General features: G+C 30.7%; 1 protein-coding gene across 1 annotated transcript; it reads left to right on the plus strand.

Moving 5' to 3' along the window:
• Window positions 1-39,722: 39,722 nt before the first annotated feature.
• Window positions 39,723-60,568, plus strand: LOC145265459 (meiosis expressed gene 1 protein homolog). Its single transcript, XM_080121321.1, has 3 exons — window positions 39,723-39,864; window positions 56,155-56,306; window positions 60,324-60,568. The coding sequence occupies exons 2-3, from the start codon at window positions 56,169-56,171 to the stop codon at window positions 60,450-60,452; spliced, it is 267 nt and encodes an 88-aa protein (XP_079977447.1). The 5' UTR covers window positions 39,723-39,864; window positions 56,155-56,168; the 3' UTR covers window positions 60,453-60,568.
• Window positions 60,569-63,983: the final 3,415 nt, after the last annotated feature.

The following is a 63,983-nucleotide window of genomic DNA, read 5'->3' on the forward strand; positions in this document are numbered from 1 at the left end:
CATCATGTGTTTTTGTAAAACGTCGTCTTGTGTTGTGATTCTACAAAAAGGTAAATTGAATTGTTATTATATGTCTATATGTCTGTGTTATAAAATGTCGTGACATACACATCTCATATCCACAATGTGAACTCTACATCTCATATCTACACTAAGACTGTCTGAACACTATCTCCTCCGTCTAAGAGCTTTCTTCTTCTACACGTCTAAGTATGAACATATTTTTAATATATATGAATCTCTTCATAACAGAAACAACGACATTCTCATAAAACGAACAATCTTTATAACAACAACATCTCCCTCTCACAACATCCCTCTGAATAAGACTCTCTAATAAAACTCTCTCTAAGACTCTTTTAATGAAACCCCTAAATGTAACATATAAATATTTGGTGCCCGTGGGCCAGTTTGCATCAGCGATGCAAAACCGAACCCGGGGTATATATAATAAATACAATTTGGAGCCGTAGCGACCTGACCACCTAGCAAGGGTGAGTTTAAAAAAATAGAAAAAAAAAGAAAAAACTTCGGTTACCACGGAAAAATAAAAAAAGAAAAAGAAACACAAGGTTTTAAAAGGGTCCAAGATAATTAAAAAAAAAATAAATAAATAATACCACGGAAAAAAAAAATTACACGATCACAGAAATGCGAACAAAAAAAAGAACAAAAAAAATTGAACACACACGCACACAGAAAACTAAAGTTAACAAGAAAAAAGAAAAAGCCGATATGCCGTAATGAATGAAAAGAGATACGGTCAGTTCAAAAAAAAACTACCCACGAAATTTCGTTCATAAATAAAATAAAAACGCAGCCGCACACAAATAAAAATAGGACAGTGTCATTCATAAAATGTGTGTTAATGTCTGAATTGTTTAGAGAAAACTGTCAATCATTGTAACAATTTAGTGTCAAAAGTCGAAAGTACATTTGAAATTCTCGAGTATTAAAAGAAAGAATGAATAAATAAAATACACTATAGAAAAAAGAAAGATGCAGAATGAAATCAAATTTATGCACTGTTTATAATGTTCGGCTTTTTAGTGTGATTTAATTGTTCTGGTCTTTGAAAAAGGGACAAATTTTTGTTTTGTGTCAACGGACTTTTGGAATGTATAATGTAACGAATTTTTATTATTATTTTTTTGTGTGTTTTGTTGCAAAATGTTTAAATGTATTAAGGCATTTTCTTTTGAAAATGTGTTTTAAACAATATTGTAAATTTATACTTAATGTAAATGTTATTGATTTTCACAGCAAGAATTCAAAGTTATCAGTAAATATACATTAGAATTAAAATGATCTAGTAGAAAATAAGATTAAGACGAATGGTTGGCTTAGAAATCAGTTAGAATTTTAAGAGTGGGACAAAATAAATTACGTAAACGGGTATTTAGAGAGTTTTTAGATGTGATAAGCCGTAAGAAAGATGTTTTTTTAGCATTTGGTTTTTGTTTTGTTTTTGTTTTTTAGAGATCCTATAATTTTTCTCCAAGAAAAGTGACTTGGTAGGGATTGATAAGCACAAGATGTGCCCCTATTCGAAAAATTTGGGAACCTGGTTAATTAAGTGCTTAAAATAAGCTGGTTGCACGTAACGACTCCAAGCAAGTCGTAAGACTTGGCTTAATTAATAAACAGGCGTTGGAAAGAATACGAAAATTCTTAAGGGGACCAGTAAACCGATGATAGGTAGTCCCGAGGCAATCACATATAGCTTAATGAAGTAAGAGTCAGGCAAAAATATGCCGTAGATTACGTAAGAAAGATATAAACTTTGTATTTTTTTTTAGAGACGCATGAATGTGGGATATATCTGCTGGATCTTGGAAGCTCTGGTGAGAGAAAAGAAAAATCACAAAAAAATCGGGCAATTAGATAGAATGTAGTGCGCAATTAAGGCGTTGGGCGCAAAAAGGTATTAGTTAGTTAGGGGTGATATTTCTAAATCCTCGTCGAAGTTTCAAGAATCCAAGCAAGGAAATCCGAGTGAATCCGTATGAGAGAAAAAAGGTATATCTTAAACTTCTGAAGCCAACCACAAAGATTTAAGTATGTGAGCTTTGGTATGTCCCGTATAAGATAGTTATAGAATAAAAAACAAAGCCATACTTGATAAGACTAACCATGCGGAAAGAGTTGATCAGGACACTTTTGGGACGAACGGAGTCGTCCATTTCGAGGGAGGTGGAAACCTCTAGTCAGCGGCATATGGGTAGCTGGAAAGTAGCTGATGTGAATCATAGGTAAAGACCCTACACCCAAAAAGTAAATGCCAAGAAGATCAGAAAGGTTCTGATCTTATAAAAATGAATAATTGTGAAGTCGGCCGTGGAGAGCTGACTGAAAGAGATTTTTTTTTGTTTTTTTAGCCTGATCTTTTCTAGCCGTGTGGTTGTGTAGATGTAGAAACAAAAATGTACTAAATTTAAAAATGCATACATTTTTTTGTGTGAAATATGGAAGGGAGGGATGTTACATGATAAGGGCTGTCCCCTTTTCATGTAAGTATAAAAATAGAGACATTACTTAAAATGAAAATAAAATGAGAGAAAGCAGAAATCGAACCTTGGATATAAGTTTTAAAGAACAATAGGTTTAAATGGAATGTCCAGTAAATTGTTAATTCTGATGAAATAAATAATAAATAAACTATTCAATTGTTAGGAAGAATGTGGATAATAAAATATGGGTTAAATAAATTAGATATATAGGTTAAAATTCCTTTTGTAAAAAAAGGAAAAGTTTTGGACACGCATGCCCAGAACACGTGAAAGAAGGCACATGTTTTAACATGTGTATGACGTCATAGAAAATAGAAAGTGCTAGAAATAGAGAAAAACTTTAGAGTTGAAAAGACAGAAGCGGAGAAACTCAGAGAGAGTCTGGAGTTGAAATTCGAACGTCTAGAAGCGAGACGATCACTTTTAAACTTAAAATGTGAAGCTTTGAATTCTTGATGAGAAAACCACGGCCGGTCGTGAAGAAATAAAACCATCATGTGTTTTTGTAAAACGTCGTCTTGTGTTGTGATTCTACAAAAAGGTAAATTGAATTGTTATTATATATCTATATTCCAGTGTTATAAAATGTCTTTTCATACACGTCTCGACATCTCATATGGACAATGTGAACTCTACATCTCATATCTACACTAAGAGTGTCTGAACACTATCTCATCACTCCAAGAGCTTTTTCTCCTTCGCATATCAACAATTCTAAGAATGAACATTTTAATATATATGAATCGTCATAAAACGAACAATCTACAACGACATCTCTCTCTCTCTCTCTCTCTCTCTCTCTCTCTCTCTCTCTCTCTCTCTCTCTCTCTCTCTCTCTCTCTCTCTCTCTCTCTAAGATACAACATTACTTGTAATAAGACAAACTCCCACTAAGACTCTCTAAAACTCTCTTAATAAAACTCTTTTAATGAAACCCCTAAATGTAACAGAATTTTGGTAGGATTTAATTATATAAGAGGGCGGATCAACAAAAACTTATTTACATTAGACTTAAAAACGATCATGTCATAGCCAGCAGGGAAGCAACCCCACGGTATTTTTTACACAGATGGATAGTTCTGGAAAAGAAACTCTTCATAGAATTTTCGTTTAGTTTTAGACACAGTGAGATAAGTTGTTGACAGTTGTTTTAGCTTAACGAGTATGTGTTGCGAATATTTTAAGGGGGGGTATAGATTGACGCTAACTTGAGCACCTATCATGAAAATAACGATAGAGGAGAAATAGACTGTTAACATCTCTGATATGGAAAAAGGAAGCAGGGAAGCAAAAAGGTATTCACCCACTAAATATCGAAGACGTTCTTAGATAGATTCTGGCTCACGCTAGAGGACGCATTGTCTTAACGTGAGAGTCTTTAATCTCATTCTATCCATGTGCGGAAATTAGAACGATATCTTAGCCTCTTCATATATATATATATATATATATATATATATATATATATATATATATATATATATATATATATATATATATATATATATATAGTTAAACCATCGGACGTGTTTCATCCTTGCATGACCTTATAAATCTTGTTGGGTGTCCGCCTTTCCTGATAACAGTTACATAGACTTCTAGAATACAACTATCGTAAAGTGACATATACTTTCGTACTTACGAATAAGGATGTAATGTATTCCTTTTTAGCGTTTATGTCTGTTGTTCTTTTCCTTGTGTATTATATTACGTACAGCATTATAAGTTAACTTTTTTCACGTTTTGTCATTGACAGACAGTTTATCTGGGAATAAATGTGTATCAATGTAAAGCATCTCTCTTCCAAAGTCATGTGCCATCCGTGATGAAATAACACACAAAATGGCGACCACCTACGTGAGAAAGGCATACGCAAACATGCGCATCGATGGAAATATAATTGCTATATCATAAAATATCCGTAGTTTTACAAATTCCTAAACATTTTCATTTTTTTTTAAACCGTACGAACATCAAATATTTCACTTATATGATTATGGGAACAAAGAGAGGAAGAGAGCTATAGGCAGAAAGTTGATAATAAATGGATAACTTTTAGAGTTAATTGAAAATTGTGGATAAGTAAACGAATTATCATTCCCGAATGTTTAATTTCTTCCACGTTGCACAAATAAGAACACCGCTTAGTTTATCCCATAAAAACTGTGGTTCAATTAACAATTAGAGAGAAAGATGATGATAGAGAAAGTTTGTTAGCCATGTGTATTTTTATAATTGTCTTTCCACAAAAGTAACGCTATGCAAAAGATTGGTTTTTCATGTGGGAGATATCCAGCTCACCAAAATTGAGCACTCTAGAGTGAGATAAAAAATCGAAATTGCTCCAGTCTAGAAGTATTTCTCCTTGACTTATAGACGACTGTAAAAATAAAGTGTTGTATCGAAACAGATATTACACTTTGATCTTATGGTATTTCCGAATTGGTCTACAAAATTGTTCCTATAAAAATTATCAGTACGTTATTTTATTAGTTTTATTATTTACCCATTATTTATTTTTCTTTTCTTTTATTTATTTATTTATTTATTTATTTATTTTTTTACATAAATTATTTTCAATGATTTCTTACTGGCAACAAGTTGTTTCCCTTGAAATGTAGAAAAATATTCTAACATTTCTACCACTCCGTATCTCTTTCGATAAACCTATCAAATCGTTTTGCATTAGCGTAAGAGCCATTTACCTCTAATTTCTTGTTAGCAACGACCGTTGGACTTCTCTGAAATTTTAGTGGCAACAAAGTTTCAGTATTCTCTGCGCTCTCCTAGCTGAGATCTGGGTGATGTTTCCATCCTCCTTAACACTTAACAAATATTTTGTGTGATAGCAGCCGAGATTAGTGCAACTAACAATTTTAGTTGTAGTATTATATTAGCATGCCAGAGCAATGCCGAATGTGTGCTAATCGACGGTTATTATGATTATTCAAGCCAAAAGTTTTGTCAGCTAAAATATTTTTAGAATAATCAAAATATTTAGAATAAATTATATTAATTTAGGAATGTAACTTAAAAATGTTATCATAACAATTTAGTTGACAACTTAGAATAATGACATGTAAAAACATCAGGTGATTATCTTATAAAAGTATACTAATGGCATAACGAGGGGGCTTGAATGACCCGTATCAGTTAGTCAAGAGTTGGGAGTCAGAAAGAGAAAGCACAGTCAGAAAGAGAGAGAGAAAAACAGTCATGGACAGTAATGGCTCCGAGTAGATGAAAAAGGTGGATAGTAAGAATCTAGGACCAGCGTCGCAGCTTTACAATGGGGGAAACATCCGGAATAAAGCTGCTGTAAATACCGCCAAGACTTCGAGTTGTGCGAATCATCATTTGCAGCTTTTCCAAGGATCCGTGAAATCAATACCAAAGGTGGACATATGTTTTCCCATTGGCCAATGTAAAACCTCAGAGACTTTTATTTGTCTTTTAATGTTATAATTGTTATATGTCCTGTTAAACAATCATATCCAGACGATTATATATATATATATAAACGTCAATAAACACATCATATATACAACCCCCTCATACAATCTTACAACACATGTATATATGTTATACACACACCGGATAGACAACACAGTTCCTTTAGTAATTTGGTGATTATTATTGTACTAATCCTTCCTTCTCCGTTAAGCTTTTTAAAATGTTATTTAAACGCTTCATATTTATTTAATCCCCTTTCCTTGTCCTCTCCCATGTATTTTTCCTGCCACTCATCCCAATTTCAGTGATTCATTGCTGCACATCCCCATTTCCTTCCCGTTGAGAGAATCCCAACATCATTTGCATTCTCAGCTGTGAGTCTTCTTACATCGACTCAGTTTCCAACCATTTAACTATTCTTCTCTCTCGGAGAACTATTATAATAGCCCATTCCTTTAACGACACCAATTTCATTTCTCTTCTTAACATTGCAAAATGCAATCAATTTTACTTTGTGTCATGTTCCTGCACCAATTCTATTTTCCTTTGCATAAAGCCACTATCTTATTAAATTAATTCTGAAATCATCTGTGCAGGCCTTTTCTCTTATTTTTTAACGGGAAGACAATACTGAAAATACGAGTATTTATTATTATTATTATGTTATATTGTTGTTGTTTTTGTTATTATTATTATTGTGTTGTATGTTGTTGCTGTTTTTATTATCATTATTTATATTACTATTATTATTATTATCATTATTATTATTGTGTTGTATTTTTGTTGTTGATTTTATTTTTATTATTATTTTGTTGTATTGTTGTTGTTGTTTTCATTATTATTATTATTTAATATTGTGTTTTGTTGGTTTTTATTATTATTATTGTGTTGTATTGTTGTTGTTTTTTATTATTATTATTATTATTATTATTATTGTTGTTGTTGTTGTTGTGTTGTATTGTTGCTATTATTATTGTGTTGTATTGTTGTTGTTGTTGTTGTTTTAGTATTATTATTATTGTGTTGTTGTTGTTTTTATTATTATTATTGTGTTGTTGTTATTATTATTATTATTATTATTATTATTATTATTATTATTATTATTATATAAAGAGCAGTTGTCTGTGTGTAAGTGTGTATGTGTGAATGGATACTCAGATAAAAGTAAAAACTACAAAGAAATGTCCACAAGTTGATGGTGTATATGTCCAGAGAAAGGAATGGGATGGGCAGAGAAAGAAGAAGGGGTGAGGAGTGGAAGGATTAAAAGAGGAAATGTTAGAGCGACGGGTAGAGAGATATGTTTTAATAGAAGCATATTACATTTTTCTCTAGGCAACGCCAGCTAGTTTATTATATAAATGACAAGTGTGCGTGTTTTTATATTTGTATATCGAGTATAAAATATAAAACTACTGACCAAAGACATACAACGCTATATATTCTTGATATTCGTTGCCTCGGGTGTATAATATCTGAAAATTGGGAAAAAAATTCTTTGATGATCAACTCGCTCGGATTTGTTTTTTGATGACCTTATATTGCAATTAAGTGATTAAGTGATAGCTTTGAAAAAAAATGTAATTATGTACTCATTTGGCAACGGAAGTCCGAGTCATATAAATCGAAAATAAAATATAAAGATCCAATTTGCGTCTCTAGTAAAATGGTTGGATCACTCTATCGCTCTAGACAGTATCTGACTTGTGGTGCAATCCTTTGACTGCATAAGAGTCAAATACAGCTCAAGATAAAGTACTGCTGTCACATCTAGGGAGGCGTCACTCAAGAGTGGAAGCATAAAAGAATATAAAATAAAAATAAAAACAACAAACCCGCTCACCTTACAATAAACAATGAATTTTATTTTGTTTCGGACATTTTTAAGATGGAGATTGATTATTATTTCAATTTTTTGGGACTTCTATTCTCTTGTTCTGTTAGCAATTATTGGGTACGGATCTGAAGTAATTTACAAGTGTACTTTTAGTGTCACCCGCACTGAGCATTGAATTTTCAACCTCCATAAGAGTGTAACTTAAAACTTTCCTTTCGCGCCCCTGGCATAATGGATAAGGTACTTGTTAAAATTCAGTTGTAAGTTGCACTCTTTTGGGGTTCAATCCTTAGTGCGGGCGACACTAAAAAATCAATTACGAATTATTTAGGACATCTAGCCAGTCGTGCCTGATGGAACAAGAGCATGCTACCCTCGTGATTAAATAAAGGATCGCGTTTATAATTTCGTACAGATTCCCGAGTTTGATACAAAGATTCCCGAGTTTGACAAGATACACTTGAAGAAGGTCGGAGATTATATTGACCGAATTCTCAAAATAAGAACATTAGTCTAAATAATCCAAATAATACGAATGGCTTATTTTCTCGTGATGTGTCTGTTGAGCACGTATTTTACTAAAATATATTTATATTTCAAATTTAAGCATCACAGACAGACGAGAACTTTTACATAGATATATTTTCAATCGACATAGATATATTTTCTGTCGACATAGATATATTTTCTTTCGACATAGATATATTTTCTGTCGACATAGATATATTTTCTTTCGACATAGATATATTTTCTGTCGACATAGATATATTTTCTGTCGACATAGATATATTTTCTATCGACATAGATATCGATCTCCCTCGAAGAACTAGTATCCCGTTCCTTCTCAGACAATCTCTACCCATCAACAGCAATTGCATTTTTCTCATGTTATAAAGTGCAACTATTTTAGTTCGTCTCATTTTCTCGCCCATAATTACATTTCCTTCGCATAATGCCACCATCTTATTAAATTCATTCTGATATCATCGGTTGTGACCATTTTTCTATTTTTTTTTTTTTTTAACGAGAAGATAACATTGAAAAACAAATCAAATAAATCTAAACTCAAATATAAAGATCAAATATAAAGATCAAATATCTATATTTTTATAAAGTAATAGGGTTCGTGTGTTTCTGTCTGTGTGTACAGCTCTCCATCATCAACGAAATATAACGGAGGTAAGAGGGTAGATCTCTCCTGGTAGAGAAACATTAGAACCCATTTTAGGATGTTTCTGTTATAGGAGACATACGAATTTTTGCCTAATTTCTTTATATACTATTCTACAAACCACCCCCATATCGAATGACTTATGCTCATTTGCATATCACATTATATTAAATCTCTTTAACTAATTACCTCGACCTTATTACATATTGGAAATATTCTAATCATTTCAACTGTACTATTTACAAAATCTATTTAACATTTAATCTATCTATTTATATATCACATTATATTAAATCTCTTTAACTAATTACCTCGACCTATATATATATATCTATAAAAACAGAGATGTGTGTGCCACAGACGATTTCTGATTGGTTAATCCAATAATCACATCTCCTAAAAATCAATCATTTCTACGCTCTTACCTTTACCATAAAATATTATGGCTTTATTTATTGTCTATCTTGGAAGGGTTTAATTTTTAAATAACTTGTTATTTACAAATTAAAAAAATACGAAACTATTATACGAAACTAAACTACACGAAACGCGCACACACGCACACACACACGTTCACTACCGTCACGTTGTTATGGCAACCAAACCCGCTGACTTACATAAACAGTAAACACACACAGTAAATGTGATTTTCTTCATTTTCTCATTTCACTCGTGGTCTTAAATTCATTTCGGGTTTGTATTACTGTACACATAGATTCGAATAAGTTGCCAAAAAACAAATATATAACAAATAAATGTTATCAAAGGCAAGATAAATTACTTTTCTACCAAACTGGATATATTTTTCGTGTTTTTATTCAATTTAACATGTTTATTCATCTCGAAAAGCATACAGTGTTTACCGATGTATTGGAAAATTCAAGATGGCGGCCGATTCTCTCTTTAACACGGTAAGTTTGGAAAAAGGTGTAATAAATAAAAAACCGGTTAAGATATTGTTAAAAACTCGCTCAATATATGTTACCGTGACATAGGTTGACATATATTCGGCGGGTTTTTAATAGTATTTTGTATAGTTTTTTATTTATAACACCTTTTCCCAAGCTTACGGTGTTAAAGAATGTGTGAGACGCCATCTTGAATTTTCCAACACATCGGTAAACACTGTATTCTTTTCGAGCTGAATAAACATGTTAAATTGAATAAAAACACGAAAAATATATCCAGTTTTTATCGGTTTTTTACCTTCTCTGCAGAAGTACAAAATAAAAAAAATAAAAAAAAACGGAAGGTACTTTTACAGAATGTTAAACTAACCCTAACCGATGTTTTATGTTTAGTTTAGGAAAAGTCAGAAGAAACAAAAGTCATTATTGCATGAAATATACGTATTTAGTTGAAGTATTGTTTATGTCAATTCTTTCGAAGAAATTTAGCAAGAATACCTGTAAACCAGGAAATCGGTAAAATGTCATCATGGATGAATACTTGTCTATTATAATTTCTACCCTTGACAAAAACTTAGCCATAACAAAAGAAATTTATTGTTCAGATTGTTTTTGAGATTGATTTCTAAAAAGATATTTTATAAATAAAATCGACTTTAAAATAAAAGACTTAAATTACAATAATTGAATTTAAACATTCTTATTTCAATATTTGGCACATAACACCTGCAAAAATGATCACAATGTCAGGATTTCATTTTATTTCAGAATCGATGGCAAATTGTGTAGATTGATATCTCATTATATTAAATACTAATATTTAACATTAGTTTATCATTTAAGCCGATAAAAAGCCCTTTTTTTTCTCGAGTCATAAAAGGATTTGGAGTTTCCTAATCAACCTTTCGGGTGCAGTTGCACGCTCTCAAAATAACTAAAGTGTTGGCTTTAAAAAAATTGGTTCATTAAAACTAAACAGGTTTAGTTTTAATAAAAAAAAAAAAATTTAAAAAAATCGCTTTGGTAATTAGATATGTCGTATGGTTATCCCTAATCGCTGAATAAAACCGCTAACGAGTTGAATGATTACGACATAAAATTAAACTCGGGTTCCTGAAACGGAAACTTCGTTTGTTTTTGTTTTTTTCTTATCATTATATTTACATTGTTATTTTGTTTTCATTTTCAATCATTCGAACAGTTTTCTTTTTCAAGTAATCCAAGTTACAAAATTCCCACTGTTTACTATGCTAAAATCACAATGACTAATGTATACCTATTAACCCTTATCCTTGAGTGGCCTCTGGGCCTTGATAAGTGGTGACACCCATGTAAAAAAAAAATCACTCGAACAGTTTTCTTTTTATAATGTACAGTTTTAAAAGTTTAAAAACTATATAGTTTTTACTTCAGGAAAATTAATGGGTCAGTTTTTACGATGTGCCCTGTTAAAATACTGTTAAAAACTCGCTCAATATATGTTACCGTGACATAGGTTGACATATATTCGGCGGGTTTTTAATAGTATTTTGTATAGTTTTTTTATTTATAACACCTTTTCCCAAACTTACGGTGTTAAAGAGGGTGTGAGACGCCATCTTGAATTTTCCAACACATCGGTAAACACTGTATGTTTTTCGAGCTGAATAAATATATTACATTGAATAAAAACACAAAAAATATATCCAGTTAGGTAGAAAAGTAACTTATCTTGCCTTTGATAACATTTATTTATATATTTGTTTTTGACTATTTTTTCGAATCTATGTGTACAGTAATACAAACCCACGATATGAATACTCACGTTGTTATATATATATATATATATATATATATATATATATATATATATATATATATATATATATATATATAAATGAGATTATAACAGTTAAACATTTTTAAAACACACACACATATTTTTCAAAGTGATCAGAAATCGTATAAAAGTAAAAAGGGTAAATGTTTACTTACTTTCCAACTTAATCACCTTTAACGTGACTTTTACAGTTTTTTTTTAAATGGAATTCATTTACCGATACAAAAGAAATGATAAGTAAATAAATCCATAAATAAATATTATAAATGGTTTATTTTAATACTTGCCAGGATGCGGAGGAAAATGAATGAAGGGGGAGGGGAATAAAATAAAAACATTTTGGAAACAGAGTAAGTTTGAAAGAATTGCTTTGCACAGAAAGAAATTAATGAAAAAATGAAATTAAATTTCTTTTCTTTCTTGATTTTTTTTTAGTTTTTTATGAAAAAGGAAGTCAAAATTAAGACTATAAAAAACAATTTTTATTAAGAGCGAACCTCAGTCGTCAGGTCTGTAAAAAAGACGTGGAATAATAAATGTTTTCTAATACAAATTGTTTTTACTTATGTGTTCATTTGTCTCTTTGAAGTTCGTTTGTTTAATATATCGGTTTGCAATATAATTTGTCATTCTATCAGACTCAAATTTTAAATCTATATATCTATAAAAGTGAAAGTGTGTGTGTGTGTGTGTGTGTGTGTGTGTGTGTGTGTGTGTGTGTGTACATTTCCCCACGAAATAACTCTGTCAATTTTTAGTCTACAGACTCGAAATTTGATATACAGGGTACTGAGATTTGGAAAAATCTATGTGATCGGTTGTTAGCCAGAAATTTGGCGATTAAGGGGTCAAAGTTCAACGATTTGAGCTTTGAGAACTCTACCAAACTTCTCCGACAATTTTGGGTCTACACACTTGAAATTTTAGATATAGCTTCCGTGGACATGGATCTAACTTAATAACTTGATTTGAGCCCAAAACAATAAATTTTCAGGGGTCATAATAGGCGTCAAAGTTTAAAAAATTACCCCCTTTTCTTTGCTCAGCATACACCTCCAAACACCCGGGCAACGCCGGGCACCCATGCTAGTATTCAATATTGCTAAAGTTGATGGAAAAATGGTTGGATCATTCTACCGCTCCAGAAAGTAGCAGACTTTTCAGGTGGGTTTTATATAAGAATCAGATACGTCGGGATGGAGGTACTTATTTCCTTTTTTTGTCTTGACATCAAAATCGACTTTGCAATCTAGTGGTGGATAATCGCTTCTGTTTTCCACAGCCCTCCCACCCCTTTCCAACCTTAACCTTTTTACCACAGAAGACATAGTTGAATGGATCTCATCTTGAAGAACCCATAAGAGGAATAACTAGAGCAAGATCTAAAATAGAATACTTATATTCAATCTGATATTATAGTTGATGGGAAAACGGTTGGATCACTCCATCGCTCCAGAAGTAATTGGCGACACGTCTTCGAACCTGATGCGTGAAGCAAAATAAAGCTCAACTATATCCAAAATAAAAGGTCAGTAAACTGAACAATGAAATGATCTACTTATGATTAATAATCCACTTCCTATTTTATACACTTGACATTTTTTTTACATAGGAATAACCATTTATCAAGGCCTAGAGGTCGTTCGAGGATAAAGGTTAATGAGTGTACAGTAGTCAATGGGACAATATTGTAATAATCGTTAGTAGTGGAAATTTGGTGGAAATTGGATTACTTAATGGGACGGCTCATCAAGAACGTTGGACTTGAAGTCAGCTGGAAAGCCGGGAAACGGAAGAGAGTTCCACAGGTGTGCGGTTCTAAGAAAGAAGCTTTGTTCATGGAATCTATGTTTAGATTTAAGCACAGATAAAGAGTGGGGAAAATTACTGATAGTGGTTTCAGGTAGACAAGTGTTTTTCGTGAAAGTTTGGCGAGAGGGGGCCATATATTAGAGCTCAGACGAGCGAGCATTTTTCGTCTTACTAACTTTTTATTCACCTCAATGATTGCCTTAATGATTCACCTCAATGATTGCCTTAAAGATTCACCTCAATGATTGCTTTAATGATTCACCTCAATGATTGCCTTAATGATTCACCTCAATGATTGCCTTAAAGATTCACCTCAATGATTGCCTTAATGATTCACCTCAATGATTGCCTTAATGATTCACCTCAATGATTGCCTTAATGATTCACCTCAATGATTGCCTTAATGATTCACCTCAATGATTGCCTTAAAGATTCACCTCAATGATTGCCTTAAAGATTCACCTCAATGATTGCCTTAATGATTCACCTCAATGATTGCCTTAATGATTCACCTCAATGATTGCCTTAATGATTCACCTCAATGATTGCCTTTATGATTCACCTCAATGATTGCCTTAATGATTCACCTCAATGATTGCCTTAACGATTCACCTCAATGATTGGCTTAATGATTCACCTCAATGATTGCCTTAATGATTCACCTCAATGATTGCCTTAACGATTCACCTCAATGATTGGCTTGTTAACGATTCACTAGTTACTTAAACCACCCATACTTTGACTGCTTTCAAAGTATTCCCATTGCCTTTTTGAGTTCTTTCAACAATATCCCATGAGAGTCATCGAAAAGACGTTAGTGTAAATTATTAGAATTTATAATTTATATAACCATCTTATGTAACTTCTAAATTATGCCATTAATATAAAGCGATACGTTTGAATTTAGTTTTTATTTATAATTATATTTATAGTTATATTTATAATTATATTTATAATTATATTCATAACTAGCTGTATCAGGCCACACATTGCTGTGACTCGGTTTATTTAAATGGAAAACATAAAAAAACAAACAAGACAAACTCAATATTTGTGGATACACAATATTTTGAGGTGTCCCTTTTACCGTGCATATGTAGAGATTGTCTGTAGAACACACAATATATACTTGTCGACGTGAGAAGCAATCAGGGTGTAGATGTAAGTCACACAAATGAAAAAATTGTCTCTAAGCCTTGTTAAGGGTTATTGAAAATGCCAATCGAATTGTGAAGTGCAATATTGTAAATTAAAATGGTATATCCATTGAAATCATTCAATACACGTTCGCTGCCCGTTCTTCCTTGGGTTTAATTTTACTATGGACATGTATTAGCACGCACTGGAAAATCTCGTAAATTAAAAAATTTTGCCGATTTTTTTGTATGAAAGTATATAATAAATTGATGGAAATTTTGAAAAGAAATCTGTTTAAAAGATAAACCAACAAAGTGGGAGACCGATGATAATTCAGAAGGAAGAAAAGAATGTAAAAATGTTGTAGGATAAGTTTTTAAAAAAATAGTTTGCCAAATAGTTGTTTCTTTTATTCAAATAAATATTTTTATTTTCGCACAGTTTTTGGAGAAAATATTGCTTTTAAATATAATTAATGAGAATATTCATAAACATTTTGGTGCTTCTTCGTTATTGTAGCGAAATTCGAAAATCGAAATATTGATTTTTCAAGTGAAACCAATAGTATCTACTGAATTGTAATGTTGCAGTGATGAAAATATCCAAAACTTACGAAAAACGATAAGATAGAAATTAATTATTAAAAAAAATAGTTTTCGAAGAAATTAGAAATTTTAGTTATTCCCCTTGTGTTTACGTCATATGTCATGTGACAAAACAAACATAGCCGAAATCATTTTTTCGTTGAATCGTGGAATGCTTAAATAATTGTGACATGACAATTAGGTAGATAACATTGTTTATTGCTGAAATAGACAAAAATTGTAAGTAGTTATCATGTTTTTAATTAAAAATCAACTTTTCGGCTGTCAGATTTCGCTATAATAACGAAGAAGTACCCTTTTTATCAACACAATAAACACCCCAGATATGTTATTGGCACTCTTGCAGAATTTAGCCCGGATCCTCGGGATTTTCCGTCAATTATGGTTCGGGCTCGACCACCAATAATCGGATTAATCCGAGCAAAGTAACAGATGCAGACAAATTTCAAAACAAACAAACCAAAAAAAAAATAGAAATACAATAAATAAAAAATAACAAAAACCTACTGTAAATTTACTTCATATATATATATATATATATATATATATATATATATATATATATATATATATATATATATATGAACAAATGATTAATAAAACATGTTAAAAGACATCTTGAAAAAGAGTTAAAAACATATTTAATTTTAAAAAAGGAAGCACAAGATAAGTGGATAGTCCTTAATCCGCCGAGTTTCGAAGAAATACTCTCCTTCTCATCAGAGGGCAGGAATTAGCAAAATGCAGGATCGGATTTTGCATATAAAAGTATTTAATGAAACTACAAGTAAGTCACAGATCTTACTTGGTTAAAAAAAAGGGGTGAGGTAAGGGGAACAGGAGGCAAAAGGAAAATGATAAAAAGATTTCACATGAATGGATAGTCCGGTGAAGGGTAAAAATCCAAAACGGTCGAATTAAAAATTTCAATCCAATGGGTAAATTCCAAATGGTCCAAAATAATCCACAAGGCAGAGTTCCTTGGAAAAAAGCGCAAATGGAATTAATTCCAAATCATTAAAAGAAAAGCACTGGAGATAAAATTTAAAACACGTCTGTCAAGGCTGGATGAATCAAAAAAATTAAGGTTTAAAAAAAAAAAAAAAACGAAAAGCGGTGAAAGTTTAAATTTGAAAAGCAAGGTCAAACTGACCCAGACAAAAAGCGCGAAAGTTAGCGTTAATAATTAGGTCAGCTTAGATATGCACGTGAAAGTCCCAGAATTAAATTAAGAAAACTGATCAGAAGAACAAATAAATGGCCAAGTTTAAGAAATGGGGCGTCTGTTATATATATATATATATATATATATATATATATATATATATATATATATATATATATATATATATAAAATGAAAGTAAATAAATAAAAAAAATAAATAAAAAATAGAAAATTATATATATACACACACATACATATATATATACATACACATACATATACATACATACAGACACAACAAATGTACATACATGTATATACATACACACACGCATATAAATATATATACATATATGTATACATATACAATAACACACACACACACACATATATATACATATATATATACAAACACACACGCATGCATAAATATATACACATATCCAAAAACATATACAAGTTAAACAAAAACATACATACTTACATACAAAATAAGGGGAGGGAAAGGCCGGTATCAACAAACTCCGGAATAAGGCAAATAAATGTGTATGTAAATGCATATAGTGAAATATAAGTAAACATATATATATATATATATATATATATATATATATATATATATATATATATATATATATATATTTCTCTTCCCTGATCTTTCTTATTTATATTTTTGTCTCGGAAGTAGAGTGAAAAGCATATCTTATTTTTCTTTTATTAATATTATTGGAATCTTTTTATTCCTTGTACACATTTTTGTGAATTATTCCATGGATTTCTGCCTTTGGATTATTATGGACCATCTTCTTCCAAATATGGGATTTCCTGGGATTTTACTTGTACAAATGGAAATTCTTTTAACTTTCTTGAAGATTTACATTTGGATTTTACCATCACTGGATTTTTTATTTTCCACCAGACTATCCATTCATGTGTAATCACCTTTTTCTTCACTATATTCCCTCTGCTTCACTTTTTTTGTTTTCAAGTAAGATCTTTGACTTACTTGTTGTTTCATCAAATACTTCTGCATGCAAAATCCGATTCCGCATTTTGCTAATTCCTACCCTCTGATGAGAAGGAAAGTATTTCTTCGAAACTCCGCGGATTAAGGACTATCCATTTATCTAGTTTTTCCTTTTCAGTTTAAATATTTATTTAACTCATTTCAAAGTGTTTTTAACATATTTTATTAACTATTTGCTCATATATATATATATATATATATTCTTCTCAAGATAAGTTGCATTTTATTATCATTTTTTTTTTTTTTTTGCAATTTTTCTATCAACAAAAATTGTTGTTGTTTTGTTTTTTTTCAAGAAAAGGTTAATTTTTACCGTAAATTGTTAGGTGATAGTACATTTTTTTCAAGAAAACGTACATTTTGGGGGTTATTTTGTAAACAAAATTGGTAGTAATCGTTTTTTGAGGGGAAACAGAAGTTTAATTTTTTATAAGAAAAGATGAATGCTTTTATGAAAACCATAAATTATTAGGTGAAAGTACAGAAATTTTTTTTTTCAAGAAAATTTGCAAATTATTTTTGTTAACAAATACTAAAAAATACACAGAAAAAAAATATCCTCATCACCCAAAATATAATTTAAAAATTACATTTTTATACAAAAAACAAACAATGTCGATTTAGCGTTTCAACATTTGAACAACGCTCGGCTTAATCCGGGGATTGCCAGTCGAGCTCGAGCTATAATTGACGGAAAATCCCGAGGATCCATGTCAAATTCTGCGACAGTCTCATTATTTTTAATTTCGTTTTTTTTTTTTTTTCATATTTTCAGCGGATTATTGGTGATTGCAAACTAACCAATTAAACCAAAATGCAACAAATGCAATATTTAAAGATTTTTAAAGGGTTGCTCAGTTTCTAATATTAAGTGCTAGTAAATCGATCCCTCTTATTGGAAACACTGGACGGAAACACGAAACCAAATTATTGCCTGTATGGTTGGGAGAGATTCTTTTCTTTTGCTTTTTTTTTTAGTATTTTCAGCAGATTATTATTGATTAGACACACATCTACCAGATTCTGCAAAAAAAAGAAAATTTAATGCCAAGAATTCAATATTTAAAGATTTTAGGGGTCGGTCAGTTTCTAATACAACGTAAGTAGGAGTTTGTGGTTATTTCACGATGAAACAAATAATTTAGGTGACTGAAGTAGGAATCAGCCAAGCTTAGTAAAATTGTCCTCAAACAATGACAAACAATTAAACAGACTCTTCAATAAATCGGTTTCGTTTACCCATCGAGTGGTTCCAATATAGAGGGCGGATTTACCAGAAGATTTTATTTAAAACGGAGCCCTCCCTAAAAGTCATTAAATATTGATTTTGTTTTTTTTTTGTTTTGTTCTTTTTTGCATTTTCTTTCGGTATATTAAAAAATGAAAGAAGACGAAACAATTGTCACGTGATCCTTGAATCACCGGCGGTGATAATTCCCCATATCAAAAGATGGCAGCATCGTTACACAGAAAACCACCTAATTTATTAAACAAAAATTAAGCAAAATGTCATAATTAAAAAAGAAATACATGAAAACATGCATGGGTACGATGAAAATACTATACTAACATGTCGAAGCAATGGGTCCAGTAGTTTTTTTTAGATTATCGGTAAGTAACAAACATGCATTTCCATTCTTATTTGTATAGATTATATTTATAATTATAAATATAATTATATTTATAATTATATTTATAATTATACGTTTAAACTTATTCGTTATTCGTTAGCATTTTATTCATATATGATAAAGTTTCTTTTAAATGTGTTTTGTTTGTAATTATAATTTTATTGTATTTAATTTAATCTTAATTCTTACTTCTAAATTCTACATTTTTACTTCTAATTAAATAAATGTAGATATAAGTATCGATGCTGAGTTTTTTAGGATCTGTGTACTTATGTATATGCTTATGTGTATATGCTTATGTGTATATGACTGTGCGTATATACTTATGTGTATATGAGTGTGCGTATATGCTTATGTGTATATGATTGTGTGTATATGCTTATGTGTATATGATTGTGTGTATATACTTATGTGTATATGAGTGTGTTTATATAGCATGTGTATATATGTTTGTCTATTACAGGTGTGTCCATTTTATCTGCGAACATGCGAGCTATTTTTTAGTTATAAAATATAGTTATTTTCCACTCGCCCACCTCCATATCAGTCTAAACTGTAAGTTTTCCCTTTCTTTTTATATGTTTCCCTGGCATGTCTATGTCACATAGACTTCCTTTTTTTTTTTTTTTTTTTTTTATTCAATTTTCACCCCAAACAAGGCACAGTGCCACTTTGAAGCAGGGGGCTACTATTAGGGAATTAATTAGCGGGGTCATTATGAAGGGAGAAGAGTAGAAAGATGTTTGTTAACATTACACTTGAACTTCTGCATATCATTGCAGTTGGGAAAGCAGAATCCCGGAAGGGAGTTCCAAAGACCCGCAGTTCTGGGGAAGAAACTATTGGAGTAAAAGGCTTTCTTGCACCTAGGGATCTCCACTGTAAAGGGATGAGACTTAGTAGCTTGTCGGGTTTGTCGGGGGTAGTTACGTCGGGGAGGTACAAGTGTTTGCAGTTCGTCAGAGCATTCACCATTAAAGTATTTGTAGAACAGGCAGAGGGATGCAACATCTCGTCGATGGGACAGAGGTTGAAGCCCAGATGACAGTTCAGGACCTATCAGGTTTGCGACTCTTTTTTGAACCCTGTCCAGGAGCGAGAGACAAGCAGCAGATGCACCAGCCCAGATGTGACAACAGTACTCCATACATGGGCGAATGGTTGCCTTATAGAGGTATAGGATACTGGCAGGCGTAAGTAGTTTTCTAGCACGGTAGAGGGAGCCAACCTTCCTTGCAGCAGCCTTGGCAATGCTCTCAATGTATCTATTCCAGTTCATACTCCCTGTAAACGTTAGGCCGAGGAGTTTAAAAGAAGTACTTTCAGGCAATGTGTTCTTGGCCATTGCTATTGGTGGGAGAGAAGGTTTCTTGTAGTTATTGAAGGAAACAAGCTTAGTCTTAGCAGCATTGAATGAGACCAACCATTTTTGTCCCCATTCCACTACGGATTGGAGGTCATCCTCTAGTGTTTCTGCCATTTTCTTGGATATGTGTTCATTTGTTTTCCCCTCATATCTGTTATAGCTAGAGACAAATGTTAATTAGTTCGAATAATAGAACGCCTGACCTTTCCCTAAAATTTCATTTGATTTCGCCTTTAACTTTTGAATTTATTTATATTCGTTCTTTTTCGTGTCGAGAGCAAATATTAACTTTCCATTTTATTTTTTAGTGAATCTCTTCGTACAGCAAATTTTGGGATATAACTTTCGCATTTGATTTTACCCTACAGCCTTTTGGATTTCATTTTCTTTTGAGACTATATCGTATGTATAGATGCATTGAAATATCCAGTTTTTTTTTATTCTGTTTCGATTTTTAACACCATTTTCAACTTTTCTTCATTGAACCTGAACTTTTTTTAATATATTATTTTAATCTATTTCTTTCGGCATCTTGTCTGTCTTCAAAAAATATTAATTCTTTGAAAATTTTAATTTTCAATTCATATGCTAATAAGCAACATTTATACTCTCGTTCAGCTAACAAGCTTTTCTCTTAGAATATTAGCCATTCGTGGAAACTTCATTGAATAAAGAACGGTTTTAAAATTTTTGCATTGCTTGTCAAAAAATATAAATTTTGTAAATTTTTATTTACAAAATTTAAATCCAATAAGTTGACCCCAATGTTGACCCCTTAATATTTATTGTTTTGGGCTCAAATCAAATTAAAAAGTTTGATACAATTCCAAGTAACCTACATCTAAAATTTCAAGTGTTTAGACCCAAAATTGGCGGAGGACTTTGGTAGTTTTACAAGATAAAATCGTTGAAGTTTGACCCCTTAACAGACAAATTTCTGGCCGAAAACAGATTAAAAAGATTTTACCAAATTTCAATACACCTTATGTTAACTTTCGAGTCTGTAGACTGTAAATTGACAGAGTAGTTTGGTAGGAAAATGTACACATACAGACACACACACAGACAATTTCACTGATTTATATATATAGATAGATAATATTAAAATTTCCATGAATTGTGATATATTTTGTTCAAATTTCATAAAATGAAAAAGGGGTGATCACATACAAAAAAATGTAAATATGAATTTATCCAAAAGTGATTAAGTATCGAAATTTTCATGAAAATCTGACTATTAGTTGATTATTAACTATTTATTAACCATATATATATGCACATTTAAAATGGTGGCGAATACATATGAACGTTGTTTTAAGGCGTTGATAATATATACACGATTTTAGTATCGTATCTTCATTGTTTTTATACGCTAGGTACGGGCAAAATGAATGCCGATGCTCAAAATGTATAAACATTTTGACCCCTCCCTTTACTTAAAAGTTCACCAAAAATCAGGGGATTGACCAATTTTAATGAAATTTTCAGTATCTATCAAATAATGATCGCGGAATATAATGAACTAATTATTTTTATTTAAATCTTAGTGGAAATGTATTATTTTGTTTAAACAAAAATACTTTTACTAAAGTTATGGTTCTCAGTAGTAAATAAAAAACACAAGAATTTATTTTTGCTTTTTTTTATATAAATAAAACATCGTAATTTGTAACAATAAAAAAATAATAATTTTTATATGAACATTACGAAAAAAGCCCTAAAGTCTAATAATAATAATTTTTACAGGAACATTATGGAAAAAGCCCCTAAATCCGTATTAATGAATTCCATATAACTCGAAGGAAAATGAATTTCTCGAACTACCGATATTACCATTGAATTGCGCATTGTTTATTTAACATTTTCACAAAAAAAATTATAATTGCAAAAAATATTCTACTTTTTTTTTTTAAATTACAGGTTTCGCATAATTTTTATATGCAAGATTTTAATAATTTCCTTGCTTGCGAGAATGTGAAACTTTTGGTGTAACATATTTGTTATATAATATCGAACAATAATTAAAAAAATAATAATTAATTTAAAAGCAGGAACATAGAAAAATAATTAAATTAAAAAAATACCTTTACTAACGTTATGGTTTTCAGTAGGAAATAAAAAACACAAGAATTTATTTTTGCTTTTTTTTATATAAATCGTAATTTGTAACAATAAAAAAATAATAATTTTTATATGAACATTACGAAAAAAGCCCTAAAGTCTGTATTAATGAATTCGATATAACTCGAAGAAACATTAATTTCTCGAACTACCGATATTACCATTGAACTAAGCATTGTTTATTTAATATTTTCACACAGAAAAAATTATAATAGCAAAAATATTTTTATATGCAAGATTTTAATAATTTCCTTGCTCGCAAGAACGTGAAACTTTCGGCGTAACATAATTTTTATATAATCTTGAACAATAATTAAAAAAAAATAATTTAAAAACAGGAACATAAAAAATAATTAAACTAAAAAATGATAAAAATTGATACAAACGTTCAGAATGGATTGCTGTCTGAGAAAAAAAAAATCTGACACCCCCTACCTCCTTTTACTATCATGACGTCATTTTGAAACAGCGTTTTGATTCGCTGAAATTTTGGGCTTCCGTATATTCGTGTTTATAAACTGTTATCGGTTGCGTTTTGCCGAACAGCATAATTACTTGCTTTTTTAGGGCTAATTAAGCTGTATTTTGTATAAACAAGGCGTTTTTTTTTATTTAATTCAATATCTTAGGACTTTACTAATTATCTTTGAAATAGACCCAGAAAACTAATATTAATCTTTTAAAGGATTTTTACAACGAATTTTTTTAACTTCAAAATTTAATTGAATTTATTTGCTCGCCGTGAAAACATTTTCATAACTTTTTTTTTCACGTGTACAAATATTTTTTTCCTTTAGGAAATTAACTTTAGTCTCTAATCTTTCAAATGCAATCAAAAAGAAACTTACAAAAAAATTATGATAAATCGGCTTTCAAAACTAGGTCCCCCTATTTTTGTCCGCCCATTTTTGCCCGTGCCTATTATATGCTGACAAAAAAACTTTTAAGAATAATAAACGTCCTCTATTGAATGTTACAAAAGTGATGATAATATTAACTTGCATTAAAAGTTACACGAGTTACAAATCAAGAAGATAATTCAATGGTGCGCTTTGGGGGCTACCTAGAGTTCACTGATGGCGGTCAAAGCCACGAATCTGGAATAGGGACATGTTAGTGAGAAAATTCAATGATAATACGAAACCTTAACTTATTGTTCTATCGGAGGTAACTCAATTATATTATAATAGCTGTAAAAAAAAAAGGATTTTTTCAACTAATTTTAATGTAATGATAAAGTTTGGTGATTATGCAGTTTAGCAAAAACATTTTTTTTAAAAATAAAACGAGGATAAAGAAAAAATTTCTCTGATGTACGTGCCCGTTATGGAATGAAATTCTCATTTTAAAAATCGCTTAATTTGCTCAAATGCGTTTTTTACAGAGAAAAATCAAATTTTAGTGAGGACGACCGCAACAACAGCCATCTTGGAAATCTCAGCTACGAAGAAGGGAGATAGCTCCATCTATTTTTTTAAGTTTGCCAAATTTGACGACATTATTTTAGTTTTGAATAATTTTAGGTATTCCCTTTGTCTTTCTGTTTTTGTCGTTTTTTTTGTTTGTTTGTTTTGTTTTGTTTTTTCAAAAATATCTTTATATAATTTGGTGCTTATTCAAATTGGCACTTATGGCAACAATTAAAAGTAAAGAAAATACAGAAAAGCCTGTGCCAGTCACAGAACAAAGATAAATTATTCAAAAAATCATGTAATCTGATTAAGTAGTGTTTTTTTTTTATTATTATTATTAAAGAAAATCAAATTTTACTCTATTTCGATGATGGGGAGAAAAGTACAGGTGATAGTAAAATCAAGGTAGACAACAGAATTTCATTTCAATTTTATATATATATATATATATATATATATATATATATATATATATATATATATATATATCAACCGAAACGTACGATATAATACCAAACAATAATTTATTAACATGACGTGTATTTTTTTAATTTTTTTGTTATTCTTCAGAAAATAACATTTTCAAATTATCAAAACATTATTTTAGAAGGGCCATTTTATATAAGTTGAAAACAAAATTTTAAGAATATTAAAATGGCTTCGCTTATCAGTAAAAAACGACAAATTTGTTTTTTCGTAGGTACGTGCAAAATGAATAGCCGATTCTGAAAATGTAGTCCATTTACTTAAAAAATCACCAAAAATCAAGAAATTAACAAATTTTAATGTAATTTTCAGTATTTATCAAATAATGATTACGTAATATAATGAACCCATATCTTTTTATTTGAATCTTAGTGGAAATGTATCATTCTAATTAAACAAAATATACCTTTACTAAATTTATGGCTTTCAGTAGTAAAAAAATGAATCAATTTGCTTTTTTATGAAAATAAAGCATCGTAAATTGTAACAATGAAAATATTTAATTTTTTCAGAAACATTTCGAAAACTGCCTCTAAAGTCCGTATTACTGAATTCAATATAACTCGAAGAAAGATTACTTTCTTGAACTACCGATATTATCATTGAATTAAGCATTGTCTACTTAATATTTTCACACAAAAAAAGTATAATTGCAAAAATATTTCCTTTTTTTTTTAAGATTACATTTTTAGTGTAATTGTTATCTGTAATATTTTCCTTGCATGAATGAACGTGTAATCTTCAACGTAACATAACCTTTACAAAATATTGAAAAAAATGTTTACAAATGAAAACATGAAAAAATTTCAAAGCAGGAACACACAAAAATAATTAAATCAAAAAATAGTACAAATTATACAAACGTTCATGATAGGAATGTACGGATGCACGTCTTGGAGAAAAAACAGTCCCTTTTTTGCACCTCCTCATTCCCTTCACCCAACTGACGTCATTTTCATAGCCTTTTCACCTTCTGACATTTCGGGCTTCAGTAAAACTCATACTAGACGACTTTTCGTTTGTTTTAATTGTGCGAAGCCAGCATCTCTTGCTTTCGAGGGCTAATTAAGCTTCTCTTTTTTTTTTTGTACAAATAAAGTGTTTTTTTATTATTTAATTCAATATCTTAAGACTTTACTTTATTAATTATCTTTGAACCAGTCCCAGAAAACTAATATTTATCTTCCAAAACTACTATGTCTCCCTATCGATTTTCCGCCATTTTCGAAAATAGAACAAAACTATGTGATCAAGTTTTGTGAGTTTTAGAATATACTACTTTTATTCCGTGACAAGTAGGTACACGGTAAAAGTTTTTCTTCATTTATGTTTTGCGCTATAAGTACCAATCTGACCAAGCACCTAAAATTTAATAATCAAATTATTAGAACTTCGTATGCATTTTGCAAACTTCAAAAAATTAGATGGAGTTATCTCCCTTGCGCCCCCCTCTTCGTAGCTGAAATTTCCCAGATACCTGTTAGTACACGGATTTTGGACACATTTGAAATGCGATTTTCTCCACTGAAAATGTTTAAAATAAAAGTGAAGCATTAAGCAATAAGCATGCAGTCCCCCCGTGAGTTCACAGTATACGAGGCATCAAAAAATGACCAAGTTCAGCATTTGCTACCCCTACATTTAGCCCCAAAAGTCCCTAGGGGACGTCAAATCCTGGTGAAAATGAACAAACGGTGCAGTTTTAGGCCTTAATTATTAATGTTATCAACTTTGTCACATTAAAAAAATTCGTCGCAGCTTTCTTTTTTTTTTATGTTTTGCTTTAATAAAAAAAGGCAGCATCGAGCGTCGTCTTAAATTATGAGATTAAAAAAAAATGAACAAATCTCTTTTATAAACGAGAGTTGTCTCCTTCTGCACAAGGACAAATTGTAAAACAGCACCAAAATGTTTATACATTTTGAGCATCGGCATTCATTTTGCACGTCCCTATTAATAACAGTTTATACTACCTGTTTCGACCAAGATACATGATTTTTGCGTTCAGGGGAAATAATCAAATGTTTTAAAATGGAATGTAAGGGAGATAATTAAGATTGCGTGAAGTGTTTGCGGTTCTTTCTTGTTTAGCCACGCTTATTGAGTGCCAACATTTCAAATGAATAACCTACAATTGTTACAGATTGATTGCATCCTATGTGGCGTTTTTCATTAGAAAATTGAGATGCATTCCTTGGATGCAAAAAATAAAGGTAAATTTTTACATTAGGTCCACCTCCACAATTTTCTTTACAATAACGACTTTTGTAGGTTTTCGACTATGCTGAATACGAAAATCGCATGGTAATTTTGTAGAAGTAAGTAGTTATCGAAATATTTAAAAAAAAAAAAAAAAAAAAAAAACTGTATTATACATTGTATTCTTTGACTGCCATCTTTTTACGCGCATGCGCGTGCAACACTGTCATCTAGCGGAAACAAAATGCACTTTTCTGAGACTCCCCCTTCCTCTCTGCCACCTAACAGAGAAATATCTGCCGGACCTGTAGGAGAGTGCTTCCCCCTTAAAAATGTGTCTTTTACAATTGTTTTAAAACTTTTTTTGGACGATTATCATAGATTACAGACTTAAGTATCATATTAACTGAAAAATTTTGAAAACATAAATTTAATGACTTTTAGTTCAGTAAATTTTAACGACGTGTCTCAGCGTATTATAAACATCCTAACCTCTCCATATTAAGAACGGCTTTCGGAATAAACACCCCCAACTTCGGAAGCCGTTCTTAACATGGGGAGTTTGGGGGGTATTCCGAAAGCCGTTCTTAACATGAGTGGTTGAGGGTGTTTATACTACGCTGGGGCAGGTCATTTGGTTCTCTGTCTCATTATATAAAGTTCTACTTCATTGTTCTCTGACTTACATTTCATTTCTTTACCAACGTGTAATTAGAACCCTGTCTTATTAGTCATTAAATTTATTTTTGTTCAACATTTTTTCTGTTAATATGATATTTAAGTCCGTAAACTATGATAATCGTCGGAAAAAAAATTAATATGATATTTAAGTCCGTAAACTATGATAATCGTCGGAAAAAAAATTAATATATTTAAGTCCGTAAACTATGATAATCGTCGGAAAAAAAATTAATATGATATTTAAGTCCGTAAACTATGATAATCGTCGGAAAAAAAATTAATATGATATTTAAGTCCGTAAACTATGATAATCGTCGGAAAAAAACTTAAGATGATATTTAAGTCCGTAAACTATGATAATCGTCGGAAAAAAAATTAAGATGATATTTAAGTCCGTAAACTATGATAATCGTCGGAAAAAAAATTAAGATTATATTTAAGTCCGTAAACTATGATAATCGTCGGAAAAAAATTTAATATGATATTTAAGTCCGTAAACTATGATAATCGTCGGAAAAAAAATTAATATGATATTTAAGTCCGTAAACTATGATAATCGTCGGAAAAAAAATTAAGATGATATTTAAGTCCGTAAACTATGATAATCGCTGGAAAAAAAATTAATATGATATTTAAGTCCGTAAACTATGATAATCGTCGGAAAAAAAATTAAGATGATATTTAAGTCCGTAAACTATGATAATCGTCGGAAAAAAATTAATATGATATTTAAGTCCGTAAACTATGATAATCGTCGGAAAAAAAATTAAGATGATATTTAAGTCCGTAAACTATGATAATCGTCGGAAAAAAAATTAATATGATATTTAAGTCCGTAAACTATGATAATCGTCGGAAAAAAAATTAATATGATATTTAAGTCCGTAAACTATGATAATCGTCGGAAAAAAAATTAAGATGATATTTAAGTCCGTAAACTTTGATAATCGTCGGAAAAAAAATTAATATGATATTTAAGTCCGTAAACTATGATAATCGTCGGAAAAAAAATTAATATGATATTTAAGTCCGTAAACTATGATAATCGTCGGAAAAAAAATTAATATGATATTTAAGTCCGTAAACTATGATAATCGTCGGAAAAAAAATTAAGATGATATTTAAGTCCGTAAACTATGATAATCGTCGGAAAAAAAATTAAGATGATATTTAAGTCCGTAAACTATGATAATCGTCGGAAAAAAAATTAAGATGATATTTAAGTCCGTAAACTTTGATAATCGTCGGAAAAAAAATTAATATGATATTTAAGTCCGTAAACTATGATAATCGTCGGAAAAAAAATTAATATGATATTTAAGTCCGTAAACTATGATAATCGTCGGAAAAAAAATTAATATGATATTTAAGTCCGTAAACTATGATAATCGTCGGAAAAAAAATTAATATGATATTTAAGTCCGTAAACTATGATAATCGTCGGAAAAAAAATTAAGATGATATTTAAGTCCGTAAACTATGATAATCGTCGGAAAAAAAATTAATATGATATTTAAGTCCGTAAACTATGATAATCGTCGGAAAAAAAATTAATATGATATTTAAGTCCGTAAACTATGATAATCGTCGGAAAAAAATGTAATATGATGTTTAAGTCCGTAAACTATGATAATCGTCGGAAAAAAATTTAATATGATGTTTAAGTCCATAAACTATGATAATCGTCGGAAAAAAATTTAATATGATATTTAAGTCCGTAAACTATGATAATCGTCGGAAAAAAAATTAAGATTATGTTTAAGTCCGTAAACTATGATAATCGTCGGAAAAAAAATTAATATGATGTTTAAGTCCGTAAACTATGATAATCGTCGGAAAAAAAATTAATATGATATTTAAGTCCGTAAACTATGATAATCGTCGGAAAAAAAATTAATATGATGTTTAAGTCCGTAAACTATGATAATCGTCGGAAAAAAATTTAATATGATGTTTAAGTCCGTAAACTATGATAATCGTCGGAAAAAAATTTAATATGATGTTTAAGTCCGTAAACTATGATAATCGTCGGGAAAAAAATTAAGATGATGTTTAAGTCCGTAAACTATGATAATCGTCGGAAAAAAAATTAATATGATATTTAAGTCCGTAAACTACGATAATCGTCGGAAAACAAATTAAGATGATATTTAAGTCCGTAAACTATGATAATCGTCGGAAAAAAAATTAATATGATATTTAAGTCCGTAAACTATGATAATCGTCGGAAAAAAAATTAATATGATATTTAAGTCCGTAAACTATGATAATCGTCGGAAAAAAAATTAATATGATATTTAAGTCCGTAAACTATGATAATCGTCGGAAAAAAAATTAATATGATATTTAAGTCCGTAAACTATGATAATCGTCGGAAAAAAAATTAATATGATATTTAAGTCCGTAAACTACGATAATTGTCGGAAAAAAAATTAATATGATATTTAAGTCCGTAAACTACGATAATAGTCGGAAAAAAAATTAATATGATATTTAAGTCCGTAAACTATGATAATCGTCGGAAAAAAAATTAATATGATATTTAAGTCCGTAAACTATGATAATCGTCGGAAAAAAAATTAATATGATATTTAAGTCCGTAAACTACGATAATTGTCGGAAAAAAAATTAAGATAATATTTAAGTCCGTAAACTACGATAATAGTCGGAAAAAAAATTAAGATGATATTTAAGTCCGTAAACTATGATAATCGTCGGAAAAAAAATTAATATGATATTTAAGTCCGTAAACTATGATAATCGTCGGAAAAAAATTAATATGATATTTAAGTCCGTAAACTATGATAATCGTCGGAAAAAAAATTAATATGATATTTAAGTCCGTAAACTACGATAATTGTCGGAAAAAAAATTAATATGATATTTAAGTCCGTAAACTATGATAATCGTCGGAAAAAAAATTAATATGATATTTAAGTCCGTAAACTATGATAATCGTCGGAAAAAAATTAATATGATATTTAAGTCCGTAAACTATGATACTCGTCGGAAAAAAAATTAAGATGATATTTAAGTCCGTAAACTATGATAATCGTCGGAAAAAAAATTAATATGATATTTAAGTCCGTAAACTATGATTATCGTCGGAAAAAAAATTAAGATGATATTTAAGTCCGTAAACTATTATAATCGTCGGAAAAAAAATTAATATGATATTTAAGTCCGTAAACTATGATAATCGTCGGAAAAAAAATTAAGATGATATTTAAGTCCGTAAACTATGATAATCGTCGGAAAAAAATGTAATATGATGTTTAAGTCCGTAAACTATGATAATCGTCGGAAAAAAATTTAATATGATGTTTAAGTCCATAAACTATGATAATCGTCGGAAAAAAATTTAATATGATATTTAAGTCCGTAAACTATGATAATCGTCGGAAAAAAAATTAAGATTATGTTTAAGTCCGTAAACTATGATAATCGTCGGAAAAAAATTTAATATGATGTTTAAGTCCGTAAACTATGATAATCGTCGGAAAAAAAATTAATATGATATTTAAGTCCGTAAACTATGATAATCGTCGGAAAAAAAATTAATATGATATTTAAGTCCGTAAACTATGATAATCGTCGGAAAAAAAATTAATATGATATTTAAGTCCGTAAACTATGATAATCGTCGGAAAAAAAATTAATATGATATTTAAGTCCGTAAACTATGATAATCGTCGGAAAAAAAATTAATATGATATTTAAGTCCGTAAACTATGATAATCGTCGGAAAAAAAATTAATATGATATTTAAGTCCGTAAACTATGATAATCGTCGGAAAAAAATTTAATATGATGTTTTAGTCCGTAAACTATGATAATCGTCGGAAAAAAATTTAATATGATGTTTAAGTCCGTAAACTATGATAATCGTCGGAAAAAAATTTAATATGATGTTTAAGTCCGTAAACTATGATAATCGTCGGGAAAAAAATTAAGATGATGTTTAAGTCCGTAAACTATGATAATCGTCGGAAAAAAAATTAATATGATATTTAAGTCCGTAAACTACGATAATCGTCGGAAAAAAAATTAAGATGATATTTAAGTCCGTAAACTATGATAATCGTCGGAAAAAAAATTAATATGATATTTAAGTCCGTAAACTATGATAATCGTCGGAAAAAAAATTAATATGATATTTAAGTCCGTAAACTATGATAATCGTCGGAAAAAAAATTAATATGATATTTAAGTCCGTAAACTATGATAATCGTCGGAAAAAAAATTAATATGATATTTAAGTCCGTAAACTATGATAATCGTCGGAAAAAAAATTAATATGATATTTAAGTCCGTAAACTACGATAATTGTCGGAAAAAAAATTAATATGATATTTAAGTCCGTAAACTACGATAATAGTCGGAAAAAAAATTAATATGATATTTAAGTCCGTAAACTATGATAATCGTCGGAAAAAAAATTAATATGATATTTAAGTCCGTAAACTATGATAATCGTCGGAAAAAAAATTAATATGATATTTAAGTCCGTAAACTACGATAATTGTCGGAAAAAAAATTAAGATGATATTTAAGTCCGTAAACTACGATAATAGTCGGAAAAAAAATTAATATGATATTTAAGTCCGTAAACTATGATAATCGTCGGAAAAAAATTAATATGATATTTAAGTCCGTAAACTATGATAATCGTCGGAAAAAAAATTAATATGATATTTAAGTCCGTAAACTATGATAATCGTCGGAAAAAAAAAACTTAGAAAAAAGGTGGAAAACGCACATTTTTAGAGGGTGGGAAATCTCGTACAGATCCGCCACATTACAGAAACAAGTAGTTTGCGAGATATAAAGACCTGTATTATAGAATTTCTGATGCGCTTGCGCACAAGAATATCTGATACGGCGTGCGCTGTAAACAAATTCACACACCAAACGATTTTTCTGCCTAAACAGTTCCATGACTTTCATTCAAAATATCGCTGATACTTTTTCACAATTTTTATCATAAGAATTTTATTTTTTCTTCACTTTCTTATATTTCATTTTTAAAAAATTGCTGATATTTTTCCCAGTTCTACTTTATAAAAATCTTGCTTTAATTAAAAAAATTGTTTTATTAAAATTGTATTTTCTTGCGCAGTTTTTTTTTTTTTTTTGGTTTAAAAATATGTTTCTTTTTGGAAAAAAATCTTATTTATTTGCCGTGTTATTTGACCAAGATATCTTAATACCTGGACTCCGTGGAAAGTTTAAATGTGATATTCGTTTTCAGCATAATGAATGTTTTTTTTTGTTTTTTTTTACTTCTTGAATGTTTTTTTTTTTTTATTTCTTGAATGATATTTTTACTTCTTGAATGATTTATTTTAACTTCTTGGATGTTTTTTTTTACTTCTTGTATGTTTTTTACTTCTTGAATGTTTTTTTAACTGCCTGAATGTTTTATTACTTCTTGAATGTTTTTTTTTATTTTTTTACTTCTTGGATGTTATTTTTTTACTTTTTGAATGTTATTTTACTTCTTGAATGTTTTTTTTTTTTTTTTTTTGCTTCTTGAAAGTTGTTTCCTGACTTCTTGAATGTTTTTTTAACTTCTTGAATGTTTTTTTTTTACTTGAATGTTTTTTAATGAGTTTTTTTTTTAACTTCTTGGATGTTTTTGTTTACTTCTTGTATGTTTTTTTTTACTTCTTGAACGTTTTTTTACTTCTTGAATGTTTTTTTTTTACTTCTTGAATGATTTTTTACTTCTTGAATGTTTTTTTTTTACTTCTAGAATGTTTTTTTTTACTTCTTGAATAAGTTTTTTACTTCTTGAATGTTTTTTTTTACTTCATGAATGTTTTTTTATTCATGAATGTTTTTTTACTACTTGAATGTTTTTTTTACTTCTTGAATGTTTTTTTACTTGAATATTTTTTTTTACTTCTTGAATGATTTTTTTACTTCTTGAATATTTTTCCTACTCCATGAATTTTTTTTTAACTTTTGTAATGTTTTTTTTTTACTTCTTGAATTTTTTTTTACTTCTTGAATGTTTTTTTTAACTTCTTGAATGTTTATTTTTTACTTCTTGGACGTTTTTTTTTTTTACTTCTTGAATGTTTTTTAACTTCTGGAATGCTTTTTTTACTTCTTGAGTATTTTTTTACTTCTTGAATGTTTGTTTTTTACTTGAATGTGTTTTTTTGCTTCTTGAAAGTTGTTTCCTTACTTCTTGAATGTTTTTTTTAGTTCTTGAATTTATTTTTACTTCTTGAATGTGTTTTTTTACTTCTTGAATGCTTTTTATTTGAATGTTTTCTTTTTACTTCTTGAATGTTTTTTTGTACTTCTTGAATAAGTTTTTTACTTCTTGAATGTTTTTTTTACTTCATGAATGTTTTTTTTACTTCATGAATGTTTTTTTACTACTTGAATGTTTTTTTTTACTTCTTGAATGTTTTTTTACTTGAATATTTTTTTTTTACTTCTTGAATGTCTTTTTTTAGTTCTTGAATTTATTTTTAGTTCTTGAATTTATTTTTACTTTTTGAATGTGTTTTTTTACTTCTTGAATGCTTTTTATTTGAATGTTTTCTTTTTACTTCTTGAATGTTTTTTTACTTCTTGAATGATTTTTTACTTCTTGAATGTTTTTTTTACTTCTTGAATGTTTTTTATTTGAATGTTTTCTTTTTACTTCTTGAATGTTTTTTTTTACTTCTTGAATTTATTTTTACTTCTTGAATGTTTTTTACTTGAATGTTTTTTTCACTTGAATTTATTTTTACTTCTTAAATGTTTTTTTACTTCTTGAATGTTTTTTTACTTCTTGAATGTTTTTTTACTTCTTGAATGTTTTTTTTTTGGTATTATTATACAAACACCGTGACAGCGTTAGGGTTAGGGTTAGGGTTAGGGTTTAGGGTTAGGGTTCGGGTTAGGTTTAGGGTTAGGGTTAGGGTTAGGGGTTAGGGTTAGGGTTAGGGGTAGGGTGAATTCGCTGTCACGGTGTTTGTATAGTTTTACCTTTTTTTTTACTTTTTGAATGTTTTTTTTACTTCGATAAAATTAACTAAATTAATTTTCGGTAATTCACAGGGAACGTGGACTCTGCATAAATGGTGTTTTTATTTAATGATTTCTCCCTCAAAGCGTTTTTTTTTTCACTTTCTTTGTGACTTTATTTTTAATTGCGCGCGTATTTATTTTATTTTATTTGGGGAGGGGGGTGAATTTGCTTCATACTTTTATTTAGTGCTTGTTTTTATTTTATTTTTATTTCATTTTATTTTAATTTTTTTTATTATTTTCTCCGCTGAATATTATTTTTTTGTTAAATTATTTTTTCAGACATATTTAAATAATGCTTTTGCCCCCCCCCCCCCTTTGGCCTCAAATAGTACTTTCAAAAAGTTTTCGTGGTTAAATAAACCAAAGAAAATCTTTGTTGGAATTTTTTTGTACCAATAGTGCATCCCGCTGTTTACATTTATATTTTGATTTTCTGTATTTCTTATCTTTTATGATTCTTAGTTTCGTATATTTTGGGTTTGTACGAAACTCCCTTTAATTTAAAAAAAAAAAAACATTCAAGAAGTAGTTACTTAGTTTTTTTGTTCATGAAACAACACTTCCGCAGTATGCGCATGGCGGCCATCCTTTCTTGGTGTGATTCACTAAACTGTCGCCATGTAGCGCGTCTCTCAAAAAACATTTAAATTATTAATTTTTTGGTGACCATTCAAAGTTGCTTTAATTGAAAAAGATGTTTCATTTAAATTATTTATTTGTTCGAAAAAAAAAAAGCTATTTTACTTTACAAAAATCTAATTTTATTTTTATTACGAAATTGTTTTATTAAATTATATTTCTTTACGCAGACTTTTAAATAAATCTTTTTACAATTCAGAAAAAAATCTTATTTGTTACTTATTTGCCGCGTTATTTGACCAAGAAGAAATTGGAGTTATCGCCCCCTAACAATAGTCGCCGTCTGTATCCGGCACAAGTGACCCCAAAATTACTTTTAAACGATACCCTCCCCTCCCCATGTTAAGAATGGGTTTCGAAATAATAACGTTATTATTTCAGCGCGGTACCAAAATTACATAAGTACCGTGTTTTTTTTTTGTTTGTTTTTCGTTTTGTAATAACACAGGAATTATTTAAACTGAATTAATTCTTCTTGATAAAATAATTGCTTTTTTTGATAATATGTAAGTGTTTTCTTTCTTTTATTTTTGTTTCGTAATAACATAAAAAGTGTTAAAACTAGAGTATTTTTTAAAATAAATATATGGTTTCGTTTTTCGTATCTTAACTCCGTGATTAAGTTTATTTTTTTAAAGCAAGAATTAAAAATAATTTTAAAAAATATTATGGGGGTGCATAGTCTCTTTTAAAAACGATATCTCCTTCAAGAACGGTCATAAAATGTGTTTTCAATCGATATTTATTCAATAAGGGACCAGTTTTCCTACCTAGCAAAAAGGAGTGAGTTTTTCGGGTACAATTTTTTGGGTACAAGTTTTCCGGGTACGAGTTTTCCGGGGACGAGTTTTCCGGGCACCATTGATGACATTTGTTTACCAATGTTTCTCCTTAGACTTTGAAATAAAAGTTTGGTAAATGTGTAGTTTAGCGGCGTAAATTATTTAACAGACAAAAAAATTATAAAATCTATTTATTTTATATAAAACATTATTAAACCCTAGATAATTAATCTAATTACGTCATTAGAAGAGAGATGTTTTTTGGACACGAGGTTTTAGTTAATTGAGAGTCGGAATTTGAGAAAGAGACAGACAGACAGATAGGGAGTTGAGCTGACCGGTCGTAATGGCTTGGAGCACCTGGGGAGCAAGAGGTCCAACGCCTATCAAATGTAAGGATCATAGAACAGCGTGCAATTTTGCAATGAGGAAACAGCCAGAATAAAGTTGCTGAAAATACAACCGAGATTTATAGGGGTTTTTTTTGGGGGGGGGGGCGTGCAGCTTTTCAAATACTATCATAACAAGATCAAGATGGACCAAGTATGTTTCCCCAATTGGTCCGATGTTAAATCACCAGAAAAATGCTATCCATCCCTTTTGTTGTAAATATTATATGTCTGTTTTTGAACTGTATCTGTGAATATATCGACATGTACTAACACAAGAACACTAGACAATCATAGAAACACTTATTACAGTTTTTAAAAGGATGGAGTCATTAGAATTTGGCGGAAGATCGATGCAGGAAGAAAAAAAAATAGACACTAAAAATAGTCAAAAGACTATTCGACTAAAAAAAAAAAGAACCTCGAGGTACCTTTCATCCGACCCTTGTCAAGAGATTACGTCGGCAGCGATTAAAATAAAAGAATTTACACAATTGAAAAATGGAGGCGAAGAGAGGGGTGAAACCAAAAAAAAAAAAAAAAAAATTATAAAACTACACAGGGTGAATTAAATGAATGAATAACCCATGATATACCATCCATATTTCAGAACCTGGGAAAAAATTAAAAATAAAAAAAAATAAATAAAAAAATTAAAAAAAAACGTTAGCTTGCCTGCAAATAAGTGCAAAAACAAGAAATAATGACGCAATGTAGGCATTTTTTTTCTTCCTGGTAAATCAGAGCTCTTTAAACAGGTTTAATTTATGCGACAGCTCCTTTTGCCTACAGATCGATGGTTTGCGCATTAGTACAGTTACGTCCTCCAAAATCTTGAGATGTTGTTTGGAACGGGCCTTGTGTACAATGTGGAAACAGCCATCCGAATACGCTTCACCACATGCTTTATTGTCATACAAGTGCATATGAAATATGCGCAAGCTTACAACGTCGTAATTTGCCTATCTGCACGGATGCGATAAAGGAACTACGTTACATTCGCGTGCAGTGACACAACAAAGTTTGGAATGTTCTAGAACACAGGTATATAAGCTTTTAACCACGAAAATCAAACCAGTTTCTCTTCAGATTTCTTCAGTTCGATTTGCATCAAAGAGACTTTATCCATGCGGGATGTTAAATTACGCAACAAGATTTCCATGCATTATACCTCTTAAATTCTCAACCTGAAAACGTATCATATCGAACGAGATTTATTCTTCTTGGCAACCCTGTTATTTCAAACTGCTGTTTTCATATGTATTGAACACACACACACACACACACACACACACACGTCACTTAAGCAATTAATGATTTTCTTTTCCTCACCAGAAAATAACCATGTGTGTCCCTTTGTTCATGAAAATCTGTAATCATAAACTGTTGGTTTGTATTACTGTACACATACATTCGAAAAAATTGTCAAAAAACAAATATATAAGAAATAAATGTTATCAAAGGCAAGATAAGTTACTTTTCTACCTAACTGGATATGTTTTAGTGTTTTTATTTAATGTAACATGTTTATTCAGCTCGAAAAACATACAGTATTTATCGATATATTTGAAAAATGCAAATGGCAACCAACTCTGTAAGATTCTGTTGGAAACCGACTCTGTGTTGAATACATAAATACTGTTAGAAACCTACTCAATATATGTTACCGTAACATAAGCTGACAGATCTCGATTGGTTTCTAACTGTATTTTGTATAGTTTTTTCTTTTGTTTTAACTCATTTTCCCAAACTTACGTAATCAACAGAATCCACAGCCATTTGCATTTTTCAAATATATTGGTTGTTGCGGGGCCGGTCATCCGGACACAATCGACCCAACAACTAACAAGGAAGACACAGGCAAAAAATAAAAAGCAAAAAGGCAAAGAAGAATGACGGACATAGGTTGTTTGGTTAAAGACGAGGGTTCGCCTTTTATTTGCAAAGGAAGCAAAAAAGCGTACGACCTGGATGCTGGTCGCCTGGAAGGTCGCACGTCACTGGAGGCTAAGGTCTGAAGGTCTGGAACAGGTACTCTAGACGTAGCGTGGTTTAGGGTTGCTCGTTGGGTCTGGAATGATGGACGTCAGGGCAATCCGGAAAGACGGTGAACACTGAGAATGAGGTGGTCAGTGTTAAGGAACGGACAACACTGAAAGCGTAGGGATCCGTGTTAAGGAACGGACGGTCGGTAGAGAGCCAGGTTGCAGACCGGAGGAACAAGGTGCGAGTGAGGTAGCAGACCAGAGGTGCAAGGTTGCAAGAGAGGTTGCAGGCCGGAGGAGCGAGGTGCAGGCGAAGTTGCCAGAGAGCTGCAGGTGGAGCTGGAAAGCTGTAGGAGTGACCTGGAAGCGCTGGAGTCACCAAGGGCTGGAAAGGCTGTGGGAATGAGCAGGAAAATACTGGAGTGAGCTGGAAGCGCTGGAGACTGGAAGTGAAGTTGTCTGCTGGTGGGTTTCAGGAGGCAAGGGCGGTTTGAACTGCTGCTGCTGCTGCTGGAATCCTTCGGCGGGTGGATTCGGTCAATGTGACTGGTAGCATCAGTCGTCACTTCGGGAGCCTCCTCCTTCTCCCCTGGCCAGGGCTGTGTATTTATTTGCTTCCCCACTGAGCAAATTAGGCACAAGGCCGTTTTTTAATGTGGAGAGATTGGTCTTTTGTCGAATGTCATCATTTCTCCAAAGCTATTCACACTTTTTAATTTTTATGGATGTGGATGTGACTTGGTAGAACTCTTCTCTAAATCGGAGATCTCGTTAAATTTATCTTTAATGGCCACAGTGATACTCTACCACTTTATATGATACTCTACCACTTTCGACTTATAAATAGCCCTGCAGCAGCAATCTTGATCACTAAAAAAATAACGGATTCCAATTACACCCCAATATCCTACCAGTGGTTTTACTCACTTTAAAACGCTTAATTGGTTCAAAAACCATAAAGTGTTTATTGATATATGTGAAAAAGACAAACGCTGTTAAAAACCCACCCAATATACGTTACCGTGGCATATATTGGGTGCGTTTCTAATAGTATTTTGTATAATTTTTTAGTTTAAACCCATTCTTCGAAACTTCACGTATTTAACAGTCAGCTCGCTGCCATTTGTTTATTTAACATATATCAATAAATACTGTATGGTTTCGAACCGATTAAATGTTTTAAAGTAAGTAAAACGAGTAAAAACTTTTCCAGATAGGTAAAAGAGTTAATTGTCTTACCTTTACCTAACACATTTATGCGTTTTGTTTTGTTTGTTTATTTTTTTTTGTTGTTGTTGTTGTTGTTGTTTTAACACTTTTTCGTACGTCTGTGGCTTTTTCGTGCGTCTGTAGCAAATAAAAAAAATCTTTCTTTTTTTTCTGTCATAAAGTAATATTTTAAAAATTAAAACAATATTTAGACTAAATGCCGATTTTTTATTTTATTTCATTTTATTTGCGTAAAATATTTAGTGCGGTCTTAATGCGTTGCTATGGTTACGCCTTTTCAACAACAATTTCATCGAAATTATTTCTTTCTTTCTTTTTTAATCGAAGTTTATTTCTTCCTTCCTTCTTTTTTTTTTTTTTTTTCCGCCCTCTTTTTAAACGATTCAATTCTCAAAGATAAGTCTTTGATATTTTCCCTATCGAGACGGAATTCCGAAGGGCGGCCTTTACGATTTTTTTTAGACGTAAGTTAATTATTTTTAATAATAATATTGTTACGGTTATATTTACGATTATTGTTTTCATTTCACATCCGGGTGACATGACCCGACCCTCTCATGTTTTCTTGTTATTTCGCAAAGCCCTTCTTAACATGCAAACGCGGGGAGGGGAAGGTCATTTCCCAATTTTGTACTTTTATACCTAATTATTTAATAAAGTAAAGATATCATTTTTTTAATTTAAAAAGAACTATTAAAAACGAAAGAGCAACCGGAAGTGAGGGAGAAAGAGTAATTGTAAAGATTGGTACTTTTACATAATTTTAACCGAACTAAAATTTTTGGGTTTTGTTTAATTTTTATTATTATTTTTTTTTTTTTTTTTTTAAAGTTTTTATTCATATATATATATATATATATATATATATATATATATATATATATATATATATATATATATATATATATATATATATATATATTAAGAATCCTACCTTTAAACAAATCCCAAAATAATCCTAACCTAAATTGTAGGTTTAGTTCGGAAAAATCGCTTTACTTCGGTTCAAATTTTGTAGAAGCACCCTAATATTTATATAATTGAGGCAATTCAGAAGAATAAGCGACTAAGTGCGACCGTGTACCGGTGTCGGTGAAAACCTAACCTCGACATGAAATTGTTCCGATTGCCAAATCGAATTTTCTGTTTTAGTTTTAAATAAATCTTTAAAATATATTTAAAAAATAAAAATAAAACGTATTGGAAAACTTCACATATTTTCTTTTATGTCAATTTGCTTATTTATTTTAAACTAAAACTGGAAGTCCAGTTTGGTAACCGGAACAATTTTAAATGGAGGCCAGGTGGTAACACCTGACACCAGTTCGGTCACACCTAGAGTCGCCTATACTTCTGAATCGACATAATTGAATTAATGGAATGTTTGGTTTGAAGAAAATATTGTGTAAATGTTTACTTCGTCAAAAACAAAAAAGTAGGATGGTGCTTAAATCGTGTTTTGGGGTTGTATTACTGTACACATAGATTCGAAAAAGTTGTCAAAAATAAATATATAACAAATAAATGTTATCAAAGGTAAGATAAGTTATTTTTTTACCAAAGTGGACATATTTTTCGTGTTTTTATTCAATGTAACATGTTTATTCAGCTCAAAAAGCTGACAGTGTTTACCGATGTATTGGAAAATTCAAAATGGCGGCCGACTCTCTCTCGGAGAGGGTAAGTTTGGAAAAAGGTATTATAAATCATAAACTAGACAAAATACTGTTAGAAATTCGCTCAATATATGTTACCGTGACATAAGTTGACATATATTCGGTTGTTTTCTAACAGTATTTTGTCTAGTTTATTATTTATAACATTTTTTGCCAAACTTACCGTGTTAAAGAGACAGTCGGGCGCCATTTTGAATTTTCCAATACATCGGTAAACACTGCATGTTTTTCGAGCTGAATAAACATGTTACATTGAATAAAAACACAAAAAATATATCCAGTTTGGTAGAAAAGTAACTTATCTTGCCTTTGATAACATTTATTTGTTATGTATTTGTTTTTTGACAACCTTTTCGAATCTATGTGTACACTAATACAAACCCCGTGTTTTTTTTTTAAGAAAAAAACAATATTACGTACTTAATTGTCATGTCGATAATATTAATGAATCCAAAAATTACGAAAATTCACCGAGTAGAATAAATTTTATGGGTTTGTGTTACTGTACACATACATTCGAAAAGTTGTAAAAAAATATATAACAAATAAATGTTATCAAAGGCAAGATAAGTTACTTTTCTACCTAACTGGATATGTTTTTAGTGTTTTTATTCAATGTAACATGTTTATTCAGCTCGAAAAACATACAATGTTTACCGATGTATTGGAAAATGTAAAATGACGCCCGACCCTCTCTTTGACACGGTAAGTTTGGGAAAAGTAATTAAAAATAAAAACTAGACAAAATATGGTTAAAAGCTCGCTCAATACTGTGACATAGGCTGACATATATTCGGTGGGTTTTAACAGTATTTTGCATATTTTTTTTTATTATTTATAACTCCTTTTCCCGAACTTACCGTGTAAAAGAGAGAGAGTCGGGCGGGCGGGCGCCATTTTAAATTTTCCAATACATCGGTAAACGAATCTGTGTACAGTAATTACAAACCCGAAAAATGCAATTTTACCCAATTTTCCATAAAAATTACTTTTTACTTTAAAAACCTTTCTACTGAATTTTCATAATTTTTAGGATATATTACTATTTTCAGTAATCTGAAAGAAAGAGAGAGCCTGTTTCCTCCGTTTGACTATAGGTGGTGTTACTGTCTGTCCACCCAGTTACGGAAGCACAAAATGTAGATAATGGCACCCTTGAGATAAAAATAAATGTTTTTGTTATATTTTAATTTTAAACATGTTTTTTTTGTTTGTTTTTTGTTTTTTGTTTTTTTGTTTGTTTTTTTTGCAGTAGGGGAGGCCCTTTTCTCTTCCCTGCTACCTCTTTCCCACAGAAGGGATGTCGCGAGCCTGTCTTTGTTTTATCGTCTGAGCTCCAGTCTCTGGTTCCCCATCACCAATTTTTCTTGAAAAACACCCGTCTAGCTGAAACCACTGTCAATAACTTTCCCCACTCTTTAACTGTGCCTAAATCAAAACGTAGATTCCATGAACAATGCTTCTTTCTTAGAACTGCACGCCTGTGGAACTCACTCCCGTTTGTCTGCTTCCCAGCTGACTACAACTTAGTTGTCTTCAAGTCCAACATAAACAAATTCTTTATTAACCACCCCCTTAAGTAATCCAATCTCCCAAATTTCTAATAATACGACTACTACGATATTATACCATTGATTACTGTACACTCAATAATCCTTATCCTCGAGTGGCTTCAGAATCTTGACAAGTGGGGACTCCTATGTAAAAAAAAATGTAAAGAGATGTTTTTTTTTCAACTAAAAGGCTCATTCAACGTTGTCCTATAATAAATGAGAACCTCTGTATACGGCCCTGAACTGCATATTACAATTTTTATAATGTTCTGTAATTTTTAATTTTTTTTTTATTTACGTCATTTATTTATTTACGTCATCCTTTTGTTTTCCTTCTCTCTTAGTGTTACTGCTACTATTATGCTATTTTTCTTTTTTATGTTATTTACGTCAACCTCTTATTTTCTTTCTCTCCTTCTGTTGCTGCTACTACTATTATACTATTTTTTTTTCTTCTTTTATTATATTTCCACCACCCACTTTTCACCGCTTCTGACCACATCATCCCATTCTCACCAGAAAGAGAGTTACGAGTGTTGCTGCTTTCAAATAAACATACACAAATATCTGAGGATTAAATATGTGATAAATCACTAAATTAACTTATGGGGACAGAATGTATAAAACACAGGAATAAAAAATATTTATGCAACTTGTGACGTCATAATAGATAATGTCATAAAAATCAATGATAATTTTAGCAACTTTTGAAAAAAAATAAAGCTGATTTTGTGACTTCATCAGTTTTCTCTTGAATGATTTTTATCAAGAAATATTTCTTTCTTCATTCACTTTTAGTCCTTTTTTCTCGCTCCCCCCTCTCTCTCTCTCTCTCTCTCTCTCTCTATATATATATATATATATATATATATATATATATATATAACTACTTAATTTACTCACATAAAATTAATATACGAAAGTATAAATTTATGCGTACACTTTAAGTATTTACTTCAAAAGTGCTCAATACATAGGTAGAGCTAGTTAGTAAGTTATAAAATATATATGGCTATTAAGCTACACTGAATATTCCGCGTTTCATCCACTCTAGGACTCTTCAGGCTTATGCGCGAATTTTGTTTGTCGTTTTTATATATGCATTTTCTATTGAGATTTTAGTTAGCTAATCAGCTTTCTAGTATCCACCGTGCCCTTCCTATAAGCCAATGAGCATGCACTTATCGGACAAAGGACTATTTGACTTCTGGTTGACCTGTTCCTTTGTGTGTGCTCTATTTAGCCTGAATATCTAGTTTCTTGATCTGTTTTAAATCTAGGTTAGTGTTTTTTTGTTTTTTTATTTATTTATTTTTATGTTAGTTTATATATAAATATATATATATATGTACATACATATATATATATATATATACTCGGGGTTTTTTTATATTCAAAAGTAATGGACTAATGAATTCAACGAGGTTGTTAGATAGTGCTCAATAAAAAGAGCTGATAATACTTGTTTATTGTTATATAAACATGCTCACATCCCGCTGCTACAAACAGCCACTTGTTTCAATCAAACAACAGATATCATCAGGCAGCGACTTGACTATTCAAAAGTTCAATGAATAATGGATTTTTATTTTAGGTAGGAACTCTTTAGAAGTTGGAGTTAAAAAACTTAAAACACAGGACTTTAATTAAATAAAAAAGTAAAAAGGGAGAGGCAATTTAAATAAAGTTAAAAGATTACAATGGGGAGAGAGTGATTGAGAAGAAAAAAAGGAATAGAGACAGAAATAGAGAAAGAAAATATAGAGAAAACAAAATAGAGAGAAAAAGAAGAGAGAAAATATATACATATATATATACACATACACATACACACACATATACACACATATACATACATATATACATATATATATATATATATATATATATATATACATACATATATATATACATACTTTACTTCCATATATATATATATACATACATACACACATACATACTTCACTTCTCCTCTCCCCCCCTCTCCACATCATATATATATATATATATATATATATATATATATATATATATATATATATATATACATATATATATGATATGGAGAAGAAAAGAAAAAAGAAACAAAGGGTTATAATAAAGAGAATAAGAACTAGAAGGAAAAGGAAAGAATAATGAGATCTAGTTAAATAGAGAAAAAGAGAAAGTAAGAATTTGACAGTATATAGAAAAAGAAAAAGAAAAAGAAAAAATCTGCGTGTCAACACATTTATGAACAATTATACAATTCAGTAATGAAGCATATTATTACAAATACAAACAGAAGATACAATCCAAGCGTCAGAGATGAACGTGTCAAAAAAGGCAGGGAATGCATTCTGCTAGCATATTTATCCTCTTACATACGTCCACGAGTAAAATCAACGCAATTCAAACATACGTCTACCATTAATTAGGCCCTTTATGCTAAATGATATAAGTTTAAAGTTTTCGCGTTTTTATTAGATAAATATATGAATAAAAGAAAAAAATAATGATAAAACAATATTAAAATTATTATTAATAACAATAAACATAATAGTAATGATAATAATAATAATAATAATAATAATAATAATAATAATAATAATAAAAACAGAATAAAATTAATATTTATTATCTTTTTAATATAACATATTTAGCCATAAGAGGGGATTAAATAAATTAAATAGGTCCAATAATTATAAATAAAAAACTACTAATATTTATGTATATAAAAAGAATATAATACAAATATATATATATATATATAGATATATAACCACACACACACATATATATACCCAAATATACACACACATACACACACATATATATATATACATATATATACATATATACATATACATGCACATAAGTAAAGGTGTAACTATACTATTAAGTTGGAAGTTTAAGCTATTTAAGTATAGATATAAAGTCATATTAAATCACAAAATAATACATTCAATACCAGATTACTAATAACACAGATACAAGTACACTTACCTATAAATATATTCAGGCAAAAGAAGTAATTAAATCAACGAAATACTCAAAAATAGCGACGCACAGGTAGATAGTACCCTAATTAAAAATAATAAGATACATATGTATATACTCACAGAGAACCAACCGACATACTAATAAGCATATATATATATATATATATATATATATATATATATATATATATATATATATATACATATATATAATCTTATGTATACACATACATACAAAAAATACACAAATATATGCACACAATCATATACTAATACACAACAACGCACACACACATATATATACTCACACATAAATATGTATAATTTACATAAATTATATATATAGAAATACATAAGAATACAAATAATTTGGCAAGGGTACAGATAGATGCATACACACATAGAAACATACAAATGGATTGAATAAACATGGGAGGGTATACCAAATAATATAGAAATATATAGATCTAAGTACACACGGTCATAAAATAAATACATAGACACATACATATACACATAGACACACATGTATATAAGATAGGAGAAGTAAAGAAGGAAATCAGGAGAGGAGAAAGTATATTAATAGAATATTAATAAATTATAGAAATCAGTGACAATTTTTAATTTATTTAAATTTTATATCTAAACTAAATTACTTAAAAGATGGGTTTTATAATGTTTGCAATTAATTGAATTTTCGTGCTTCTTATTTAATAATTTATCTCTTTCTCTAAAAGTAAGTATAAATAATTTCTCATAAAGACATAGGTAGCAAGGCGAGTTTAAAGATGAACAGGTTTTCGCTTTCTTTAAAATTTTCCAATTTACTATTGGGGAGTAACCTTGCTCTACTAGTTCATTGTAATATTTAGACAAGGAAGTTCTATTTTTGTACTCATTATTTTCAAAAGAGCACTTGTGACCGGTAAATCTTTCTTTAAAATTGTTATTTGTCATTCCTATGTAATATTTTTTTTCATTCGGATTTTCCTTAGTAGAAATAGTTGCTTGGTACACTACAGAAGTAATTTGACAATTTCCTTTAAGAGGGCATTTTGATTTAATTCTACAGTTACAACTTTCGGTAGCAATGGGTGTGCTATTTTTGTTTAATATTTTGTTATTATGTTTTTTAATTATTTTTTCAAGGTTTTCATTACAACTATAACTAAGTTTTATTGTATTTTTATTGAAAATTTTATGTAGTATGTTATTAATAGGGAAGTGCTTTTTAATTAGGTTTAAGAATTTCATTCCTAGATTTGTTTTAAGTTTCAGATTAAAAGGGGGATTGTACCACAGGATTTTTCTCTTACGGTTTCTATTTGTATTTGTGTTTGGGTGTGTTGGTTCTATGAACTCAATTTGGGTGTTTTTGTATCCACTATCCTTAAGGGCCCTGTTATAGAAATATTTATGTTTATTAAATGTTTCAAGATTGGAAGAATTGTCACTGATTCTTTTACTAATGGATTTGGGGATATGCCTAATGATAGATTTTGGGTGATTTGATAGGGGGTGTACATAAATTGGGTTTGAGTTTTCCTTCCTATATGGTTGGTAGATGCCTTTCCTTAAATCAAAGTTCACATCCAAAAAATTTACAGTTTTAACATCTGATATAATATCCACTTTTAATTTAATTCTACGGAATTCATTTAAGATAATCTTTTTGGTTCTTTCACATTTAGGGCCGTTGGATTCCTTGATGATCATCAGTCCATCATCACGATACAAGCCTATATCCATGACATTGATGTCTTTGGTTAAGTTGTATAGTATGAATAGACCTACTAAGTCTGTCATTTCAGCCGAATCCAAAGACCCCATGGAAATGTCAAACAGGTCATTTTGATCTTTTTTCAACCACTGATCATTTCCACTAATTAATGTAGTATTTCTACATGTCCGTACAATTTCAATTTCAGTGTCTTTTATATCAGACAGGAGTTTAGCAAACTCCATCACCTCTTCGAATAGTTCCTTAGATATGGAGGGATAGTAATTCACAATATCGAATTGTAAGAAAGTACAATTCTTTTTATTATGTATATTGGAAAACCATTTAATGGTATCCGCTGTGTTAATCCATAGATTTAGCTTATATGTTGATTTAATTTGATAGTTAACTCTTTCTAGTATATTTTTACTTAATTTACCTATTTCGGGTTTCGTAGGATTAATTAACCTAGTTGTAGGTTTATTTTCAAAATTTATCTTATGGTCTTTAAGCAAAATATATGACTGTTTTTTTTGTAAAATTCCCACTCTATTACTAATTTTAAGTTTGTCAGTTATTTCTTTACTATCCTTGTCAATTTTTTTGCAAATATCTATATTTGATTTTTTGTAATTTTTTGTAATATTTTCTTTAATAAGCTTGTTATATTCATGTGTAGTTAGTTTGTAGATATATATATATATATATATATATATATATATATATATATATATATATATATATATGTGTGTGTGATCGTTTATGTATATTCATGTTTATTTAATTTATTTATTTGCTTATTTTCTATTGTTTTTGTTAGTTTTAAAACTATTTTGTATCGCTATCCTAGAGTAAATTTTATCTTGTGAACACAGTTGTTTGCTATTTCTCTTCTACAGTTTAATAGATGTTGGGGTTCTTTAAAGTACAGGATAGCAAATTTTTCATGAAGGCATAATCTACATAGGTCGTCTAGGTCCCTACATGTGGTAGCTTGTCTTATCATTTTCCATTCGACTAATGGCAAATGTCCGCTTTCCTTGAGTTCCCAGTATTTATTTGCTAGCGTTGTTTTCATACCGTGTTTTTTATTGTTGAATGTACTTTTGTGGTCATATTATTAAAAAAACACCGAATATATGTCAACCTATGTCACGGTAATATATATTGAGCGAGTTTCTAACAGTATTTTGTCTAGTTTTATATTTATAGCACCTTTTCCCAAACTTACCGTGTTAAAGAGAGAGTCGGGCGCCATTTTGAATTTTCCAATACATCGGTAAACACAGTATGTTTTTCGAGCTGAATAAACATGTTACATTAAATAAAAAACACTGAAAACATATCCAGTTAGGTAGAAAAGTAACTTATCTTGCCTTTGATAACATTTATTTGTTATATATTTGTTTTTTGACAGCTTTTTCGAATCTATGTGTACAGTAATACAAACCCCAATTTTTATATAATATTTTTCAGTCCGTTCTTTTAATAATAAATAAAACTTTTCACTGAGCATTTTCAAATATTTTAAAGTAAGCATTTTTCATGGCAGTGGGTTTTTTTTTTTGATTGGTGAATTATCAATATGGGGAGTAATTCATTTCTTTGAAATATATTTAAAACTTCAATTTTTTGTTTTTTTATAACATTTTAACTGTAAATAATTTACATAACGAGTTTGTTTTACTGTACATATAGATTCGAAAAAGTTGTCAAAAATCAAATATATAACAAATAAATGTTATCAAAGGCAAGATAAGTTACAAACATGCCGACATTTTTCTTTTTAAAATATATTGATAAACATTGTATGATTTTCGAAGCAATTACACATCTTGAAGTGAGTAAAACCGCTAAAAACCTACCCAGATAGGTAGAAGAGTAACTTATCTTGCCTTTGATAACATTTATTTGTGATGTATTTGTTTTTTGACAACCTTTTCGAATCTATGTGTACAGTAATACAAACCTAAAATTTAATTTAAGTAGAAAATAATATTTAAAATACATGTGCGTACACTGCACAAACACCCTTATTATTATCATAATAATGATAATAATAATAATAATAAAAAACTGGTGTAGATGACATCGACTGGTGCCACACCACACCAACTAGTTGTGAAGGGTCAGGGAGGATGGAAAGACCGAGGTGAGAGAGTACTAACCAAATCTCCACTGGAAGTGTGCAGTTCAAATCTGGTACCTTAGGGAGGCATTTTGTCACCCAAACCCCAGGAAACACCAATGGCCGATGCCAACGAGAAATCAGTGACAACTGCTGTTGCGATAACATGCAATCATCTGCACAAGTGGTCAAAAGGTGGAGAACACTGGAAATCTGGGGAGACTTGTCACTTGGTTTCCAGGGAACACCACAGGTTACTGCCATTCCCAATAAGGGGCACTCTGGATAGGAACAAAAATAATCTCAGTCATGAAAGATTTCTTTTCCACCGACCAAAGATAGAAAAGGTAAAGTGTAGCATCAAAACAGATACTACACTGATCTTGTTCCGAAGGCCAAAAAATATTTGTTTAATATTTCTTTAATTGTTTGTTCCCTAAATTCATAATTCAGTTTTATCAGTATTAAATTGTATATTGCTTTAAAATTACTTAATTTTACATCGATAATGTTTATATTTTATATTGAATAAAGTTCAATTTCAGTATTAATCGAACTATGTTCCTTTTTCTTTTTAAAAATGTTTCATTGCTCTTTTTCAAATGGCCCTCATATAGTACTGACAGGCTGATAAATCTTACCTACATTGCCTGCAGACATTTTTCAGTTAACAGGCCTTCTTCTTACTCTCGGTGGCCGTGGTTTAGCTATATGCAACAGATGACATCATCACATAGATTGATGACATCAGCAGCATCATTCAAATGAAATGTTTACGCATTGTTCAGAACACAATAAAAATATGTACACCTAATAAAACATATATAAAAAAAAGTTAAGATATTTGCTTACCAAAAATTTTAAATACTGATAAAGTACTGCTTATAGTGGATTTAATTAGCTGAAGAAATCGTCAACACAAAACGAGATATATTTACTATAATCTTTAAAATACAATCCTGACAAAAGGGCATTATAGTTAACAACAAAAAACAGGGTAGAAACAAATAGACAATAAATAATTGTTACCAAATGCAAGAAAATGTACTTTTCTACCTATCCATATAATGTTCACGCATGTTTACTATTTCTAAGATGTATTATCCATGCATTGGTTTAACATCACTTTTACTTAGCCAAGCACACATATTTTCCATCATAACTGTCGATTTTGCTGGAGTTGATCACGAATTTCAGGCTTTAATATAAAGTAAAATGGTTCGGGGGGGGGGGGGTAGTGAAAGTCTAAGCCTAAGTCCTAGGGTAATTACTAATCAAATTGGGGTAACATTTTTATATTTATATTTTGAGTTTGAAATTCACACTCAACTGAACCCTTCCTCCACAATTGGCGGCAATGATGGAAAATATGAGATTTGGCTAAGTTGTAAGTCATAATAACAAATCTATAAATGAATGTTATAATCGACAAACCCACATGAGAATTATACGTAGGTATAAATAAAAAAGTAAAATTCTTGTGTTTGGTTACAGTTATTTGTTATTTCTTTTTACTTCTTTTTTGTTGTTAACTATAATTCACTTTGCTGACCTCCCACATTTCTTTAACTCTAATAAAATCTTCTATTAAATTTGAGTTACTTAATATTTATTTCCCTAAGACGTTTTCCCTATATCTCTATATGGTAGTGTTGAGAAGATTAATCAGAATTGGGAATCGGAAAAATCAACGTTTTGAGGTATCAGAATTGGTATCAGAATTGGAAAAAATTTGCGGGTTTTTTTTATGCTAAAAACGATTTCTTTAATTATCTTTTTTTTATTTGATTTTGTTTAAAACAAGATCTTCCTCTGCTGGTAGTTATATAATTTCAAACTAATAGTTATATAATTTCAAACTAATAGTTATATAATTTCAAACTAATAGTTATATAATTTCAAACTAATAGTTATATAATTTCAAACTAATAGTAAAACTAAAATCTATAGATCAACCCCCACCTCAAGTGTGTTTTTACATTTCAGAAAATATATGCACATTTAACATGTGTTTTTATGGTAATCGGCAAAAAATACCAACTTTATAGTTAAATACATAGAAAATATAAAGAGTCGGAATCAGTAATTGTATCGAAATCGGAAAAAATATTAGAATTGTTTCATAATTACTATACATAAAGCAAAGTTGTTTTTGTCTGTATTATGTTAGCCAGATATTCTGCATCAGTGGGAGTTGCCTCCCTTTAAAAATGTAAACTCTTTCAATATGAATAAAACGAGACTGACACATAGACATCTTAATCTTAATGCGCATATTTCATCGTCTTATTTTCCTGATACAAAAATATAACAAAATAAGGAATTTATGAGTGAACGGGAACAGGAAAGGATCAAATCGAGCCCAAAAGCTGCTGTACAAAAAAAAAAAAAAATAAGTAAAATTTCACAAATAAATCCCAGTATGATCAGTAGGGCTGTGACAACAGCATATTCTTTTCATTGTTTTCACTCTTGAGTATATATCCGTTAATGTCTTATATGTTTTTATATAGACTGATGTGGTCCTCAGTTGATTGACTGTGTCTTACTGTGTTGGATATATACTTGAAAGTTAAAAGAATGAAAAGAATATTCTGTTGTCACAGCCCTAATGATCAGCCACGTGAGCCTGCCAGAACTCTACATTTAATCAACCCAGTTCAGTCATTATAGGACAATGTCCAGTCTTAATGAAAAACCAAGCCTTTGTCAAGTACACACGTTGATATATTGCATGGGTGATGAAGTGGGAGACGTTTTTGCCACATTCAAGCTTCCACCTAAGGAAGCTCAAAAATTTAACATAGTTATATCAAAGTTCAACGACCACTTCAAAGGTGATGCAAACATAATATATTGATGGGTCAAGTTCAACCAGAGATGTCAACAAGAAGGTGAGTCCATTGATTCTTTTATCATAGATTTCCATGTACTGTCTAAAAACCACAAGGAACTTATTCGCAACAGGATTGTAGTCGGTGCACCTTAGTTGTCATTGGGTCTGTAATTGATTCCAGATCTCATCTTAGATGAGACCATCAGACTCACCTGACAGTGTGAGACAATAAAATCACAATGTCTCCTACAATCACCAGAATACATCGGTGGTGAAGAATTACCTGATAGTAATATTGCTGTCCATACCATTACGTGCAGACTCACTACCCACACCACAGTGCCTATCACTATCCTTGATGCATCTATGAAAAGGAAACCTTCGATATAATACATGCAGTTGAAGTAACTACTGGTCAATGGACATTTTCTCCATTACTGAGTTCATAGTTATGGATACTCAAGGAGTAGTCGTTGAGAGAGAGCAAGAGAAAAATATTTGAATAAATATTGCATAACTACTGAGAAGGAGGTGGTGATAGAAGTTTTTTCAATCGATATATGTTGATCTACTTTTGATGTACTCTCAGCATTGAGGTTGTCATTCAATAATAATTCTCAAAATGCTAAACAATTAAAAATTAATGCCGACATGTGCGTTCTTGTCTTCAATGTTTGTTCGTGGTGCTGCTGCGTAAAAACAGTAGCTCACTCTAATTATGCTAAAGCGTACATATTACAAGGGAACAGACCATTAGTCGTGTTTGAAATAGACAAGTTATACTGAATTTTCCAGCTGTAGGGGGGGGGGGATATCTTCTTGCAAGATTGTCCTTACAACACCCTGTACAGAAAGACTTAGGTCACTCAGAGATGGTATCTAGAAGGCATTCAAGTTCTCTCAGTATTTTCTCCTTGTCATTTATTTATTTATTTTCACATTTTTTATTTTGTTTTTGCTAGAGATGAGGCATCCTACCAGATGCTAGACATTGATCTGCTATTTCAAACATTCCAACCAAGAGATCTTTTTAAGAATCTAACTGTGCCTTCAAGTGCAATTGTTTCTATTTCTTCTATTTCTAGTTCATCGGGAATATTCACCAGTAGTTTTTGAAATTATTTTTCATGAGTCCAGTTGCTCCTAAAATTCTAGATGATGGCGATCTTCCTAAGATTCTAGTTTCTTTTCATGTCGTATATAAGACCATGGTATTTTAGCTGCTCCCTCTCAGGTCTGTTTAAGCTGACATCATTAGGGACAATGAGTTCAAGTCGAGTTGCTACTTTCACCCTTTTGTCTAATATCGCTATCTCTAACAGTTCTGTTTTCAAAGTGCGTAGCTGTAGGGGTTGCATAGTCATAGTGAATAGTGTATAACTTATTGCCAACTGTTGTTTCTGGTATATTTTCCCAGGACTTTCTGCAACACTAAAAATTCAACTTATTACATATTATTACATATTAATACATATTAATACATGTTATTACATGTTATTACATATTATTACATATTAATACATATTATTACATATTATTACATATTATTACATGTTATTACATGTTATTACATGTTATTACATATTAATACATATTATTACATATGGTCCAGTAGAGATATTTACACACTCCATTGTGTTGCATTGTGTAATAGTTGTCAACCATCAACCAGCAGAATCTTTACTACTGGATGTCAGGTGGCTCACACTCTCTACTCCTGGGTGGCAGAATGTGCACTCGTCATTGCTGAGTCCACTCACCATTGGTCATCACGCATTTGGTCCTGAGTAGCCATTATTATGCTATCCTGATTATATTGAAGAAAATCCTTTTGTTTGTTTGTTTTTTTCAATTTTTTTTTTTTTTTACAAAGGCATCACCACTTATTAAGGCCAAGAGGCCACTCGAGGATAAGGGTTAAAGAGTGTATACAGTAGACAATTGGACAATATAGATATCGTTAGTAATGGAAATTCGGTAAATTTGTTAACTTATATGGAACGGCTCATCAAAAACTTGTTTACGTTAGACTTGAAGACAACCATATTGTAGTCAGCTGGAAAGCAGGAAAACGGAAGACAATTCCATAGGCGTGCAGTTCTAAGAAAGAAGCTTTGCTCATGAAATCTACGTTTAGGTTTAGGCACAGATAAAGAGTGGGGGAAATTATTGATAGTGTTTCCTGCTAGACGAATGTTTCTTGTGAAAATTTGGCGAGGGGGGACCATAGATTGGAGCTCAGTTGAGCACTTGCCATCAAAATAACGATAAAGCAGAGACTAACTCGCAACATCTCTTATGTGAGAAAGAGGTTGCAGGGAAGAGAAAAGGACATCCCCTATGAGGCTACGAAGTCTATTTTGAACTCTATCAAGGCAGGATAAGTCCTTTCTAGCAGCTCCTGCCCAGATGTGGTAACAGTACATCTTTGGACGTACCTGACTTTTATATAGATAGAGAATTGCATCAGCAGTGAGATATCTACTGGATCGATAGAAGGATCCCACCATTTTTCCAGCAACCTTGGCAATGGATTTAATGTATTTGTTCCATTTCAGATCAGGAGTAAAGGTCAAGCACAGAAGCTTGTCCAAACATGAGGCCTCCCCAAGACGAGAGCCATTCATTTCAATTGATGCCAGATGGGGATCAGAGCGTTGATGATGTAAAGATTAAAGCTTGGTTTTAGATGCATTAAAAGTAACAAGCCACCTCTTTCCCCATTGTACCACTTGCTCAAGATCAGAAGAGAGAGAATCAGAGATAACTTGGTCATTTACGATCTTAGATGTGCTACCATAGATAGTAGTGTCATCAGCATAAATGTCTGTGAATGATGTAAGGATCTGATTTGGAAGATCATTAATGTAGATCAGGAAAAGATGTGGGCTCAGGATGGACTCCTGAGGGACTCCAGCATTAATACTGTGAACTTCTGATTTCTGCCCATCAACCACTACTCTTATGAACCTATCAGAGAGAAATGACTTAATAATTGAGAAGGCATTTCCAGTTATACCATAGCTGGAGATCTTGTGAAGTAAACCTTTAAGTAAAACTATTAAAGGTCTTTGATATGTCAAGAGCAATTGCCCTAGAGAGGTAGCCTCCGTCGATAGATTTGCTAATCCTATGAGATATAACTGTAAGCACATCTGCTGTAGATCTATCAGAATGCAAACCATATTGCATGTCACTAAGAAGGTTATTTTTGCTGAGATGGTTGATTACTTCTCTATTTAACACAGATTCCAGCAACTTACTCGTTTCTTATTTTGTTTAAGCTGGAGATGGAGCACCTATCGGATGCCAAACATTCACCCACTATCACATATATCCCGACTGAGAGATTTGAAGATTCTAACCGTCCCTTCAAGTGTAATTGTTTGTATCTTTCTCGCACTTGGTTCACTGGCTATATTCATCAGATACTTTAAAAAAAAACTTAAAAATTAAATATTTTTATTCATTTATTTTATTGTGGACTATTATTCTCATCTTTATTGGCTGTTGTTTCACGACGTTTCGGCCAACTATTCCTCTGGCCTTCATCAGGTGGTAACTGCGACGGATAGGAACTTCGAATCTCCCAACTGCATTCTCAGCAATCACTGCCATCCGTAGTTGCTGACGAAGGCCAGAGGAATAGTTGGCCAAAACGTCGTGAAACAACAGTTAATAAAGATGAGAATAATAGTCCGCAAAAAATAAATTAATATAAATAATACTCATCTCAATAATGAATTCCAATTTTAAATATTTCTCTTTTTCAAAATGATGCCTTGATGCATTTGTGAGACAGCATGGAAGAGATGGTTACGTATACATGTTTATCTGTTTTCTGCCTTGTATGTTGTCAGATTCTTCTGAAGCCATGGAAATGATCGAGCCCACCCCGAAGTCGATGTCGCGTGCCAAGGAATGGACAGACAGGGTTGAAGAAGCTTACAGATTTCAATGTGCCGGTTACCGAGACGAATTTGAATATAAATATTTAAAAAAAACTGACCATGTAAGTAACAAGGCAAAATCAAAAACGTACAATTGTCGCAGATGGCGGTATCTTGTCGGATATATGTACCATCATCGTAGTGTACCAGGGTTAACTCCATTTATTTTCTAGGGGTCAAAGTTACATGCAACAAAATAGGGAAACACTTATTCTTCAATTGGGAAATTCTTCTCGCAATTTTTGTAGCATCTTTTTCTGCAGTTTAGTTTACTGTGCAGACTTGAAGAAAGCAAAACAAAATGAGGTTTCGTCGCTCGTTTTATGTTGATGTCAAAAAAGTTTCTCATACTCTCCCATCTATCAGGGCGAGTTCATTGAAGACACATATTTGCTATTTAGTTCCTTCTGATATTTTTTAATTTCCTAGCCAATCATTTTTTTTTGTTTTTGTTTTTCTACATACCTAACAAGCCAGAAACCACTTTTATTTTTTCAATCTTATGAATATTGTGGTTGCATTCAATTACTGCATACTTCATTAAATTCCAAATAATAAATTTTTATTATTTTTGTGGTGTGTTCATCCTATGGATAATAATGAACTCTTCCACTTATTATAAAGACCTGGAGAATATGTCTTACAGCATTATTGCACAGGTTATACTTTAGTCTTGCACTCGTGGCAGTCGGTCTGATCTACATCAACACTGTTCAGTTGTATTTACTTTTCTGTTCCGTTTTGAAGTTCTCTGTTGGAAAACTCCTTTGCTTCTTAGTTTCAATTTATCTTTTGCAGTCACTGCATTAGTTTGCTTCCAAGTTGTGTCTTTCTTCTGGAACCACAACACTGACGATGAGGAAAATTAAGGATCTTGAAACTTTGTTACCTACAACACTGGTAGCAAAAAAAAATTGAAGAACTCAAACCTTTCTCCCCAACAACAACACTGGCGACAAAACAAAATTAAGGAACTCAGGACTTAATTTTGTGACAGAGAATTTTTAAGGAGCTTTTACTCAAAAACCTTAAAAATGGACGCCACAATACAGGCAACAAGGATTATATAAAACCATTTCTTTGGGACCTTAAATAGAACAAAATTTTCCAATAACCATAAGTGCTAAAAGTATGGTTTATTATTGGCAGACTTGAAAAAAAAAACATTGTAAGCTGGATTTTTTCTTAAATAGACTAAATTCCTTTTTTTTTCTCTCAAAGAAGTCATTGATTTCATTTTTTTCTGGCACTGTGTTAGCTTTTAACAATAAAGGATTATATCATTTTTTCTATCTTAACAGAAAAAGCATCACCGTCGAAAGTATAAACAATCATTTTACTGCTGACTATTAAAGGGCAACCGTAAAAGTTTTTTATGTGAAAAATGTACCAAAAATAGTGATTATTTTTTGTTGATGAAAAACAAAATTTTCTTACATTACTAGTTTGAGATCGAAATTTATAAAGCCGTACTTATACCGTATAAGGACACTTTCAAAATATGAAAGATTTCTAATCTAGTTTGCTTGAATTGGTTAAATTCCAAATGGATCTGCAACAAAGAAAGACGATGAACAAACGATTAAAAATTGCAAAACCTATTGGAACAACAAAAACAATGAAAAAGACTATTGCAACATCACCAACAGAATGAAGAATGACAGCAAAAGTTTGAAGAATTATAATTACAAACAGTTTCAAATAGGGGTCAAAATAGAGAGAATGAAAATCCTTTTTCACAAAATGCTATTTGGAGTACAAGTGACAACTTCACTTATTCCTGAGACGAAGATAAAATCTTTGCTTCATATTTCAGAAGGTATGAAAATATAAAATAGATTGTTAAAAATGGGCAGAGTCTAAAAATGTTTGCTTATTACTCCGAACATTATGGACCATCAAGCATAAGAAGTTTGTGAATTATATTCTACCCCGAAAACTAGGGATTTAATATTCACTAAAGCTGTTAAACTTTTAACAGAACTATTCAGCTCTAAAACTTTCCTGTTCCACTAAAAGTGGAAATGTCTAAACTTAGCAATAAAGACTACTTAACGTTTGTATCCATCATAAATAAGCACTGTGACAATTTCAAACTTTCTAAACTTAGCATGAATAACTTTCAATTCTGAATATTCATTCAAGGATTTGTATCTGCGAAAGACACAGAAATTAAACGAAGAATGCTAACCAAGTTGGAAGGAGAATCAAATTTAATGTTACAAAATAGCTTAAGCTTGTTAAAGACTTATAAGTATCAAGCAAGACTCTAAAAATATTAAAAAGTCGGCCATTGCTCACAAAAATAAAAACCAGAAAAAATTATCACTGAAACCTTTGTTTTCGTTTAGAGCTTACCCATGCCATTTTAAAACCTATCTGACTTGTAATAAAATTGGGTATAAGAGTTCACATTCACAGAACAAATAAAAGAAATAAAACTTGGGTTGAATCCAGAAAAACAGATGAGCAAGATGGCATAAATATAAGAAAGTATGTACAAGTAAAAACCTTGAATAAAAGTTTGCAAAAAATCAATAAAATTGTCAGCTCGGTGACAGGTACCAAAAATTGAGTAAAATTATTGCCAACATTACTTTTAAGAGTTACACAAAAAAAAAAACTTTTAAATGTAAGTATTAAAAAATACAGACAATTTATTTGACTGAATGTAACAATTGAATTTGGGGGATTTATCAGTTAACACTTTTTGCGAGAAAATAGGCAATTTTAAAGAAATTCCAAGAAATGAAAAAATGCCATATGAAATCCTTTCAAAATAAAGCTATGAAAAACAATTGATGAAGTGCATCAGCCAAATAAAAAACAAAATCGCTGAGAATAATTCGAAAGATCGAGAAATATCGCAGCAACAATTCAAACGTAAACAGAAAATAAAAAATGTTAAAAACAGAAGCGTCGAAAAGAAGTTATTTTGAAATGTAAACATCAACAGTTATTCTAAACGACTGGTGTAAATTCGTATGCTTTTCCTTTTTCTATAAGTTGTGGCTATATAAATAACCTTTGCTATTCTCAGGTTATGTATTCAGACAATCATTTATTGATTGAGATATATATTATATATATATATATATATATATATATATATATATATAATATATATATATATTATATATAAAGAAAATGATGATATGAAACTATATACTAAATATATATAGTTAGATTTATTCATTTATTCAATAAGGGTATGCATCAGTTGGGGTGTAGGGTAAGTGGGAACTCTTTATACCATAGTATTTCGAAGTTTAATGCTTCTCATCAGAAGAGGAGAGAAGATGCTCGGTAACATAATAGAGATATGACGTCTAGCAATAGTTACATTAGGAGCAAAATAAAATATTGAGACTGTTTGGGTGACAAAATTGATCTTTGTGATTTAGGAGGAGTATAGTTTTTATTATATAATGCAGGTAGGTATATGGCATATCTATCATAGTGTGTTTAATATATGTGGACAAAATGTTTGATTAGACTCTCTGGGAGAATATAGGGTGAGTTAATTTAGCAAATAAAAGCCAACAAGTCTCCAATTAGTTTCCATGAGTAGATTCGTCTTAAACAGAAGATCAACACTCACGAGTGGATCAACGTATGGCACAATCACATTGACATGCTGGTTCTAGCCAGATCACCAAAGTTAAGCAACGTTGAGCCTGGCCAGTACCAGATGGGTGGGTAGATGGGCCTCTCTTAAGCTGTGGTAGGCAATCCATCTAGTGAGGACATCATGATAAAAAATACCCTTGATAGCCCTGGCGAAGCATCAAGTATTCAGCTACGGACAAGATTTAAATTACACTACAAACTTGTGTAGTGAGTTCAATCTCTGCTATGGGCGCATGTTGCATTACATTATGGATCAATGGCCATGCATAGAGAATGCAAAAACTGCAAAATAAAGATCAGCAACCGCTCGCGAATGTATAAAACTTTGTTTTATTGATTTGTTATTTTGACTGCTCACATAAATGCATTGTACGCATTGGAAAAGATATGCACAAATTGTTTGTTAACCGTTAAAATGTAACATGTTGGCTTTTTCCTTTATTTAACAGGTTGAACGCTGGCCACACAATGGTTATATAAAGAAACTGCAAAGGAAGGACGGTAGCTATTTTTATTACAACAGAACGAGAGAATGTCCTGAAAAAGACGTGCCCAAAACAAAAATCTATGTCTATTAGACAAAAAACATATATATATACAAAATAAGTGCGTCTCAGATCATTTTTTTTTTTTTAACTTTCATAAAATCTTTTTCACATAAAAATGTTTACACAAATAAAAGACAAAAAATGTTTGATATTTTTATTTTTGTTTAATTTCACACACAAAAGAAAAAATTATGGCAATCACACATTAGCTTTCTCAAGGCATTGCTTCTTGCCTACGTCATTACATGTGATAGGAAATAGAGGTGCCAGTCAATTTAGTTACTCCTGCCCATTTACATGCTATGCTTTCTTGTTTGTTTCATTTCAGTATTGTTTTTAAATATAATAAATAAAAACATTCATAATCTTATTTTTTCAAATAAGTAAACTGTTATGAATTTTTCATATGTATATTTTTTTTTATTGCACTGCAATTATCAATATTAAGTGTAATATTTTGAATGTTTTGCAATAATTTTTCAAATAATTTACTTTTATGAATTTTTCACAACTAATTTTTTTATCAAAAAGTTGTGCGAAAATGAAATAAACAAAAAATCATGATACATAATTGGGTGAAATATATTTAAAAAAAATTAATTTATGAATATTCTTATTATATTTAAAGACAATATCGAAATTAAACAAGCAAGAAATCATTGAACGTAATTGGTCAGCATACCCAAATTGATGAACATTATCTATTTCTTATGACATGTGATGACGTAGATACCAAGCAACAGCGTGAATATTATTATGTGTGATTACAAAATTTATAATAATCTTGTTTGGGATATTCCTTTCATTTTCTTTTAAAAGGTTTGCTGTTCGATTTCACAAAACAAAAAAATTAGCAAACATGCAGATCCAAATGCTTATGGATTGTGGAATGTTTCACTTTTTTTACACATTTGCGCATCTTTTTAAACTTTATTTTTCTTGAGAAATCATTAAAACAAAAATGACATAAATAAAATGTCCAATCCCGTATAATTCGTGTAAATCTTTTTATTTATTATTTTATATATAAAATCAATGTGTGTTTGTTTGTGTGTTTAATCGAGATGCTAGCAATTAAAAAGTTTGGGACTTGTGCGCTATTGTGAAGGGATCACTTTTTTGGTTTTTAGTTTGGCGATTTCAAGAGTTCACAGCAGATACAGACAAATGAAATTTTCGAATGTATGTTTTTTTTTGTTTTTTGAGAAAGATTTTTGTGACACATTTATTGAATTAAAATAAATTTAAGAAAATTATAACAGTTTTTTAACACAAAATAGAAATTTTTTATATATTTTTTATAACAAAGTCAAAATTCTGAAATTTAGTAACTAATAAAATAATCATTAAACTTTATTGTTTAAAATGAATAAATAGAAGTTGTCAAAATGTATGACTTAACATTTATAGATATTTTTAGATATGTTTTATTGAAATGCATGTGAATTTTGAGAAAAGTAATATTTTTTTTCCAAATTTTAAATTTTCGCAACAATGTCAAAACTGTATTGATTGTAATAAATGAATGAAAGTTGTCTGCCCCTACCGTGCACTCTCAAACTCTCTAAACTGAAAAAAAAAAGCCCCTTTCTTGTATAAGTTCCTAAGATTTTCATTTCAGACCTAAAATGGAAAACTTACATCCAATATATTGATGAGGTTGCTGAAAAAAAAAAAAATGGTTGGATCATTCTACTGCTCCAAAAAAGTACCTGACTCCTAATACAATCTTGTATGTTACATAAGAGAGAAATCCTAAGATGTCTGCTGTCACATTTGGAGAGGTGCCTTTCAGAGAATTCTTTCTTGTTTTACCAGAATACAAAATAAACTTCAAAATATAATAAAAAATCTTTTTTTCTCTACATTGCTAGTCTTTCTCTGCTCTATCCTTATTTCTGTACAAGTTGGATGAGTTCCAATCTCTCATGTCTCCTTGTAAGACATTCGTCTTTCTACCACACATGCAAAGAACTTTCCTTTCTTCCTCTGTGTTCCTAGCATCAAACAGAACTTCCATGAAGACAGTTTATTTTTCAAACACTTCTCATTTGTGAAACATTACCATAAGACAGCTCTCCTGCAAGTTATAACATGGTTTTCTTTAAATTCAATGTCAAAATCTAGTTGACTTCAGAATTCAAATTATTTATTATATTCATAATTTTCAATCCTCTCATGATATTCTTCATTATTCAACTGACAATCCATCCATCATATTATCAACTATCTTCGTCTCCGCAAGTAGCTTTTGGTCTTGATAAATATTAACTCCTTAGTAAAATGGAACATAAAAGGTCCAGTTTAAATGCTGTGTAGCTTCCTGAGTTTGACCAAAATATTATTCCAGAATTCTTGCAACGTCTCTTCTGTAAGAAAATAGTTGCAGGGAAGAGAAAAGAGCACCCCCACTAGGCTATGAAGTCTATTCTGAACTCTGTCAAGGCAGGATAAGGTTTCTTAGTAGCTCCTGCTCAGATGCGACAGCAATACTTCATCCTTGGATGTATCTGGCTCTTATATAGGTAGAGAATTGCATGTCTATGAATGATCTAAGGATGTGATTTGGAAGATCATTAATATAGATCAGGAAAATAATTGCACCCAGGATGGACCCCTGAGGGACTCCAGCATTAATACTATGAGCTTCTGATTTCTGCCTATCAACCACTTCTCTTATGAATCTATCAGACAGAAATGATTTTATAATTGAAAAGACATTTCCAGCTATACCATAGGTGAAGATCTTGTGAAGTAGACTTTTATGCCATACACTATCAAAGGCCTTTGATATGTCAAGAGCAACTGCCCTAGAAAGGAAGCCTTCGTCGAGAGTGTCACTAATCCTATGAGAAATAACTATAAGCACATCCGCTATAGATCTAGCAGAGCGGAAACCATATTGCATGTCACTAAGAAGGTTATTTTTGCTGAGGTGGTTGACTACTTCTCTATTTAACACAGATTCAAGTAACTTACTCATAACGCACAGGAAACTTATTGTTCTGTATTGAGAGGGAGATGACCGATCACCTGAATTCTTTAATACAGGACATACTAATGAAATTTTCCAGGGTGTTGGGAAGCAATTCTCCTTAAGAGAATGCTTAAACAGCTTTGTAAGTATGGGAGCTATTTCTGGTTGAAGCTTTATGAGCACTATAATAGGAATGCCGTCGAGGCCAGTTGCTTTAATGGAATCAAGGTTTTTGATTAGCTTGGCAACATCACGCACAGATATTTGTATGTCACATAGCATGTTTTCTGATACAGGAGGAAATACGGGGGTTGATGGCCTTGAACTCTTCAGCTTTAAAATTATCAGCTTTAACATTATCAGGCAACATAAATTGGAACAAATACATTGAGGACATTGCCAAGGCTGCTGCCAAGAAGGTGGGCTCTTTCTATCATGCAAAAAAATTGCTCACACCATAGGGTATCCTATATCTTTACAAAGCCACAATTTACCCATGCATGGAGTATTGTCGACACATCTGGGCTAGTGCACCTATCACTAGCATCTCACTCTTAGGGTCCAACAAAAAGAAGCTGCAACCT

This window comes from Euprymna scolopes, chromosome 40 (assembly GCF_053919585.1).
Source record: "Euprymna scolopes isolate OS-2025 chromosome 40, ASM5391958v1, whole genome shotgun sequence".
In the NCBI taxonomy this organism is placed as follows: Eukaryota; Metazoa; Mollusca; class Cephalopoda; order Sepiida; family Sepiolidae; genus Euprymna; species Euprymna scolopes.

Coding starts and splice junctions, on each gene's coding strand:
- LOC145265459 (XM_080121321.1), top strand. CDS start 56,169: ATGGAAATGATCGAGCCCACCCCGAAGTCGATGTCGCGTGCCAAGGAA. Junction 56,307..60,323: donor ATTTAAAAAAAACTGACCAT/GTAAGTAACAAG, acceptor TTTATTTAACAG/GTTGAACGCTGGCCACACAA.